The following is a 72,089-nucleotide window of genomic DNA, read 5'->3' on the forward strand; positions in this document are numbered from 1 at the left end:
CTGGCCGGCCGGCCAATCCTAGCGCGGCCGGCCGGAAGTGCCCGCCCCCGGCGGGGGAAGAAGGAAGACGGCAAAAAGTATGGCGGCGCCCGCGGGGCTCCCGTGGCCTGGAGGGAACCCCGGGAGATGCGGAGGACGTTGCCTCAGATCCCTCTGATGTGCCGTTCCAGTCTTTCTGTTCTACACTGGGAGCTAAGTGCTTATTATAAAGGGTGTCTCGCTTCAGGCGTGCCCTGCCTTGCCACTGTAGGGTTCTTGCACTGGAGGTAAGTGTTCTTCTACACAAGAGTTGAAGTGCCTTGTGGAACCTTTATTCTTGCCCCATCACTGGCTTTCCCGCTAAAGGGCTGCGGTGCCCTGCTGATGGGTCCCGGCAGGGTTCAAGTGCCTGTCCAGAGTTGTGTGCTGTTCCCATGCCTGGTATGTAAGGGTGTCTGGCTTCAGAGCGCTGGGTCTTGCGCCCCCTTTTCACCTTGATTGCGGACTCGCCTGTTTTCTGGCCCAGCCGTGACTCCGCGCTCGTGTGGCGAGGGTAGGTGGCTGATTCCACCCGCCTCGCTCGGGCCCCCGCCGAGCCGGTGCGCTCCGGGTCTAATTGTGCTCTTGTGTAAAGTGTTTGCCTCGGGAAGGCTGATTGCCGAGCGCGCACGGCTTCCCACGGAGGGACCCGGCCTCGTCAGCCTCGGACCCTCGGGGGTGAGAAGGGACTCTGCTCCCCCTGCCCTCTGAGAGCGCCTGTCTCCGTGTGCGCGGGTAGTGCGGGCCCGTGCACGGATAATGGCTGTCTTCTCTGAAGCGACGGCCCCCCCGAGGCCCCCGGAGCCGGCTCCACGTGCCACGCAATCCCCATACCTGCTCCTGCCTGCCAAGGTGCCAATTACCGCCGTGGACAGCGGCCCGCTGCCTGTGAGGCAAAGATTTCTGCAGGTGTCATCACTTTGAGGCGCTGAGGGAGCGAGCCTGTCAGGCGCTCCGAGGCCTCAGCTGTTGACTCCGTGCGCATCCGGCCCGCTGTACCCCTAAGAAGGCTGTTTCTCCCTCACATGATCCACGTGTTGTCCATTTATCTTCACTTTGCCTGCACATGTATGTTCATTCATTCACAGAGCGAAGAGTAACACGGATCAAAGGTTCTGACCCTTCAGGTTACGGGGTTTCCCCACGCTGTGGGCCCTAGGCGGTGTAGTGGGGGCGGCCCAGGGGAGGGGGCAGGCCTCGCTCTAGAGTGGCCTTGCACATGAACCCCTTTCCTTTCTGAGCCAGGCAGGCTTCGAGGTCAGTCGTGCAAGCAAAGATGGCCCTGCCTGCTCTGTGCTCCTGAAGGGGGACGGTGCAGTAGTGACCCTGCCTGCGTGCGTGAGAGGGCGTGAGGCCCGTGGTCACACTGCGCCTTCACTGTGGGCGTCAAGGACGACAATGCACCCCCTGCGCCAGCCGTGCCAGCAGCAGTGCCAAGGAGACTGCCAGCAAGGCTGCGTAAGAAGGCCAGTGCTGCGTGTGCACAGATCCCTGCGCCACCCCAGAGCTGCCTGGAGTATGGAGGCCTCTCTGGCTGCAGAGGAGCGGGGTTCACCGAGGCGGGATCGGGTGTCCTCACTGAACCCTTTATTCCTTCAGATCTGTACATTATCCTGCCGGCCCCAGGTCCCTGTGGCATTGCCTGCTTCCGCCTTGCCCAGGTTGTAGCCGTGCACATTTCATCGTCCCCTGTTGGTGCGGGTGTGCTGGGGGTTTATGGTGCATTAAGATTCCTTCCGACAGAGGGTGCTGCACTGCTGCTATAAATATCCCCTTAACAGCTTGGCATGGTCGCTGAGCAGCCGCCCTGTGGCCTACTGTGCAAAGAGGCCAAGTCCTTCATCCACACACTGACGGGACCGCCCCCCCCAGTAGAGAGGTCAAAGATTGAATGACAATGTATTCTGAACACCTTTTTGACCCCATAACATGCACTTTGAGAAACTCATACTGCCTTCAGCCTCACCTCCAGAGCTCTCAATCGTGGCCCTTTATAAACACACGGAGGTAACTCAGTTGAAAGTATGCACTATACACTAGCAATATGCTACATAAACAAATATACAGAAATACAACATGCTGGAAATAGCTACTACTCTTAGGAATGCAAGAAGTAGTAAAACGTAAAATATAAACTGGAACTAAAGCCCTAGAAGTAGTGGTGTGGTGGGTTCTGCAACACTTCTTTTTATGCAAAGTGTGATTTTGCAAAGTGAATTATGTGACAATCTTGCAGGGCTGTTGATTGTTTTCTTTTGTAAAGATGCAAAAGGGAACAGAAAAGGGGGGAACGAATCTGAAAACAGGGAGAAAGAAACGTGTTGCCCTCACACACCCCTAGAGGTGTCATGCTTCGTCTTGGGCATTGCTCCTTGTCGGGTCTGCGCTGCAATGCCCCACTGATACCACTAAGGGTTGCTTTAGCAGAGAACGTTTGTCATTTATGCTATATGATGAAGGGTGTAGGTGTGAGAGTGTCCTGAAAGTCTGGGATGGTAATGTGTGGGGAAGTGATGTAAAACTGTCTAGGAGATTTCGAAGTAGCTGTTTTAATATGATGATTCTCCTGACCTGATTACACCACACCATACAGCAGTGGATGGACCACAATCATCTTAAACTAAATCTGGGTAAGACCAGCGTGGGGAGAGTGGCAGACGGGGGAAAGGTTCACGGGAGCTAGTGAGCAGGAGAGGGCACGGTGAAGAAGAAGAGCGCGGGGAGAGTAGAAATGCGGATGAAAGGAGGAACGAGCAGGGAACACTGACGGGAGAGTAGACTGACTGACTGGGGACAGACTGGTTAAAAGAGAGCAGGAGCTAGTGAGTGAGAGGCGACAGGCGGGAGGTAGAGCGGGGATGTGTGAGCGGAGAGTGGTCGGCTGGTGAAAGGAGAGGACAAACTAGTAGGGCAGTTGCGGGCAGATGAGTGAAAGAGAGCATGGACTAATAAGAGAGGCGGAGGGCAGACGTATAAACAGGGTGCAGAGACGAATGAGCAAGAGATAGATTTTAGACTGATAAAAAAGGACAGTAGGAAGAGATAAAGGAGTGAGAATACGGATGAAATGGGGAGCAGGTACTAATGAGGGCGAGGGGACGGGCGAAGATGAATGAACAGGTGTAAAGGACAGCAGGGGCCAGTGAGGAAAGACTGAGGACAGGGAGAGGGCGAACTCATGAGAAAAGAAAGGTGAGCTATGTCTGGGAGTAGAAACGGTGGTGATGCTCAGCTCGAGTTATGGCACACACTGGATGCTGGTGTAACGCAGCCCCAGCGACGCGATGGAGTGGGGCGGGATATCCACTGAGTGCCCCTACGTGTCAGGGGCCCTCCATCAGTCCTCCGTGTGCTCCTGTTGCCTGCTTGTGCCTCCGTGTGCCCCTGTTGCCTGATTGTGCCTCCGTGTGCCCCTGTTGCCTGCTTGTGCCTCCGTGTGCCCCTGTTGCCTGCTTGTGCCTCCGTGTGCCCCTGTTGCCTGCTTGTGCCTCCGTGTGCCCCTGTTGCCTGCTTGTGCTGTGTGGCTGTGTGTGTGGGGTGCTTTGTGTGGCTGTGTGTGTGGGGTGCTTTGTGTGGCTGTGTGTGTGGGGTGCTTTGTGTGGCTGTATGTGTGGGGGGCTTTGTGTGGCTGTGTGTGTGGGGGGCTCTGTGTGGCTGTGTGTGTGGGGGGCTCTGTGTGGGTGTGGGTGTGTGGGGAGGCTGTGTGTGTTTGTGTGTGTCATTTGCGAGAGATAAAGCTAGTGGCATTGTAAATGACAATGCCATTTATTTATGTTAAAAAAAAAAAAAATGTCAAGAGCAATGCCAATAGCTCTAACTTTAACAAAGGCAAAACCATTGCATTGTAAATGCTTGTTTCTTTCTTCCCTTCCGATTACCTTTGCTGCTCCTTCTCTTTGAGTGCTGTTTGCAAACTTTATGTCTGTTAGGAGATCGCTCATTACAGCTGGAAGGGTGGCTAGTTTATTGATAATTGAATAACGGGTGCAGCTTGGGGGGTTGATCACGGTTTCTGATTGGGCTCTTCTGATCAGCTCATTCAGATCTAGTAGCTTGTTGTCGATGTTGATGACATGAGTGGTTAGGCGTGTTAGAAGGTTTAGGTGGATATCCATCTTGTCCGAATGGTATTCCATAGCTTTTGTCGAAAGATTCATGGTGTTTAGGAGGGACGCCCATAGTCCGCTCTCCTCTGTAGTAAGTGCCTTTGGTGCTTCATGTATCTTATTTTCTATGCCCTGCAGTGATGAATCACACTTTTTTTCCCACTCTTCTGTTGTCAGGAAGGATAAGTTAAATCCGGCTGTACCCGATGACTGATCCTGCGGGTTGTTGATGATTTTATTTTCTATGGATGATATTTCAGTTTGATTCAGAATGCCGTTTGTTTTTGTTATTGAGGATTTGTCTGTAGATTATCTGTTGATGAGTGTTGGGGTCTTCTGTCTCCTTCTCTTTCCTGTTCGTCAATGTTGTTGCATCCCTCCTGTGCTTCTACATGGCGATGAGGAAATAGGAAGAGAGCAGAGCTATTTACGGCTGTTGGTAATGGGTCTTGTATTGTATTTGGCCCAAGATGAATTATGATGTTTGGTTCCAACGCCACTCTTGGGGTTTCCAGGGGGCTTAAGGAGTGCCTGTTTGTGGGGTTTTGCATAGTCTGGTTATAGCCCTTCTCTTTGACTTTTTCCTCTTTCTCATCTGCCCGTGATTGGGGCTCATCTTTGCTACATTCTGCACTTTCCATTTGCCGCCTGGATTGATTCCTTTCTTTTTTATTAACTTGATCTCTGGGATCTTCAGTGTTAAGTTCAGGCGTTGGCTTCAAGGAATGTTTTGTTGTTGTATCGTTGTTTAGGGAGTTCGCCATCACTGGATCTAGTGTGTGTGAACTTTTTATGAGAATTGTTTCCTGGCAAAAGGGGGAGGGGAGACCCTTTTGTGTGGCACTGAAGTGCTTCAACACAGCCCGGCATCCTTTATGAAGGAGAATCTGGAATACATTTTTGGTTGGAAGAGAGTTTTTTGTCATTTTGATCTGGTTTGGCACTGGCCCCTCTGCTTCTACTTCCCTTTCCATATCCAGTTTCACTAAGATTTTGTCCTCCATATTGCTCTGTGCGTAGGTTCTTATTGATTTCTTCTGGGTATTGGCAGGCACTTTGAGGATCTTATTTTTCTTTTTTCGATTTCTAATCACTGTTGAAACGGATCGTCTTTCTTTGCCAGATCTCATAACTGGTTAGTTACCTGAAGTGTCTGTCTATCTAAGTCCGGAAACGCGCTGTTGTTCCTGTTATTCCTAAAGGGAGTTTTAAAGCTCCTGCTTCTACGCCGCCCAATCGGATTTCCTGCTTGGCGGTTTGAGCTTTATATGCTTTATATGCTGCTTGGATGATTTTGCCAGGTGAATCCAGATGCCAGGTTGCCAGGTAGCCAGGTAGCCAGGTAGCCGGGTAGCTTCGCTTATTTTTTGCCAGGCTCCTCCTTGTTTTTTTTTTTTTATTTTTTTATCACCTTTATCACTTTTAACTTAGTTGCTTAGATTTTCTTAATTTCTCCTGACCACCTCCAGTCCCAGAATTAGCGACGTGTCCTACCGTGTGCCACTTGTCCTGCCTTGTCCTGTCTACTGCTGTTCACTGTGCGCAGTACCCTCAAGTTGCTGGATTTGCCAAGGCACAGCCACAAACAGCAGAGTGGAGCAGCTAATGCGGGGTGATGAAAGCGCAAACCAGGAGGCAGGCAATGGTGTGCAAGAGCTGATGGAGGCAGTCAGGCAGGCGAGGGACAAATAAAGGGATGCATGAATTGGTTTCTCTGGGGATTATTTAGCTGAGGCGGGCACTGAGGCGGGTACTGGAGACACAGCTGCCGTCAGCTGCTGTCAATCGGCTACTGATCACTGGCCACAGCATGGCTGAAGTCTCTGCAGTTAGTGCCACCACTGCGGTTACACGGAAGCAGAGGACCCGGGGAACGGGAGGGGAACCTGAAGCCTTCACCACTGCGGCTCACCTCCGGCTCGGCTCCGCTCCGATGCCTCCGCTCCGATGCAGCTGGTGTGGCCGCCTGCCTGCTTTTTGAACAAAAAGAAGTAAGGTGCTCTTATTAAATGGTTGATATTGTTTAATCCCCAAGTTTTGTTTCTACAGGCTACACATTTAAAATCTAATTCTCCTAAGTTATTTTTACTCAGGGTCTTTTCTAATGTTTGTTTGCATCTGCAGGTCTTGCCATGAGAGTAGTTGCCATTTATTTCTCTAGAAAACGTCCTTGAGAATTCTTACAAGTACATAGGGATATCCACGGGAGATGGATATGGGTGATGCAAGGCAGCATGGGAAGATCCTGAATTTTATAAATTACTATGGTCCGGTGTCGGACGACATCTTAGCCCTGGTACAAATTAATGAGCTTTTGATAGGAGCCCCGGGTCAGTTTTTTTTGGGAGGGGATTTTAACTCCATACAGGACTTAAGAAAGGATACTTCTAATAAAAACAAAAAGCAACTGAAACCAAATACTAAAAAATTAGTTTAAGCCATTAGACAAGAATATCAACTGGTAGATCTGTGGTGGCAGATCAAAATTGATGAAGAATTTTATGCCTGGTATTCGCATCGCTTTCGAACGGCGTCTCAAATAGATTTTTTTCTCACATCCAGATCACTCCAGGTCCTAAAGGCTGATACAATGTATACTCCTTTTTCAGATCACACCTATGTCGGGCTTGAAATGGTGACATGTGGAAGGAGTAGGGAGCGGCCCTGGTGGCAGTTGGACCATCTCCTCCTGCAGAATCAGCATTGGGTGAAAGGCTTTAGAGAATGGATCCCTGAATATTTTAAGATCAATGACAACACAGCGGAACCCTTTGTAGTGTAGGGTGGGTATAAGGCGGCTGTCCGCGGTTAAATAATAGCCTTTGCGACTGCCCAGTCAAATAAACGGAGGCTTAAAATACTTGAACTACAAACAGAGGTGGAAAAAGAGCATGCCCTCCAACTCCAGATGCTCCCTAATCAACTTGAGCAGGCAAGAATAGCGTTGATGGGTTTTTTTGTTCTAGAGGAGATTTGTAGTTCACAAATATTTCACCAAAGGATTTATGAAGAAAGCCAACTAATTGGTATATTCCTGGTTAATTCTACCATAAAAAAACAAGAAGCAGCTCTAGTATCTAAAGTGCTCGACCCCCAAACTGGTCCAGAAGTTGTTAACAGCGGCAAGATCCCCCATATTTTTCTGGAACATTTCTATCAAATCGACTCTACGGAATAGCTTCTGGAGGAGAAGCTGATCCAGGAATATTTCAGGAACATGAATATTCATAAACTCTCAGATAATCGGATCAGTCTATTGGGATCTGATGTGGAGTCTGTCGAGATCTCTGCAGTTATTAAGGCAACAGCAGGGTCAAAGCATGTGGGCTGGAAGGCTTCCCTATCAAATTTTATAAAGTTCTTTTAGAGGAGTTAATTACTCCCCTGAAAAAACTATTTAATTATATTAAAGAGGGTGGTCTTGTCCCAGTATGTTTTAAAGAATTAATAATTGTATCCTTTGTTAAAAAAGATAAAAAACAGGCGGATGTTAACTCATATAGGCCCATTAGTCTTTTGAATTCAGATTATAAGGTTTTAATGAAAGTGGGGGCAGAGTGTTTTTTATTAGCCGCCCGAGAAACAATTCATAGTGAACAGACCGGTTTTATATCAAGTAGATCAAAGACGGCCAATACTCAGTTTTTAATACATGCCTTGGATTATTTTAATACAAACCTTATCTCCGAAAGTATTGTAATGGTTGACGACTAGAAAGCTTTCGATTTAGTGAACTGGAGAACCCTTTTCTTTACCCTTGGATGGTTTGGTTTTCCAGCTGGGGTTGTCAACATCAGGTAGTTATGAATTCAAAACAAGCAGGGACTGGCACGGTTGCCCAGCCTCGCCTTTGCTTTTTAACTTTTTTATAGAGCCACGAGCAATTAAAATACCAAATAATGCTGCTATTCAATCACCTATCCCCGGTATGGCAAAATTGACACTTTTTGCAAATGACATAATCTTATATTTGACCCCGATAAAGATAATCTCAAAATGGTTTTAAGAGAATTTAAGTAGTTTGCGTTCATTGGCGCCCTCAATACAGACTTAAATTCTTTCCAATCTTGTTTGAGGACACAAGCAACTAAGCCAGATCCAATTAGAAATCTTGGGATATTCATGTCTAGCCAGCACCAACAGCTAAATAAATTGAATTATTTAAGAATGAAGCAGAAAATTAAGACACTTTTGGAACAATGGCTTTTACTCCCCCTTTCAATAATGGGTAGAGTATTGTTAATTAAAATGTCCATACTTCGGTTGCTTATATTTCTTTTTTTTCTATTGTCCCAATTAAAATAAACTTGTCTTTTTTAGAGAATTTGAAACCTTATTTGCAGAATTTGTCTGGGGAAAGAAAGTACCACGGGTTTTAATTTTGCAGTGGTCCAATTACCTATTGCACAAGAGGGCTTAGCTTTGCCTCATTTAAGAACCTATTACGAGGCAGCCTTTTTAGACTTAGGGGCACATTGAAGTCCTGCTATCCCGACTTGAAAAGGGTCTGCCCACCATAAGGTCAGGGGTCCCGTGGGGGCCATTAGGATGCGCCCGCCACAGTGGCGGGCGCATCCAGCATATTTAACATTGCGGTCAGCCCCGCCCACCTCAATGCTAAAAATGCACGTCATGCATATCAATGCACAACATGGCAGGCTGCGCGTGGTGCCTGCCACGTTGTATATTGAAGTACAGGGGTACCATGGGTACCCCTCCATGTGCACCCCCATCCCCCAGATTCCCTGGGGGCATGCAATGGGTCCCCGCAAGAGATTCCAGCATTCCTTTCTGTGACGGCAATGCCACCACGGAAAGGCATGTGTCCGCCCCCTTCATAATATGGATGGCAGTGTCAAGCAGACACCGCAACCATATTAAACTCTTTTCCAACCGGTCTACTTGTCAAAAGGGCGGAAAAGCGGCAGAGAGTCTTTCCGTCGCGGTGGTCACCCCGCCATAGTAATATGGCAGAGGGGAAATGGGTGGCGGGCGGGGATGGATCTCGGGCAAATCGCCACCGCCATGTGGGCTGTGGAGATCAGCCCGAGATCCTAATGACCCCCTTAGTGTCCGGACTAATGGGATCTAAATGCACTAAAGATAGCTTCTTTTTAGATAAAATGATTCATGAAATTGATTCACAAACTCAAGTGTTTTTAAAAACTTCCAAACTTAAAAAAAAACAAGGTATAAGACTGAAATGATTTTGCTTTTAGACTTCAATCATTTTTTTAAAAGACGGGCTCCTCTGGTCTCCAATATTTGAAATTGAGAGACGCTTCCAGCTTCGGCCTCCAGTTTCGTTCAAGACACATCAACAATTGGGAAAGCTGTGGATTACTCAAGATAAGACATTTTATAATTCAAAATAGGGTGATTTCCTGGCAAGAGGTAATGGCTAGGGTGGAAAGCCATCGGAAACACTCCTTCTTTGAATATTTACAAAACGCTTACTTTTAAAAAAAACACTAGTTGTATTTTTGATGCCCCAAATCAATTGGTGGTAACTCTTTATGGGGCTAGAGTGAGTGGTGTGGAGTACTGGTACTGGTTGTTACAAAAACAGGGTCAAACGTCTGTGCTGGAGGGCCATCTGGTTAAGTAGAACATGAGACAGGATGTACTCTTTCCCTGAATGACTGGGAGGCCCTATGCCTTCTAGGAAATAAATCCTTGCGCGCTGCAAATTTTAAAAGGATGGCCTTCCTATTACAATGGCTCTTCTACTTAACTACGGCCGCTCTAAAAAATAGATTTCTGGGAGTCGAGAATAAGTGCTTCCACTGGTAGGCAGATGTGGAAGGCAGATGGCACCATACCTTCTTTGTATGTCTATGGTTGAGTCCCTTCTGGAAGGCAATTTTTGCTGATATCGAGCTAGCAATCAGGAAGAGTGTTTGGCTCGAGGCCAAGGCTGCTTTATTTGGACTTTGCAGGAAAAAAGTGATGTTAACAGAGGCCAAGAAAGTTTTTCTATTTATTTCTTGCACTATAGCTCGTTCTTTGATTCTCCAGATTGGAAATCTAGTGAAGCCCCCTCTTACCTGAAATGGTTCAACAAAAAGAAAAGGACTCAACATTTTGAAGAAGCTTATGCTAGATGAGTCGGGGGCACTAGGAAATATGAAAAAAACTGGAAGTTTTTTATTGATCTAGAAAAGTCAAAAGAAGGCCTTTAACTCTCGCTTTATATATTGATGCTGTAGCTATATCGCATTGCACTTTAGAAACATTTGCACTTATTGCACCTCTGCGCTTTATTGGATGATCTGCTCATGGTTTTTATTGATCAATGATGTTAGCAGCTGCTACAGCCATATTGTTTCAAAATAATTGATTCTTATGTCATAGTAGTAGCTGTCATTCGTGATAAAAAGGCATTTGCACTTTAATTGGTATTGCACTTTAGAAGCAGTTTTTGTTAGATAAATTGCACATTGCTAATACTCGATGATGATGCTATTTGGTGCTACAGCTTTCCTTGTTCCAAAATGTTATCATGAAATTAGAAGTTATCATCTCTGTTCTTTACAAATGATTTTTATTAATGATTTTAAGTAGATCATATACATAATGCTATGCTCAATAAAAGAATTTGGAAAATAAAAAGTGCATTTCAAATAATTGAGCAGAGTTTTGTCGAGTTGAGTGTCATCCAGAAGAGTGTCGAAGAGTGGCGTAGATTGGAGAAGAGTGTTGTGGAGTAGAGTGGCATAGAGAGGAGTAAAGTGTGGTAGAGTGTAGTTTGTTTGAGTGGAGTGTTATAGAATGGCATGTTGTAGAATGGAATGCAGCAGAGTGGAATTGAGAAGAGTACAGTGGTGTAGAGTGAAAGGGCATTAGGTGGGTTATAGTGTTCTAGAGTAGAGTGACATGCCACATACTGTGTAGAATAGTGTTGTAGAGGTGAGTGGCAAAGAGAGGAGTAGAGTATCGTAGAGTGGAGTGTTCTCAAGTAGAGTATTGTTGAGTGTAGCATCACACACCCCTATAGAGTGGAGTAGAGTGTTTTAGATTGGAGTGGTATAGAGTGTTGTAGAGTGAAGTAGAGTGTTGTAGAGTGGAGTGACATAGTGACATAGATTGGAGTTGAGTAGAGTGGAGTGTCATCAAGTGGAGTGTCGTTGAGTGGAATGTCATTGGGCACAGTGGCATACAGTGGCATTGAGTGCAGTAGAGTGTTGTAGTGTTGTAGGTTGGAGTGGCATGGAGTGGAGTCGAGTGTCATTGAGTGGAGTGTCCTCAAGTGGACATTGGTACAGTAAAGTAGAGAAGAGTGTCATAGATTGTAGTGTTGTAAAGTGTAGTGTTGTAGAATGGAGTATTATATAGTTGCATGTTGCAGAGTGGGGTTCCATAGAGTGCCATGTCATAGAGTGGAGTATAGAGGAGTAGAGTAGAGTACTATGGTGTAGAGTGGAAGGGAATACAGTTGAGTAGAGTTTTCTAGAGTGCAGTGGCATAGAGTGGAGTTGCATGTCATAGAGTACCTTGGAGTTACATTGAGTGGAATGAAGTGGAGAGGAGTTGAGTATCGTAGAGTGTAGCGTCTTCAAGTCGAGTATTGTTGAGTAGAGCATTGTAAAGTGCGATAGAGTGAAGTAGTGTGTTGTTGAGTGGATTGGCATAGAGCAGTGTTTCCCAAACTGGGGTCCGGGGACCCCCAGGGGTCCGTGACACATTCCCAGGGGGTCCGTAGGCAGCAGTTTTAAAAGCACAGCAAAGTTTCTTGTATAATTAGCAGAGTTCGAGCAACTATAAAAGTGTCAAGATAATGCCAGTGATTAATGTACCTGCTGGAGAGAGAGGAGAGTTTTGTTCAGTGGCAGCTTTGACTTAACTAATGTAGCACAGAAGGTTAATGCGCCTACAGCAAAGAACGTGTAACATGCATTTTAAAAAGCAGATTCATAAGCTTAGGTCCGTGGCTACTGCTTTTGTCACAGAGATTATTTTGTTACTGTGCACTTCATAAGTGACAATCGTAATCCAGCAGAGGGACCTATAAACTGTCATCAAAGAGTGGCTTGCAAACTGCATGGTACCAGTTAGTAACTTATGTTTTTCCCATGATTCATTATCCTGATGCTGCTAAAAAGATTTATTTGGGTTGAAATACATTTCTAATGTTAAAGTCAGTGCTAGCCACTGTGTTATGTTCTGAATCCTGAGTTTGTGCTTTTCCAGACCAAGCACTCTTTAAAAATGCCTACCAGTATGAATGACATGTGAATACTACACCTTGTAGTCCCCTTTACCTTATGTAACATTTTCTATACACTGATTTACATGCATGATTCATTTTCTCTATATGTGTGTGATGTAAAGTGCTCTGACATCCTACAATGGTATGAGAGATGCTATAAAACAAAGGAATACATGTGTCAGAGGGGGTATTCCTTCAATATAAAATACTAAGGGCCAGATGTGCGACCCATTTTGATATGTGCAAACGGGTTCGTGAACCTGTTTGTGCATGCAAAAACCCTTTTGGGCCATGTACATAGCCTATTTCGCAAGTTGCAATTTTTTTGCGACTTGCTAAATAGGTTTTGCAACTTGCTATTTGGGAGGAGCATTCCCTTCCAAATAGATAGTCTCAAAACCATGTACAAATGTTTTGCGACTGCAATTCCGGTCGCAAAACAGTCGCAAAACACTCGCAATTATCACCTACTTCAAGTAGATAGTAATGCATTCCCAAATGGGAAGGGGTGCCCAGGCGACCCCTTCCTCTTTGCAAATGCATGCAAAATTCTTTTTTAAGGGGAGGCAGTGGTCCCAGGGTCCACTGTCTGCCCTTAAAAAATTAAACGAAAGCGTTTCATTTGTTTTTTTTTTAAATGCATGGAAAACAGGCTGCATTTTTTTTTATAAACTGCTTTATTTAAAAGCAGTCCCAAACATGGTGATCTGCTGAGCCCAGCAGGCCACCATCCCTGGGAGGGCTGGCATTCCCAAACAGTGTTAAACACACTCTTGTACATTTCATTTAGCGACTCACAATTTGCCACTCGCAATGGGTCGCCAATTGCGAGGCGCTAAATAAAATGGTCGTACATCTGGCCCCAAAATCCTCAGTACTTCGAGTTTTTGATTTGTGTGCACACGTGTTTTTTTATTTTATTACTGGTTTAATATTTGAAATTTAACAAATTGCTTGGGGGTCCCCGGCTTCCAGTGGTGAGTCAATGGGGGTCCTCAAGATTCAAAAGTTTGGGAACCACTGGCATAGAGTGTTAAGTAGAGTGCAGTAGAGTGTTGTAGGGTGGAGTTGATAGAGTCGAGTGGCCATATTGTGGAGTGCCATTAATTAGAGTGTTGTTGAGTGGAACGTTGTCGAATAGAGTGTCACACTGTGGCATACAATGGAGTAGAGTGGAGTAGCATAGATTAGAGTCCAGTGGATTAGAGTGGAATGTCATAGAATAGAGTGGAGAAGAGAGTCTCACAGTGCAGTATCATAGAGTGTTGTAGAGACATGTGTCATAAAGTGGAGTGGCATAGAGTGGACTATAGCACTGTAGAGTGAAGTATCATAGAGTGGAGAATAGTGTGGTCCAGTGGAGTGGCATAGAATGTTGTAGAGTGGAGTGGCATTGTGTGGACTAGTGGAGTAAATTGGATCAGTGTCTCCTATAGTATGGTAGAGTAAAGTGCCATGAAGTGGCACAGTTGGAGTTGCATTGTTGTCATAGAGGGGAGTACAGTGTTATATAGTGCCATGGAGTGGAGGGGAGTGTCATCAGTTACATAGAGTGGAGTAGAGTGCTTTTGAAATCAATGCCATATGGTGGAGTACAGTGTCATAGAGTGGAGGATTGTAGGGTGTGGTAGAATGTCATACAGTTTAGTGACATATAGTGTCATGGCATAAAGTGGAGTGTCATAGAGTTTTGTTTCTCAATGTGTTGTGGCATAGAGTGTCATAGAGTGGAGTGACATAGAGTGGATTGGTGTAGAGAGGTGTGTCATAGAAGAGTGTGGGGAGGACAGGAGTGGGATGTCATAAATTAGATTGCAGTGACTTCAAGTAAAATCACTGAGTAGAGTGGAATAGTGTGTCAGAGTGAGGTTCTCTGATTTCTGGCTTCGTTCCGTATCTAGCCACCATTTTGTGTTTCGTCACCATCTTGTGTTGCCCTCACTCAGGCCACATGGCGAACAGAGTGTTTTTGCTTTTCCCAGCTGCTGTGTGTCCTTTCAGTTAAAAAGTAACTCCATTGCCCTTGTTTATGAAACCGACGTCAGGGTCTGGCTGAGTTCGTTAATCCATGTCTGGGTTGACTGATCCCCGTCTCGACTGACTATTTGTCTTCTCCTATTCTTTCCTTACATTATCTTATCTGACTGGCCTTCACTATTCTTTTCTTGTATTCTCTTGTTACACAGCTATCCTTTGAGGCACATAAATACGTCCTGCCACCTGCAAATTGGATTGTTGCAACCATCACTGATTAATTTGTTGGGAAGGGTAACACACGGGGTCTGTGGAAGGGGCGTATTTGAGATACTTGATAGCTTGTTTTACAACTTTTCTCATTGGTCTATTTTGTATGTGTAAGGAGTGAATTCCGTAAATGTGTTTCCTATAAAAGATTGTGCGCCACGGATTGAAGTTGCAGTCTCCTCAGAACCCACCTTGTGTGTAACTTCTGGGATAACTGTGCTTGGCTGCAGCTAATAAACCTTGTTTCCATGCTCAACAGAGTGTCGAGTGTCTCTGTTCGATAAGGCAGGTGAACTTGAGGATTTAAGGTGTGCCCTCCGCAGCCAGGCCCATAAGGCCCGGTTCTCCAACTGGCCCCCAACGTGGAGCGGCTTCAGTGGTAGTGTTTCAGTCCGAGGGTCGTGAGAAGCCCTGCAAGAAAATTCCGGAGAATTTGCAAACCACGTCAAGCGACCCCTGTATGTCGAAGTGGACTGAAGGTCTTTTGCAGCATGGCTACTCCTTTCCGACGGCTGCTGACGACTGCTGCCCTGACTACCACCCTGCCTTGGACCCTCTGGTGATGACTGGTATCGCGAGACGTTAGCCGGACCTCTGTTGGCGTGAGAAGACCATTTAGTTAAGTATTCGTGGGTAGCGCCCACTTCTTTGTTTTGATTTTGACTTTTGTTATTCGACTATTGCAATAGCCGAAGCCAAGGGGTGAGTACATTTGTACCGTGTTCTTTGCTTTCACTCCTTGAAATTGGTAAACAGACCAGTGTGCTTGAAGATGCCTGGTTTGAGTGGATTTAGGTAACTCTGTTGTTTTTGCTGTACTAGGGATTCCCGACTCGACGACTCATGTCCGATTCCTCCGGTTGGAACTCATACTTATGAGCTCTATTCTAAACATGGTGTTGGCCTCATTGCCTATAATGAGGCATGGATCCGATACAGGAAGAAAGATGGCGTTGTACGATGGCCCCATAATGGTAACTTTGAGCCTGATGTTTTAGATAATCTGGAAGCAATCTTGTTTAAAAGAAAAGCCCCGCCGGCAATGTTTGACTCTTTCCCACTCTGGCGTAAGGAAGCCAAACAGAGAGAAATTAAGCTAGCAAAAAGAGATAGAAAAGTGTAAGATATGACGATCATACAGGCTGCTCAACAATTCAAGGAAAATGAGACTGAGCGAACAATTGAAGTTCTAGACAGACAACATCATATGGCAATAGATAGATGCTACCCTGTGCTGCCTACTGCTCCATGGAGTAAGGACCCCGACGAAGATTCCTTAATGTCCCATTTATTAAGATTGCCTCCGCCTTATGAACCGGGAGCTAATGCACCGGTATTATTGCCACCTGTTCAGCAACTTGTTGTTCAGCCAGGGGCTCTGGCTCCTCCACAATTGCCTCTTCCTGCATTGCCACCTGCACCTCCATTGCCACCAACTTCTGTACCTCAGTCTCCTTCACCTTCAGGTTCTCTTGTAACGGCTAGTTCTTCTCTGCCTTTGCTTAATACTGCGTCTCCAGTTTTGCTCCCTACTTCTTCCCTGATTCGTTGATACTGTTTCTGGTCTTTTCTCTCCCCTTCTTGGGCCGTTTACTAGGACTCCTGCTTTTTCTCGAAGGCAATCCTGTTGTCAAATTCAGATTCTGACGAACAAATTGTATTTGACTCACTTGCTCATAAATGGATGATGAGTGGTCCGCTGTATAGTGTACCCGATATACCTTTCTCCAGTGGAATGCGCCTACGAAGAGATAGGTTTTTAATGTCATGTGTGATGCTCTTGTCAAAGGATGGGAGGTTTGATAAAGGACTTATTGTGGGTTCTGAAGTTGAGGACGCTGTAAAGACACTTGTTGCTTTCAGATCGTTATATTCTTCCCAGACTATTTCTGAACCTGATCCTGCAGTTAGACAGAGAATGAAGAATTGTCCTATGAGGGAAGTTCCTCCAGTCTGGAGAGAGGCAGTTCCATAAGCGGGCGCTGTTCCAGGTGTCCCTGCTCATTTCCAGCGTATATGGGTACATGTCCCTTGGAAACGAGCTGAAATTTTTGCACTTAAGCAGTCTTTACCGGACCCTCGTAAAAATCCTGCTGGATATTATAAAGAGCTGTCCCAGACTGTTGATGCATTTATCATGAACCTGGCCGATATTGATATGTTGATGGGGAATGTAGTTCCACAAGCATTGTGGGCTCGGATTCGTATAGAGGTCCACAACCAAGCTTTAGGTGGTACTTGGGTCGATATAGCCACCGCGGATGCAGCACAAGTGGGTGGAGCTAAGCCAGATGATTTGATTACAGAATTGCCTGGTAAAATAAACACTTTAATGAAGACAATGATGCCTGCCTTACGCGTTAACTTGGATAAGTTAGCTGCGTGTAAGCAGAAGAAAGATGAGAGTGTCTCCGATTTCTTTACTCGTTTTGAGGAGACATTTATTGATCACAGTGGTCAGGATATGAGTACTGAAGGTGGACAGCGATTATTTGTGGATAAATTCGTATTAATTTACTTTCTGAATTGTCCCATAAGTTGAAAGACTCCGAAACTTCCTGGGCTGTTTCTTCTTCTGCACAGATATTGGCCACTGCTCAGTATTATGAAAATAGGGATAAAGAAGAGAAAGATAAGATGGAGAAGAAGACTAAGGAATTAAAAATGAAGGTTCTTCAACAGGCTTATCCCCCTAGTTCTGGCCCACGTCAGCTTCAACAGCCTCCCCAGTCTCAGAGGTTGTTACAGAAACCTGAGCCTTTTGTTCCGCGACCTTTGTTTGGTCCTAATCAATGTGCCTATTGTAAAGAGGAAGGTCATTTTAGGAATAGCTGTCCGGTATTATTGCAGCGTAATGGTGGATTTCCAGGGCCGCAAGGCCGTGGTGTTTTTCAATCAACACCTAGAGGTAGAGGGCGAGGTGCGTTGCCTCAGGGACAGCGTTCCTTTCCCCCTCAAAATTCTTTGAATTATTTTGATCAGAAAAATACTCAGTCTGCGCAATATTATAATGACGATTATTTTGTTGAGAGTCAGGTTCAGGATTTTCATTCTAATTACGACAGCTATGGACAAAGTAAGGGAGACGTATCATTTCCAGTGGATCAGAATGGACCTTATGTTGAAGTAATTGCATTGGGTGTTGCAGAGCCATTTCTCTTGGATACTGGTGCAATGAGAAGTTCTATCATGCATTCCAAACTCCCTGGGGCACCTTTGTCTGGCTTAACAAATGTTTCTGTGGGATTCTCTGGCGCCCCAGTTGCTAACCCGGTTTCTTGTCCTTTGCCTCCTTCGATTGGTCCTTACGAATTGGAAGCTCTGCTTATTCTAACGACTGGTTGCAGAGAAAATTTGTTGGGTTTGGACTTATTGAAACGTCTGCATGCAACGTTGTATTTTTGACCCTCTGGTGTGCATCTTACCTTGGGTGAGAAATTGGTCTCCTCTACATATCTATCCAAAGATCGGTTTCCCCCTGGATTGCAATCTCTCCCTGCTACGCTTTGGGCTACAGGTCTGAATGATGTTGGTCTGCTACAGATTCCACCTTACATGGTTACTATTAAAAGTGATGTTAAATTGCCACGTATTCCTCGGTATAAGATTTCTAATGATGGTGAACGAGCTCTGTTGGCTATTATCTATGATTTGGTTCAGAAGGGTGCGGTGGAAGAGACGAGAGGAAATGTTTGCAAAAGTCCTGTTTTGCCTGTTCTTAAACGTACTGACCCTTCTCAGCCTCCTGTATATCGCTTTGTCTTCGATCTTCAGGAGGTCAACAAGATTGTTGTTCCCCAGTTTTCTGTTGTCCCGGATATCACTGCTTTGCTTACTATGATACCAGCTTCAGCGGCATGGTTTTCGGGTATAGACCTCAAGAATGCTTTCTTTAGCATTCCTATTGCCGAAGAAAGCAGGGATATTTTTGGTTTCTCTCTTGGAGGTCGAAGTTTCCAGTTCAAACGTGCACCTCAAGGCTATTGTGAAAGTCCCTCCTTTCACAGTCAGGCTTTGAATCCCAGCTTAATGCTTTCATTTTGCCCCCAGGTGCCACTTTGATTCAGTATGTAGACGATTTGTTGGTTGCTGCCGATTTGGAGGATATCTGTAAGGATGCGACTGTTTTTTTGTTGCGTCATTTGTCTGACTTGCATCATAAGGTGTCCTCCTCTAAGTTGCAATATTGCTGCCAAGAGGTTACCTATATAGGTCATCTCTTGTCGAAGGAGGGAAGGCAGTTGACCCCAGAACGAATTTAAACAATTGCACAAATGTCTGTGCCATCCACACAAAGGGAGGTGCGTGCCTTTCTGGGCATTACCTCTTATTGTAGGCAATGGATCCCAAATTTGTCCTTGCTGGCTAAACCTCTATTGGCACTCACGTTGAAAGATACACCACAACCTCTTCCTTGGACTGACGAATGTCAAAAGAGTTTTTCTGACTTAAATACTGCCTTGTGTTCTGCTCCGGTGTTAGGTACTCTAGATTACAGTAAGCCTTTCACACTCTACGTTCATGAAAGAGAAGGTTGCGCGTTGTTATTTTTAACTCAGCAATTTGTAGATAAACAACGGCCATGTGCCTATTTTTCGGCTACGTTGGATCCAGTAGCCAAGGCGTTGCCTGGTTGTCTCAGAGTTACAGCAGCAGAAGCAATTTCTATCCATCAATCTGCTAGATTGGTATTAGATAACACTCTTGTTGTCATGGTACCACATGCAGTAGATACTCTTTTGAATAGAATGAAGACACAACACCTCACGAGTGCTCGCTTGTCTGGATATAAGCTGACGCTTTTGGCCAGCCATGTACACATCAAGCGGTGTAATACTTTGAATCCAGCAACATTGTTGCCCATTCCGGACGAGAAAGGCATTCAAGAACAGCATGATTGTTTTCTCCGAACAGAGGAGGAGACGAAAGGCAGAATAGATCTAAAAGACACACCACTTGTGGACCCGGATGGGATCCTCTGAGTGGATGGGTCTTGTTTCAAGCTTCCAAATGGTGAGACGACTGCAGCTTATGCCGTCACACCATTTGGAATACGGTAGTGGAGACAGCACGCATTGCACAGAATTCAGCCCAAGCAGCTGAATTAAGTGCCCTGACGAGAGCGTGTGTGTTGGCTGAGGGAAAGAGAGTGAATGTTTACACTGATAGCCAATATGCCTTTGGTGTGGCTCATAGCTTCGGTCGCTAGTGGAAGGAAAGAGGATTCTTTACTTCCCATGGGACTAAAATACAGCATGGTCAGTTGGTGACTGACCTTCTCAAAATCACTTGCTCTGCCTACACAGATAGCAATAATCAAGTGTAGTGCCAATAAGAAGATTACTGACGATGTGGGACGTGGGAATGCTTTTGCAGATGAAGTAGCGAAGGAAACAGTGAGAGATGTTACAAGTCGCATGTGTGTTGCGGGCCCTGCAAGATGGGTCAGAAAAGGAGGAATGTGTGAGGACACAATAGAAAGTGTGAGAATGATTCAAGAAGAGGCTACTGAGAAAGAATTGAGTAAGTGTAGAGAAAGTACGGGATTGTAGGACTCGACTGGGTGTTGGACTTAATTGTCAGAACATCAGCGTTGGCTGTTACCAGACGCCTATTTAGTACCTGTAGTTACTATGGCGCATGGTCCAGCCCACATCAGTGCAAAAGGCATATGTAAGCTTTTGGCTCCAGTATGGCAGAATGAATGAATTCCTAAATTTGCGGAAAACGTGGAGACGCATTGCATTGTTTGTTTCATGCATAATCCAGGAAAGGGAACCCCAACTACAGCAGGTCATTTTGCTCCTCCTACGTGTCCTTTCGAGGTATTACAAATCGATTACGTTCATATGGATCGTTGTAATAACCTCAAGTATGTTCTGGTGGTGGTGTGTGCCATTTCCAGATGGATAGATGCCTACCCCCTAAAGGACAATACTGCTTTGTCTAATGCCAAAGTCCTTTTGAAGGAGTTTTTCCCGAGATTTGGTTTGCCGCGCATTGTCTGGTCTGACAATGGGAGTGAATTCATAGGCCAAATCATGCAGAAAGTATGTACAGGTCTTGGTATTAGGCAGAAATTCCATGCGGCAAACCACCCTCAGTCAGCAGGTTTGGTAGAGTGCTATAATGGCACTCTCAAGCTCAAATTGGCAAAGATTCAGGCCAGCACAGGTCTTGCTTGGCCTGATGCCTTGCCATTGGCACTTCCGTCCAAGAGAACTACTGTGCATTCTCGTTTAGGTCTTAGTCCATATGAGGTTGTTTTTGGGCACCAAGCCAATGTTTGGGGAGTCCCTGGACCTAAAAAGTATTCTGATATCCCATACCCAATGCTGATTGACTAGTTGCATGACCTCACCACTAAATTACGTGTTCTTCATCAACAGGTTCAAAACGCTTTACCAGAGGCCTCTGTGGGCCCAGGTCACTATATACAACCCGGTTACTGGGTCTGCTTGAAGAATTTTCAGCGGAAAAAGAGTCTGGAACCTCGTTGGGGCCCACCGCGGCAAGTTTTATTGACAACATGTACAGAAGTAAAAGTCGTCGGGAAAAAGAACTGGGCCCACGGCGTGCACTGTAAGAGGGTACCTTTGCCTCTACCTTTTGATCAATGAGTTCGTAGGGGCATGAGTGATAGTGAAGGCAAAAGAGTCCCTCTATTTGTACCTTTCAGTAGTGCACGCCTGGACCAAACAAACTCTGAGAAAGAAGACGACGACGTGTTGCAAGAAGCTGTGCCATCAGATCTGTGATTGAACACGACCAACCCAGAAACTTTTTTTAAAGAGCAAACGATCCCTAATAATACTCTGTATAATTTGCGACCAAGAATAGCAAAGAACAATTGAATTTTTCTTTTTCTGATTACGTTGTTTTTCTCTTTTTGAAAGACATTGATTCTATTTTTCCACTATCCATCAAGTTGCAGGGTCACGGTAGGAGTCTTAAGCTGTGACCTGAGTAGTGACATAGGTCTGCAGGACTTGCAGTGTCATAGGACGGCTAGCAATCACAGCTAAGTGATCTAGGAAGATTGCCGTGAGCAACACTTTAGAGTATGGATACAAAGGTGGAAATTAATGACCAAAATTTGAAAATGAAAAGTAAAATTAAGAAACACTTGGTTAGTCTGTGTGGCATAATATTATGTATTTTAATATGTTCATGCGTTTCATTAGCGTGTGTAAGTTGGGTTGTTTATACTATGCAGCCATCACCTGTTCCAACTTCTGTCTCTTTATCTCTCTTTACTACTGCCTCTCCACATCAGTTTCATACACTCCCAGAACACAAACAGATTAGGAGAACAGAATATTTCAATAATTCATTTATTCAGTTATTACATCAGCATCAACTGGTAATGAATACTACTGATTGTTGGGTCTGTGGGCTCATGCCTCATAATACAGAGAGAGGGATGCCATATTTGGTCCTTCCGTTTTCCTATGAAGGCTCCTCTTGGGCCTATCTGGCTATGTTCTCTAATGTCTATCAGAATCAATTACGGTATCCTCCTGGTAGTCCATATGGTGGTGGAGCAGATTTCAGTCATAGTTCTTTGATAAAGGGAATAGTGGCTATGGCTAGAATTGCTGAGATTAGTAAGATTCCCATGGATGAGAAAAGAGCATATGATGGCTGGAATGTAACTCGTTATGTTACTAGCCTCACGGATAAGGCTAGGCGAAGGAGATCCCCACCAATTTGGACTGTGCCTCATCGAGGTAATTTCTGTCCACAAATTAATGGTCAGAATGTTAGGAATCAACAGGAAAGGAGTGTTTGTTCTCATACTTATGTCTGTACACCTCAGATTCCCTCACCATTAGTGCCATTGCAAGGCACATATTTTTTCTGCCATGACAGAGCTTATACATGGCTTCCTACTTACTTTTCAGGAACCTGTTATGTGGCTTTTATTCATCTTCCTCTAACATATACTGCTCCTTCAGGTCATCATAGGAAGAGATATGGCAGAGGAGTTATTGATTTGAAAGACACAGCAGGGCAAGAAGGAGGTGACTTTATTAAAGGGTTGCTTCCGTTCTGGGGCCCAGTGGCCAATAGCAGAGACATTAGACAACTAGTTTGTGTTGTTGAGGCTACTATAAATGTAACTTCTGGAGCCCTGCGTAATCTGACAGCCGAACTTCTGGTGGATCGCCTTATGACTTTGCAGAACCAAATGGTTCTAGACATTGTCTTTGCAAATCGTGGAGGAGTCTGTAAATTGATTGGGTCTAGTTGCTGTGTTTACATTCCTGATAATGCCCCTACGGTATACCAAGCTATCTCCAAGTTACATATCATCTCTGAGTCTATACATCAGGACACAGGAGATTGGTCTGTGATGGGATGGTTTTGGGGACTACTGTCCACATGGGGATGAAAGATATTAACTTTCCTTGGAATGGTTTTGGCCATCATTTTCTCTTGCTGTCTCTGTGTACAGTGTGGACCTGCCATCTGTGGTCTTTGTGCTACCATGTGTGTCCCAAAGCCTGTGTCACAGAAAACAGAGAATATTAGAATGATGGTACAGCAACAGCTCGATGACCTCATGGCCATTGACATCGACTCAGACTAACTTGAGTCCTTTGTGTTTTGGCTGAGTAATGGCAAAAGGAGGGTCTGAGGTTCTTTGATTTCTGACTTTGTTCCGTATCTAGCCGCCATTTTGTGTTTCGTTGCCATTTTGTGTTACCCTCACTCAGGCCGCAAGGCGAACAGAGTGTTTTTGCTTTTCCCAGCTGCTGCGTGTCCTTTCAGTTAAAAAGTAACTCCATTGCCCTTGTTTATGAAACCGATGTCAGGGTCTGGCCGAGTTCGTTAATCCATGTTTGGTTTGACTGATCCCCGACTCGACTGACTATTTGCCTTCTCCTATTCTTTCTTTACATTATCTTATCCAACTGACCTTCACTATTCTTTCCTTGTATTCTCTTGTTACACAGCTATCCTTTGAGGCACACAAATATGTCCTGCCACCTGCAAATTGGATTGTTGCAACCATCACTGATTAATTTTTTAGGAAGGGTAACACACCGGGGCGGAGAAAGGGGCGTCTTTGAGATACTTGATAGCTTGTTTTCCAACTTTTATCATTGGTCCGTTTTGTATGTGTAAGGAGTGAAAGGAGTGAATTCGGTAAATGTGTTAACCTATAAATGATTGTGCGCCACAGATTGAAGTGGCAGTCTCCTCAGAACCCACCTTGTGTGTAACTTCGGGGATAACTGTGCTTGGCTGCAGCTAATAAACCTGGTTTCCACGCTCAACAGAGTGTCTTGTGTCTGTGTTCGATAAGGCAGGTGAACTGGAGATTTAAGGCGTGCACTGCGCCGCCAGGCCCATAAGTCCCGGTTCCCAAACAGTGGTGTGTTGAAAAGTTTCTTAGAGTGGAAGGGCATAGAGTTGAGAGACATATCATAGAGTGGAGTGGCATGGTGGGGAATGGAGTGACATGTTATGGATTGGAGTGGTGTGTTGTAGTGTGGAGTGGCGTGGAGTGCTGTTGAGTGAAGCATCGTAGAGTGAAATGGCATGTTGTACAGTGGAGTGACATGCTGTAGAGTGGAGTGTTATGGAGTGGCGTGGAGTGGAGTGACATGTTGTACAGTAGAGTGTTGTACAGTGAAGTGGCATAGATTGTAGTGTTTTAGATTTTAGTAAAGTGAAGTTGCATGCATAGAGTGGAGAAGAGTGTAGCAAAATGACATAGAGTGGAGGAGAGTGATGAAGAGTTTACTGACATACAGTGGAGTACTGTATTGTAAAGTGGAGGAGCATAGAGTGTAGTAGAGGGTCATACAGTGGAGTGGTGTACAGTGCCATGTAGTACAGCAGAGTGTCTTAGAGTGCTGTCAGAGAGTGTTGGGTCATACAGTTTTGTGGCATATAGTGTTGTGGCATTGAGTGGCATAGAGTGGAATGGAGTAGAGGGGAGTGGTGCTGAGGGGGTGGCGTTTTTTTAGAGTATTTTTCAGTGACATAAAGTGAAGTGGCATGTCTTAGAGTAGAGTGATTGGTGTGTCATAGATGGGGTGTTGTCCAGTGTCTTAGAGTAGCATGTCGTAGAGTTGAGTGGCATGTTGTAGAGCGAAGTGGAGTGTCATAGAGTGGAGTAGAGCTGGCATGGAGTGGAGTGTTGTAGAGTGTTATAGAGTGGAGTAGAGTTGAGTGTCACAGAGTACCATGGAGTATTGCAGAGTGGCATGGCTTAGAGTGTCTTAGAGTGTTGTAGAGTGTGGTAGATTGGAGTGGCATCAAGTGTAGTGATCTAGAGTGGAGTGTCATATAGTGATATGTGGTAGTGTGTCATGTTGCAGTGTGTCATGGCATACAGTGGGGTGGCATATATTTGAGTTTTATAGAGTGGAGTTATGTCGGGTGTCATGGCATAGTGTGGAGTAGTGTAGAGTGGAGTGGTGTAAAGGCGAGAGACATAGGCGAGTGGCATATAGTGGATAGTGTAGATTGGGCTAACATACAGTGGAATGGCATAGAGTGGAGTAGTGGAGTCAAGTGTAGTAGAGTTAAGTAGTATGTAATAGAGTACAGTGGAGTAAAGCTGGGTCAAGTGGCATAGAGGGACATGTTTTGATTTTCATAGAATGGAGTACAGTAACATGGAGTGGAGCACAGCATTGTAGAATGGAATGGAGTGGAGTAGAGTGTGGGAGAGTGGGGTGGCATAGAGTGGAGTAGATTGCGGTAGAGTGGATAGGCATAGAGTGGAGTTGAGTGTCAAAGAGTAGAGTTGAGTGGAGTGGCATAGAATGGAGTGGCATAGAGAAGAGTGTAATTGAGTTGAGTGTGTTGCAATGTGGAACAATTATAAACTATGTATATGAGGCCTTATCACCTAATTCTAGCAAAACACACAGAGGTAGACCTTAGGTTCACACTTAGCAGCCTTGGCTTGATCCTGGTTGACTGGCATGGAGCAGTCTGGCATACTCAGAGGAATATGTGTTCAGCATTTGCATTTTTATATAAATATAGGCACCAAAATTAACTTGATACGTTGCAGAAAACCAGAGTTATTGATTTTCAAAGTATTAGCCATAAATGCAATGAAGGCTGCCAGATGTTCACCAGTAAAGTCAATGGGAGAATACACAATTAGCAAAATGATTGTTGCAGAATGAGTTCAAGCAAACCCTCTTGTGGTTAAGATTCTGTGGGGCCCTAGACCAAGGCTCAAGAGTCACAACTTTGTTACCTTGCCCAGGGAGTCCTAGTGCAGAGGAAACTTTGCTCTACTGGGTGAGGATGGGATCTGTGGGGGGGGTCAAAATGCAGCACTTGGAAAAACCACACTTGGAGTCTGACATAAACTCTACTCTTGGAGAGTGGAGGTCTTTGGATTCCCAGGACCTGAGTGCCATAGCTGGATTTCTTCTACCTTGCTCAAAGGTATGGGTGCAGAAGATGCTGGTAGCTGTCAATCACTGGGGCAGAATGTGCCAAAGATTATTCACCACACGTTCAATGACTCAAACTCAGGCTGCAGGGACATGGCAGGGGGGTCGTTGATGACATTGATCGCTATCACTATGATGTGATCTCTGGCTGAAGAAGCGACTCAAGGGGTCAATCACAAGACTGGTGATCACCAAACCATGGCTGCAGCAAATTTAGTTCTTGAGTAATTTGGCACCTGGAGGACAACAGGAGTGGAGAAGTGGCTGAAGCTTCGGCCCACTCCGGGTTTGCCCGATACTACTTCTCTTTGGGCTCACATTCAACAGGCCCAGTGGGTCACAATTCTTGTAACACAGCTTGTTATTTCTCCTGCAGGATGCAGGTGACTAGTCCCACTAGTCATGGCAACCAGCATTTGCCATGGGCACTAGTTGAAACACTGTTTCAGTATATGGACTCTTCTAGGCCTCGGTCGAGTTGCAAAGTTACGCGGAACTCTGCAAAGTGACTAAAAATCTCTGCCACACTACAAAATTTCTGCAAGCTATGGACTGCATTTGGTCATGCCAAATTGAGAAATCCAACCACCCGTGTTGTGAAATCTGGCTTGAAGGTGCATTTGAGCGGAGGGCGGGGCAGACAAGAGCAGGACACGCCCAGGGAGGCGAGCGGTTAGCGCTCCAGCTCTCCACTTGACAGGGCTATATAGGCAACGAGGAGGCAGTGTATCCTTGCGGTAAGGGACGACGGTGGCAGCATCTCCCGACCCCGCTTGGCGCCTACCTCATTCTCGAAACGGAAACGCTGCTGCTGTTGCTGCAGAGTGACAACCATTGAGCAAAAAACTTAATTGTCCTCGCACTCGCTATTTTTATATCGACTGTTTTAAAATTGATTGTAAGAATTTTAAAATACCCTGCACTTCCCCTGTTAAAAGTTTTAAATTGATATGAGAATTTAGGAACTTGCGTGGGAAACTTACTTTGTCCTGAATCCTGCTCATTACTCAAGTCTGCCCGCCCCGGTCCGACTCGGTGACCTATACCGTTGAGCGGAGGGCGGGGCAGACAAGAGCAGGACACGTCCAGGGAGGCGAGCGGTTAGCGCTCCAGCTCTCCACTTGACAGGGCTATATAGCCCTCGTCGGCCCAGCGCGCAGTGGTGGCGCCGTAGCCTGCGCCGAAGACCAGCCAAAGACCTGCCCGTCTGCGCCCGTCCGCGACAGGACGTGGCCGGGGGCCAGTAACTATGGCGGATCATCGAGCACACCAACTAAGTTACACCTCACAGGTACTTCTGAATATCCTGCATAACCCCGCCAGTGACTGCCCTAACAGGATGAAGGACAATATCGAGGGTCCATTCTCCTGTCGCCACTGTAAAACTCAATTCGAAGCCCCCATGAGCATGGTACATGCCTCTAAACCTTGCCTTCACAGTAATCAACCTGAAATAAGGTATTTATCTGACGATTCCACCAATACCAAGATTAAGACCATCAGTAATAACGCCCTCACCAATAAAAACATGCTTTGTAATATCAGGTCTCTATCAAAACATGCCGTCGAAGTATGGGATCTGATCTCCAGTAGGGAGCCGGACCTATGCTTCTTGACGGAAACCTGGCTCAAACCCCACCTAACACCTGTTATAACACTGGGAATCCCTATAGGCTACAAAATAGCCAGGATGGATCGGCCATTGAAAATTGGTGGTGGGATAGCAATAGTACATAAGGAGGAAATCAATGTTAACATTCTGGATGAAATATGTACCCCTGAACTAGAACTTATGATTTTCAATCTTAACTTTTCCACAAAATCTAGCAGGAAAGGAGCATTAATATACCGCCCCCCAGGTCCATGTAAAAACACCTCTGTGACATTAATGGAAGCTCTGGCACCTCATGTATGTGATAATTCAGACTTCCTCCTCTTAGGAGACTTCAACATTCACAGTGAGGTCGTAAACAACTCCGAAGCTAAAACTTTTATTAGTGATCTAAGCTCACTTAAAACAGGTCAACAACGGGTCCACCCATACGGCCGGACACACGTTGGACTTAATCTTCACTAACTCTTTACCTATCGAATGCTCCCCCCCTTACCAAGTTGACTGGACAGATCACTATGTTCTGGAATTCTCCACCCCCCTCCCACCCCTCACAACCAAAGACATCATACCCTACCCTGTAAAAGAAGACCCTGGCACAGATTAACTCATGAAAAATTCTGTAAAGCATATGGAAAGCCCACTATGAGTGGAAATGATAACATAGACAAAGCCCTACATGAATATGAAGAAATGCTGTCGCATACTATTGATAAGACCATCCCACTAAGAATTTTTAAACCTAAACCCGCTCCTAAACAGGAGATATGGTTTTCGGAAAGTCTCAGACTATCCAAACAAGCCACACGGAAGTTAGAAAAGAAATGGAGGGTCTCCCGCCTAGACAGCGACAAACATACCTACAAAGAGTCTTTGAAAGCATACCACAAAGACATTCGAAAGAGCCACATAGCTTCACAGCTTTTGGCGGCCGGCAATAACTCCAAAACCCTGTATCAGATTTTATTGACCTTCACTAAACCCACTGCTTGTGAAAGCCCGGAAGTGGCATCGCAACAATTGTGCGACAATATCTCCCACTTCTTTACAAATAAAATCAACGCCATATATGACAAAATCCTACTTTCCAATTCGACACACAGTACTACAAACGACCTCACAACAAACCCTGCTAGTCCTCTCCCTCCTGAGAATTCCCTTTCTGTATTTCCTCCTATTCATATTGAGGAAGTACAGGCGCTTATGTCCCAGATAAAGAGTGGTGTTGTAAATAGAAGATGACTCCACAAGCAGGTAAGTGAAGTAGAAGCTTTATTGCAGCACAGGTATAGGTAGGTCAGCCCCCCGTCCAACCACAGCTCCAACTGCCAACCGGGCGAAGGAGAACTCCAGAACCCAGAATCTAGGGAGAAATCTAGAGTGCTGGCTCAAGGAAGAAGCAAAGCACTGTACAACATATCTCCCCTCTTTGCAAGGAAAGAAAACACAGAAAAAGGAAAGAAGCACTAATGCACATAGTCATTCAAGTACATGGGTGGGCGACGGGAGCGAGAGCTCCTCAAACCAGCATCAACCAAGGAAGAGGAGGAAGAAACAGGAGCACAAGATACAGAAGCAGCAACAAGAGAGACATGAGCGGAATTAACCACAGAACCATTATGGTAGGTAGATAAAGATGTGGAGGCATCGCCACCACCCACCTCCCCCCGTCCAGTTGGCAAGGGGATAGGCACAGAAGGACCACCAGAGGACAGTAAATAACCATTACAACCATCACCCTGAGCAGGAAACAGGTCATCAGAAGAAGAATCTTTACGTTTCTGATAGAGTGCTACCCTCCGGTAATTCCAACTTTCACCATTGGCCAAGACAATGAAGTGAGGAAAAACCTTCTTGACTCTGTAGGGACCCCTAAACTTGCTGAGACCCTTAGCAAGTCTTCCCGGCTTAACCTTAACCAGGTCACCAACAGAGATGGGCATGGGGGTATTGTCATGAATTAAGGGGACATCACCGCCAGAACCCTTCAACCAAGCAGGGGTCAATTTGCTTACTGGTGTGCGACCACGCATAAGTTCAAAAGGAGACTTTTCACCACTCTTGTGAGGTGTGGAGCGGTAAGCCCAGACCAGTTCCTGGACACGCTCATCTGAGAAACAGCCAGTCTCAACAAACATCTGAATCACGCCCTTGACAAGGCGATTCACCCTTTCACAAAGGCCATTACCCTGTGGGTTGTAAAGACTAGTCTTCTGATGCCTGATGCCACACTCATTAACAAAAGAAGTCATTTTCGAGGACGTGAGTTGAGTCCCATTGTCTGAGATAAGGACAGAAGGATACCCCTCGTTGATAAAAATACCCTTCAAAAACTTAATGGTGGCATCAGTGGTAATCTCTTTTACAAATTGTACACACAGCCATTTTGAAAAACAATCGATTAGAACAATTGCGAAACGGTGATCAGTAGGTAGTTCACTCATGGGACCTATGAAGTCTATACAGACACTATGCCAGGGAGTATCATCAAAAACAATTTTATGTGTGGACTGAGAGCCCAAGACTTTGAGGCGCTTCTCCCCTTCCTTGCAGAAGCTACACTTTAGAACACAATCAACTGCATCGTTATCAATAGAGGGCCACCAAAAGTTCTGTTTGACACGGCGTTGAGTGAGACTTTGACCCAAATGTCCCTCATGGGCCCCCCAAAGACATTATTCCTGCACGCATTATGCCCACTCTAGCAAAGGCCCTAGGACCTACCATCCAAGGATTAATAAATCTCTCACTCAGCACGGGGCAGGTCCCACTTGGATGGAAAAAGGCACTGGTTAAACCTCTCAGGAAAAATACCACCATTTCCTGGAGTGAGCTTAATGATCTCAGACCAATATCCTTACTCCCCTTCTTGGGCAAAATCACAGAAAAACATGTGAATAAACATCTGTCGAGATACATTGAGTCGGTAGGAGTACTGGATCCATCACAATCGGGCTTCAGGCCCAAACACAGTACGGATACCGCTCTAATGTCAATCGCAGACGATCTGCACATGTACCAGGATGGGGGGTTTTCCGTCATCCTGGTGCTACTAGACCTGTCTGCGGCGTTTGACACCGTATCTCACTCTATTCTCATGACCAGGCTGGAGAACATCGGCCTAAAAGATGACGCCCTCGAATGGGTAAGGAGTTTCCTAACCAATCGGACCCAACAGGTAACCATGGGCAATTTTCGGTCAGAGGAAGTTGAGATCACCAAGGGGGTGCCACAGGGCTCATGCTTGAGCCCAACTCTTTTCAACATATATGTGGCACCCCTGGCCAACATCTTGAGAGCATATGGATTTGTTCCAATATCCTATGCGGATGATACTCAACTCCTCTTTCCCTTTAAAACCTTGACACCCGAAGTTAGGAACTCCTTCTCCTTGGGAATGAAAGCGGTAGCACACTGGATGTCTTCCAACTTTTTACAATGCAATGTTGGAAAGACGGAAGTCATGTTGTTTGGGGGGGTAAGACAACTCTGGACTCCGGACTAGTGGCCACAAGACCTTGGCCCAGTACCAGAGCCGTAACCATCTGTAAAAAACCTGGGGGTCCGGCTGGACCAGGAACTTTCCCTCAAGCAACATGCCAACCAGGTGGTGGGATCCTGCTTCCACATAATTGGTATGCTACGCAAAATCTTCCCCCTCCTGCCAGATGCCAGCAGAAGAACATTGGTACAGGCACTAATCATGAGTCGTCTAGACTACTGTAATGGCCTGTTGCTAGCTGCCAATGAGGGAGTCATGGCAAGACTACAGGTAGTCCAGAATACGGCTGCCCGTCTAGTCCTAAATCCACCCCCTTGCTCCCCTTCTAAACCCCTACTAGAAAAGCTACATTGGCTACCTATCAGACAAAGGGCTAAATTCAAGGTATGCTGTACCATACATAAGAGTCTCAATGGTATAGGTCCGGCATACCTGGCCACCAAATTCATCCCCTACAAGCCCTCCCGCCCACTTCGCTCGAGCGAACAAGGCCTTCTAGTAGTGCCCAGGGCAAGGAAGGCAAGACAGGGCAGCAAGGCACTCTCAATAGTTGGACCGTCTCTTTGGAACAGCCTTCCCAACACCCTAAGGCTTTGCACAGAATACCTTCCCTTCAGGAAGATGCTAAAGACTCTCCTTTTCAGCTCCTAGACAGCATACGTTCCCCCGTTCGTACTGTGGCAGATGTCAGAAGCGCGGAGATGCTCCCTAGGGAGTCGACACCAGCGCTATACAAGCCAGTAAAATAAATAAAAAATAAATTTGAAGTTCACTGCCCAGGCCTCGTCTCTAGGGCACTTAAGTGTCCTCTCTTTGCACTGTGGCATGGCCCAAGGTCCTGCTGTGGGTGAAGGTGTCTTTGTGCCTCTTCTAGGATTCAAAGTCAGAACTGAGGTTCTGGTGTCAAGTGAGCTCCTTAAATCCCAGTTTAGGGGCATTAAGGGCTACTGGCCACTGCAGGTAACCCTCCCCTGAGGTGACAACATCGTTTGGCTGCACATCACCTTTCTGCCCAGAGTCCTTTACTGTAGGGTCTTCCCACATGGCAAAACTCTTCCTTTGCTATACAGACCTCCTAGACCCCTATAAAGGTGTGGCTAGCATTTTTGGAGGTCTATGCTTCCCGAACAACTAATGTTCCCACCTGCTAGGCTGGACTCAATGGGAAGGGCTTCATCCTTGAGTCGGGGACAAGAAATTACAGATCAAGGGTAAGCCCTTGAGGTTCCCCACCTTGATGACTGTAAACCCTTGTCCTCCTTGGAGGGAGGAGGTGTGACCTCCTTTCTGCCCAGGCCTTTATTTCCATCATGGGAAAGTGCTAACGCAACCCACCAGGATGACAGATGCTTATCTTCAGGGCAAACCTGGGGGAACCTGATGAGGCACTGAGACACTGTATCTTAGTAGAGCACCCAACCAGTGTGGTATCCCTCTACATGCCAGCTCATCCTCGACATAGATATCATGTTGGGAGTGAAAAGCACAATCTTTGACACACAACACAACAAAATTCAGTCATTCCATAATGGAGCTGGCTACCTCGAGTTTCCACAGTAGTCAGCCCATTTTACTCTATGGACTGCCTGTCACATACAGTAAAACCTTACTTTGCAGGGTTACTGTAAAGATATATATGTTAAAAGATATATATTCACGCCTTTAATAGAATGCACTCAACCTAATGGCTTAATACATTAACCTTAATAGTGTCTTACTTATATTAGGGCATTGATGTGACTCTGCAGCACTTGGTGTATGCAGTCACTCTCAAGCAGAAGGGCTGATTGTACAGGGCTTCACTGGCAGACCTGGAGACACATTTCTACTTGGGTCACACAATGCGGCACAATGCAGTGCTGCAGCCCTGGCCACCCCTTTACCACCCTTGCCCTGTGTTACCCTGGTACCATATACCAGGGACTTACAAAGAGGCAAAGTACCTTCCCAATTGGGTGTATCAATTCACATCTCTTTTAGGTAAAAAAGCATGGGCACCGGGGCCTGATAGGTAAGTCCCAGTGCACTATCAGAGTCAAGAACCAGTATTTAGCAATCTAAATTTGGGCAATAAATATGGGGGGCATCTGCACACACTCTTAGATCTACTCAGACACTCATGCACCCACTAACATGCCTATTCAGAGACTCGCACACCACTCACAGTCCCACTTCTCGAGTCATGCACCCAGTCACAGACCTACTCAAAGACAAATGCATCCACTCACTTATCCACCCAATGACTCATGCACCCACTCAAAGACCCACTCAGACACTCATGCACACACTCATAGAGCCTCTTATACAATCATGCACCCACTCACAGATACAATAGAAGACTTGTGCACTCAGTCACAGACTCACTCAGACTGATACACCCACTCACGGACCCACTGAAACACTCATGCACCCAATCATATTGTTGTGTACCAACTCACACACCCACTTGGAAACTTACATATTCACTCAGAGACTTACTGAAAGATGTATGCACCCACTTACACACACACATTTAGGCACTCAGAAAGCTACCCAGAGATCCATTGCCATATTCATAGAGTCAAACTGAGAGTTATACATCTTAGATGTTTTGTTGTGCATTGGATTTGTGCAATTGCTTTGTGGATCACAACAAACCTTCAACTTACAAAAAAGAAAAGGATTTAAAATGAAAATTATTTAGTGTTCAGTAATAGGATGGCTCTTTTAAGAGCTTTTGATTTTATTGTGTGTAGATGTTAACTACACATAAACCAGGATGCAGTGTTTCAAGTAGTTACGGTGCATCCTACAGCCCGTGTCAGAGAAATATACTCCATCACTCCTATATATATTCTCCATGATAGAGCAAAAAGTTGTTGCTGTAGATGGAGCCCATTTTGTGGTCTTCATGGTATGCAGAAACAGGTATGCTAACATGTTTACTGGATTTGTCTGACCACTTCCATTATTGCCTTTGGCAAATGTTGGAGTTAACCAAAGCAGTGCAAGGGAAAGTGTCATTAATTGGCAAAGGTCACCTTAGTTGTGGCGTCCAATACTACCCCAGTAAGAGTACCTAGTCTGTTGCCACCACAGTGCACAATTAAGAGGTCCTGATGATGGCAATGTGCAATGCTCCCAACCAATAGCGGCAATTAATGCCACTTTAACCATCTCTGGCCAATCAAGGAAATGTAGACATTAGAGAAACTCTCTATCAATGCCACTCTTTCTAGCTGCCTCTCGGGTCAAAAACCCATAGCTGTGACCCACAATCAATAACATTTTGAAGGAATGAGCAGTAGCACATAGTAGAATCCTGCAGTTAAATGTGACAGTTGGTAGAATGAAGGCACTTAAATTGGAGAATCGGACCTGGTTTAAGAAAACAACATATTTGATTGGGTGCTCTAAATAATTTGGCAGCTGAAATAGGTAGTGATTGAGAAGGTAAAGTAAGTAGACCTGTCATTGGCTTACACTCTTATGGATATGCATATGTTTTTTTCAAACAGTGAACCACACCTGCTACAGTTGAACTTGAAGCTGGTATGCACCAGGTAGAAAATGCTGTGAACTTTTGACTTACTGATGGAGTAGAGTGTTTCACACAAGGTTGCTATGGAAATGGAGATAAATCAAGCTGGGGAAGGGTCCTAAATATAATGTACTTCGAATACACTGCCCCCCCACAACCCCCCTGGGCTTTTAAAAAAAACCCTGTGTGGGGGGCTCAAGTCCCCCCCCCTCAACCCCAAGGACCACCACCCAGGGGCTTTGAAAATCTGAGGAGGAGGCTGTGCGGCCCCCCTCCTGGAGCCATTGATGGCCCTGGGGACTGCCACCCCTCAGGGCCGGCTCCCGCAGTGTCCTGGGGTGCCCACCCCGGGACACTTTTGTTTGAAATGACAGGGCGGGAACCTCGCAGCTCCCATCATTTCATTGCAAACTGCTTTGCTTCATTGAAGCTAGAGCAGGGAAACCTGCTCTCCCTTCAATTAAGCAAAGAAGATTTCTTTTCCACATAGGGAGCAGCATGTTAGCTGCTACCCATGTAGAAAAGCAATGCCGGCGCCCACAGGAGATGGGAGGACCGTGGGGGGATTGGGGACCCCTCCACTGTCCCCAACAAAGAGGGCCAGCCCTGGGGGATGGGGTCCCCGGGGCTACAAGTGCACCCGGGAAGGGAGCCATGCGGTCCCCATCCCCTTAAAATAAAAAAATAAAATGAGGCAGGCCTGCCCCGGGGGATGGAGTCCCCGGGGCCATAATAGGCCTGAGGAGGGGGGCCACGCAGCCCCCCTCACAAAAAAAAAAGCAAAAAATGAGAAGGCCCCAGGAGATGGGGTTCCTGGTTCCAGAAGTGGCCAAGGAGGGGGGCCGTTCAGCCCCCCTCCAAAAATTAACAAAAAAAGGCCATGCCCTGGGGAATGGGGTCCCCATGGCCGAATAAGGCCCAACAGGTATATCCAGTATGCGCCAGGGAGCTGCGTTGCAGACAGGTGGTCCAGGCTGTGCCACTTCTTACACCTCTCTGCAACGCAGCTCTGTGGCACTTACTGAAGGTACTTAGTGGGCTAGTTGGACCCTAAGGACCCTCAATATTCAAATGAACGTACTCTCCTAAATTAAAATGGCCACAGGGCATGTTTACACAGTGGTGAAGGGAGGGGATGGGGCTGAGGTGACGTGTGCAAACACGCCCTGTGGTGCGTTTTAAGTTGGGGAAAACATTCCCCTTCAATCATGAGGGCTCTGGGGGCCAACTAACCCACCAGGTGCTTCCAGTAAGCAACACTGCGCTGCATTGCAGAGAGGTGGTCTAGGCGGAGCCCCTTTTTACACGTCTCTGCAACGCAGCTATGTGGGGCTTACTGGAGGTACCTAGTGGGCTAGTTGGACCCTCGGAACCCTCAGGATTTGAGGGGACTTAATCAGACAACTTTAAACGGCTACAGGGTATGTCTGCACAGTCGTGAGGGGAGGGGATGGTGTAGGAAAGTGGCTCTATATATACTGGACTGAAGTAAAATCAGCCGAACTACGAATTCCAATTTACTCACCTATTATTAGGAGAGACCTCAGTGCTGCATCCTTGAGGCCAGTACTGATCCTGAAAAGTAATTCTAACCATACTTACCAGTAACTTGAATTTCCTTCCATAGGCTAACATTGACTGGTTTCACTTGGAAATTCTTCTAAATGTGGAGTTTTGGAACTTTAAAATATTCCTCTAAAAATAGCCGAAATGCGAATTCTGATTTACTCACCTGTTATCAAGAGAGACATCAGTGCTGCACCTTTGAGCCCAGGACTGATCCTGAAAAGTTATTCTAACTGTACTTACCAGTAACTTGAATTTCCTTCCATAGGATATGATTGCCTTCTATATAAAATATATATAAATATATTTAAAAAATATATAAAATAAAATAAACAATATCAGAATTTAAATGTTCTTAAAAACATTGTTTTCCAATTTATATTAAAAATATGTAATGTAATGTAAAAAATAAAACATCTAAAAATAAATAATGAAAAAAAATGTAGTAAATCAGTATCAAAAAATTTAATATAACGATTAATACATTTAAAAATTGTCATTTAAAAAACCTTTGAAATTCACTGAAGAAACCATAGGTTTCAGACATGTTATAGTTAGGAATTAGCATTTCAAAAACCTTAGAAATTCACTGAAAAAAACCATAGGTTTTAGGGGTGTTATAGTTAGCTGGACATTTCACTCGTACAAAACGATTGAAATTCCTCCGTTATAGTTAGTTGTACTAACTATACCTCGCATGCAATCCACTGCTGATGATGTCACATATGAGTTTGAAAAAGGTCAATAGCCAAGTTAGAACACATGAATAAAGATCCAAACTAATTAAGCAAACAATTAAAAGACCCACATGAAAAGGACTAATCACCAACTTACTAGAAAAATTCCTACATTTTTATTAATCAAAAAGCTTATTTCCCGATTATTAATTATATTTCATACTGTTATGCTTTCAGGGTGTGATCCATTATTTAAACAGCAGCATTATAAAAATTAATAAAAAACACATAACAGGCATACAGATAGCATTAGACAAGAAAGGCGATGGAGGCAATGCGCATTTTGGCTTGTCAGCCTTTATCTGGTAACCGTCTATTGCAAGACAAAAACCACAAATTGGAAAACAGGTTAAAACAACCAATCGTCAACAACAGATATTCCAAAAGATCGGAAAAATAGAGAGAATGATGACAAATATAGGGGATGACACAGTACCTCCAGGGTAGGATGAGTGTCGCAAATATCCTCTTAAGTGTCTGTGGACCGCCGAGAGATGAAAGGCCCAACAAGTACGACGAAAGGACAGTCGGGTGGTTGACAGGTAATCTAAATGATATGACTGGGCACCAATCAGGGGCCTGGAAATTGCTAATGCACACTTGCAGAGATATCTGTACAAAGTGGCAATGGAAGGGGGTATGTCCCTCGAGGTTTAAACCACGTCATCAAAGCCCGGCGTTTGGATCGGATGAAAGGTGCGGCCAGAATCGATTCCTGGTGTGCGGTATTATTGAAAGTGTTGCTATCGCGAAGCTTACACATTTGAATGTGGTCGGATGGAGGGAGGATCAGCAGTGAGGCTACGTCATACACAGTGATAACCTTCATTATAGTCAAGGAATACATGTCAAATGTGAATCTGAAAGTCTCACATGTAACACATTAGTATATTGGTAAAGCCGGACAACAGAGCATACCGCAAAAGAAATCTACACATTGCTGTTTACTGTTTGTCACATGTGATCTAGGATGTGCACTCTGCCCTGGGCTCCTGATACTTATTAGAGCCATTAATACCCAGGCCGAAAGGGAGCACAATAATGTGCACACACACACACACACCAGGGGCATGGGGTAATACATATTTGTCTTTTAACCCTTTGTAGGCTGATGACGGAACCGCTCCGTCATCAGCTGCGGTGGCGCTGAGCTGATGCTGGAGCGGTTCCATCACGGCCCTGCCGCCGCGCCTGCGCGGTGCTGATTTCGCGCCTGCGTGGCGCGTTCTATTGAGCGGGCGGGGCCATGACCGAACCGCTCCCTCATGAGCACAGCCCAACCGCGGCTGATGATGGAGCGTTTCCGGCATCAGAGTGCGGCCGTCTAGCGGCTGCCCTGCCCACTTAGCGCTGCAGCGGAATAGCCGCCGCAGCGATGTGGTTAATGGAATGTTTGAAATGCATGGGAATTACACGTGGATGGCTACTGTACAGATCATGAATATTGATCAAGAAGATCGTTGCATGTTGTGTGCAGTATAAGATATGTGTACACAGCCAAAAACCTTTTCAAAAAATCTCTCAGCAGAAGAGGTGTCTCTCATCAAACGCTCTAGAGAGAATGAGTAAAATGGGTGGGGTCGTCCAACTGTTACCATGGGAAATGTTATGAAGCAATCAAATGCTTTTTTTTAAGGTCACATGGCAATCCTGCACCGAGCGCGCAAAGAGGCCGCACCTGATGCGATTTTGACAAAGTTTATTACAGTTAGAAATATATAAATGTTTGAAATATTTCAGATTATCGCTTGTTCTCATATAATGTTCAAAGTTATTCAGATATACTTTTGAGACAAAAAATGAGGGAATGGCGTACCTGGCGCGACACCATAGGTCTGTGACATAACACAGGGCCTGGCAGCATGTACCTGTCGCATACGCAACGCGCAGCGGACGTGACCCCATACGTACATGACGTAACGTGTGGCTTGGTACTGTGTACCTGTCGGATAAAAAGTAGCAGCTGGGGTGACTTCATGCATATATGATGTTAGGCGGGATGCAGTGCCACGAAGTCGTTGGATATAAAATGCACATCATTTACGAATTTAACAATATGGTGGATAGGATTTGCGTGGTGATGTAGCTTAGTATGTTACTGGTATGGGAGCGCAGTTTTCTCTAGAAAAAAAAGATATACATATTTTTTGGGAAGATATAAAACATTAAATAATTTTTAAAGTTAAAAAAAACTGAGTAGAGTTGCTCAATATTTAAAAACATTTGAAAAAATATAGGTTTTTAGAAATATTAAAATATGAAATTAACATTTAAAAAACTTTATAAATTCACTGAAAAACCATAGGTTTTAGGCACTTTATAATTTGGAATTAGCATGTAAAAACCTTAGAAATTCATTGAAAAACCATAGGTTTCAGGGACGTTATAGTTTGTTGAACATTTTACTGATATAAAACCAGAGAAATTTGCCTGCTATAGTTAGTTGAGCTAACTATAACTTGCACACCCACAATGCACTGCTGATGATGTCACATATTACATCACTCCTGACATGGTCAGTGACATCACTGATGGCATCGTTGATGACATCTCAAATGACATCACTGATGACATCACTCATGAGATCATGCACGTGACAATTTGATGCACATACTGATGCTCTAATGTAAACTTTGACACACCCATTCTAAAATGCTGACTAATATTTTTGAAACCATACACGGAAGAATGCCATATACTACATAGCACTCACTACACACACAACCAGTCACTTATACTTGTAGTTACTCATCAAAACAGGACTATAATATTCACTCATACATCTATACATACAGTCACACTCTGCCACTCATCCATAGAGTTGCTCACACACCTAGTCAGTCATGTAAAGAATCAATCACATACCCATTTAGTCATGTATATAGTTACACACACCAACTTCGTTATTTTTAGACATACCACATTATTACTTATTTATAAAGATACTAACACATATTTACTGTCTCATGTATAGTCATTAAAATGCTCCAGCACTCACATCTACTGCCTTTTACTCACAGATATACCACTGAGACATTTATGCACTCACCAAAACACCCATAGACACAATAACTCACCCATACAGCCCTTTGCAGATGAACTTTTTAATCCATACAACCACTGACTCACCCACTCAGACATTTATGCACAGACTCATACAACCCCCCACGCACCCACCCACACAGACACTAAGGGACCCATAGAGATACTCAGACTACAAATGAATACCCAGATAGACAGTCATGTAGCTGTTCAGCAATCCATTCAGTTGCTTACACACCAACGGAGAGACTAATACAGATTTTTACACAGTTTAGTCACTAATCCATGCATTCAGTAAAACATGTTAAATCACTGACTTAAACAGTCAGTCACGCACATACGAAAAAATTCCTTTAGGCACTTATAAATGCATTCATTCTTCAATACACCTTGGCATATATATATATATATATATATATATATATATATATATATATATATATATATATATATATATATATATATATATATATATATATATATATATATATATATATATATATATATATATATATATATATATATATATTACCTACTGGCGGTCGCCAGTAGGTAGTTATAGTTAGGATTTTTTTCAATGTTAAATCTGAAAATTCTATTTGGAATAACTTTGGCGCCGGTTGACAAATCTGCCTGAAAATTTCCTCAAAATGGCCTCGCGGCGTTCTGGTCCTTCCCTGAAAGTTTGGGGGGGATTCGTCAAGCGGGGGCCGAGATAAAAGGGGGGTCCCAAAACGCGTTTTCCCCATGTTAATTTCCATAGGGCGGTCGATTTCACTTTTAGCCCGAACGGCTGAATGGATTTCCACCAAACTTGGCAAAATTGTAGGGACTGGTAGCCCGATGTGCCTTTGCTATGTCTCAAGATATGTGCTCCAGTGGATTTTGAGTAATTAAGGTTCAAAAAAATATATATATCTATAGCCGCGCTCCGGTACGCGCACCGGTACGCGCACCGGGCGCTTACCGCGACTTGCGCGCAGAAAGCTGATTGGCTCTGGGATGTCTGTAAACATTCTAAACAGTCCGGAGCGGCCGCCATCTTGTGTCTCGGTAGGATCGAGACACGAGAGGTGGCCAAAACAAAGAGGGAAATGACCATAAGGGGGCAGAGTAGACCCCCCTTGACCCCCTAGGTTTGATGTGGGGGCCATAAAAGGGCCCCGCGGAGCAAAAAAAAAAAAAAAAATTTTTGATTTTCGCGGGGTGAGCGCCCGGTACGCGCACCGGTACGCGCACCGGTAAGCGTACCGGGGAGTGTACCATGGGGAAAAAGAATGACAGTTTTAAAAGTAGCTGTTTAAAAAAAAAATGTTTTGTTGTTTTTTTTTATACATACACATACATATATATATAAATGCATATGCATATATATATATGCATATATGTGTATATGTGTGCGTGTAGAGAGAGGTAGAGAGGTAGAGGTGTAGAGGTAGAGAGGTAGAGAGGTAGCGGTAGAGAGGTAGAGATTAGTAGAGAGAGAAGAAGAGAGAGGTAGAGAGGTAGAGAGTAGAGAGTGAGTAATAGAGAGTAGAGAGTGAGTAGTAGAGAGTAGTAGAGAGCAGTAGAGAGAGTAGCAGAGAGTGAGTAGTAGAGAGTAGTAGAGTGAATAGTAGAGTGAGTAGTAGAGAGTAGTAGAGAGTGAGTAGTAGAGAGTGAGTAGTAGACAGTAGTAGAGAGTAAGTAGTAGAGTGAGTAGTAGAGAGCAGTAGAAAGTGAGTAGTAGAGAGTAGTAAAGAGTGAGTAGTAGAGAGTGAGTAGTAGAGAGTGAGTAGTAGAGAGTAGTAGAGAATGAGTAGCAGAGAGAATAGTAGTGAGTAGTAGAGAGTGAGTAGTAGAGTGAGTAGTAGAGACTAGTAGAGAGAGAGTAGTAGAGAGTGAGTAGTAGACAGTAGTAGAGAGTGAGAAGTAGAGAGTGAGTAGTAGAGAGTAGTAGTGAGTAGTAAAGAGTGAGTAGTAGAGAGAGTAGTAGAGAGTGAGTAGTAGAGAGTAGTAGATAGTGAGTAGTAGGGAGTAGTGAGTAGCGAGTAGTAGGGAGTGAGTAGTAGAGAGAGAGTAGTAGAGTAGTAGAGAATGAGTAGTAGACAGTGAGTATTTGAGAGTAGTGGAGTAGGAGAGAGTAAGTAGTAGAGAGTAGTGGAGAATATTCCAAAGTTTGGCACAGCACCACTTTCACAATGAGTCCAATCAAATCATATCACTTAGAGTCCTTATTGAAGCGCTGAATCTTGGTGTATATTCAAATGCTTTTATTTTCCTTAAGTTTATGTACCACAGCCAGCCGAAAGGTTTCGTTCTGTACAACAGAACTTCTTCAGGGCGTTCTTATTTCCTTCAAGTTATGTCGGTATCCAGTTGTCATATAACTAGATATTTCTTCCAAATGTTAGACGAGACATAAGTATATTCTTATTCAAAGTGACTAGGTATCAATTTTACCCACACAATTCGGGCAGACTTGAGTAATTTATAGCATCCTCAAAGTCAGTCTTTCAAAAATTCCAAAGTATAGGACATGATAATCCAAATCCAAATGTTTCTCAAGAAAAGTAATTTACAATCGTTCGGAATATCGGTGTTTGGGCAGATATGATCCAGGGACCCCCAGTATGCAAGGGGAATTAGTCCCCCCTCTACAAACGCGCCAGTGGCCTGCATTGCAGAGAGGTGTAACAAGGGTGTGGCCTCATTACACTTCTCTGCAATGCAGCTCCCTCGCGCATACTGGAGGCTCCTGGTGGACCAGTTGACCCCAGGGACCCCCAGTATGCAAGGGGAATTAGTTCCCCCTCTGCAAACGCGGCAGTGGGCTGCGTTGCAGAGAGGTGTAACAAGGGGCATAGTCTCATTACACCTCTGCAATGCAGCCCCTGGCGCATACTGGAGGTTCCAGGTGGGCTAATTGGCCCCCAGGGGCCCCCAGTATGCAAGGGGAATTAGTTCCCCCTCTTCAAACATGCACGGGGGCTGCGTTGCAGAGAGGTGTAAAAAGGGTTGTGGCTTCATTACACCTCTCTGCAATGCAGTCCCCTGGCGCATACTGGAGATTCCTGGTGGGCTTTCAGGTCTTATATAGTTAGGAATTAGCATTAAAAAAAACTTTGAAATTCACTGAAAAAACCATAGGTTTCACACCAGTTATAGTTAGGAATTAGCATTTAAAAAACCTTTGAAATTCACTGAAAAAACCATAGGTTTCACACCAGTTATAGTTAGGAATTAGCATTTAAAAAACCTATTAAATTCACTGACAAAACCATAGATTTCACACCATTTATAGTTAGCTGGAAATTTTACTGACATAAAACCATTGAAATTCCCACGTTATAGTTAGTTGGACTCACTATAACTTGCGCGCCTGTAATGCACTGCTGATGACGTCACATATTACATCACTCATGACATGGTCAGTGACATCACTCATGACATCACTGATGACACCATCCTTGTGACAGAGTGACATACCTAATTTCAGTGTAATGTAACGCTTGAAACACATATTCAAAAATAGAAACAAACATTTTCAAAAAAATGGAGATACCCAAACCAGTAACAACAACCAATTCAGTAATTCCACCATCTATATACACATCCACTCATTCACCAACAGTTCTATATAGTCACTCATATATATACTCACTCATCATATGTAGTGATACACCTATACATCCTGTTACACATCAGCAGTCATCCAAAAGTTACTCACACACATACTCACACATGCAAATAAACTATTGAACATCCATTTATTTGCATATACATTTATACACACACTACCACCTTACTTCTAAGGAAACTTACCCATACTTACTCTCTTAAACAATCACTTATAGAAACACATACTTATTTAAACAGGAACTCCTACAATCTCTCACTATATATACTATACTCACTTATATACATCAATACTCACATATACTAGATTAAAACATATGTCGTTACTAATGAAGACACTAGTGAGACAGTCATTCACTCACTAACACACACATATACACACTCATCCACCCATACAGTCCTGCACATATGCTGTCTTCAAAACACATACAAACAGTGAGTCAGTCACCAACCCCTGCAGCCACTTATACACAAAGAGAAACACTGATACAAACATTTAAATATTTAAACAATACTCGCTAATATATGTATTCACTAAGATACACGTAATAAGCCAGTTACCCAACCAATTTTTTTTTAAAAAAACATCCATTTACACACTTATTTAAACATTTATTCTTCCATCGACCTTTACAAATACATATATAAAACAAATTTATTTTTCAGAAAGACACACATTCACTGGATGGTGTCATCAGTGATGTCATGAGTGATGTCACTGACCATGTCATGAGTGATGTAATATGTGACGTCATCAGCAGTGCATTACAGGCGCGCAAGTTATAGTGAGTCCAACTAACTATAACGTGGGAATTTCAATGGTTTTATGTCAGTAAAATTTCCAGCTAACTATAAATGGTGTGAAATCTATGGTTTTGTCAGTGAATTTAATAGGTTTTTTAAATGCTAATTCCTAACTATAACTGGTGTGAAACCTATGGTTTTTTCAGTGAATATATATATATATATATAAAAAAAAATTGAACCTTCACAGAAACACACATTCACTGGATGATGTCATGAGTGATGTCATAAGTGATGTCATTTCCGAAGTCATCAGTGATGTCACTGACCATGTCATGAGTGATGTAATATGTGACATCATCAGCAGTGCATTGCGGTCGCGCAAGTTATAGTTAGCTCAACTAACTATAACAGGTGAATTTCTCTGGTTTTATATGAGTCAAATGCTCAACTAACTAAAATGCCCATAAAACCTAAGTTCTTTTTGTGAATATATATCTTAAAGGGATGTGGATCTGGAGTTAAGAATAGTAAATGTATACTTAACTATTTGCACTTACCTTCTAGATATTTTTGTCTGCAAAATTTTTGGCACGAGTTTCTGTCCACACAATATTCTGATACTTTGTCATGGATCCACTTGCTCTATACCCAACCCTTTCTCTATCCCGATCACCCTTAAATCTCACCCATGTCTAGCTCTAGCACAAACAATTGCCATTGGTTAGCACTTTCCAACTTTTAATATGATTATTGTCTCAAACTTCAACCTTTTACATCTATGTTCCCCTTGTAGGATTTATGCTATTTGTGTCTCATTGATGAACTTTTATCCTGTTACTGTTTGTTGCTGTTACAGAAATTGAATTGCTTGCTTTGCACATTTCTCCCCGGTCCTTCACGGCTCACTATTGCTGCTTGCACGGAGGGAAGCAACTCCTCCCCTAAATACCCCACTGCCGCTCCAATGGGGTAAATGCAGATGTGGGCCCTGCCGCGCAGCAGTAAGTAGCGCGTGTGCTGGGTTTTTAAATGAAAGCTGATTGATGAACTTTTAAACTGTTACTGTTTGTTGCTGCTAGAGATATTGAATTGCTTGCTTTGCTCATTTCTTCCCTCTGCTTTCTTTGCGCTCCCTGGTCCGTCACGGCTCACTAGTGCCGCTTGCACGGAGGGACGCGACTCCTCCCCCCAATTACCTCACTGCCGCTCCAATGGGTTAAATGCAGACAGGGGCCCGGCCGCGCAGCAGTAAGTAGCACATGTGCTGGGTTTTTAATTGAAAGCTTATTAATGAACCTTTAACCTGTTACTGTTTGTTGCTGCTAGAGATATTGAATTGCTTGCTTTGCACATTTCTTCCCTCTGTTTTTCTTTCGTTTCCCATTCCGTCACGGCTCACTAGTGCCGCTTGCACGGAGGGACGCAACTCCTTCCCCCAATTTCCTCACTGCCGCTCCAATGGGGTAAATGCAGATGGGGGCCCGGCCGCACAGCAGTAAGTAGCGCATGTGCTGGGTTTTTAAATGAAAGCTGATTGTTAGAGATATTGAATTGCTTGCTTTGCACATATCTTCCTTCTGTTTTTCTTGCGCTCCCCATTCCGTCACGGCTCACTAGTGCCGCAAGCACAGATGGACGCGACTCCTCCCCCCAATCACCTCACTGCCGCTCCAACGGGGTAAATGCAGATGGGGGCCCGGCCGCGCAGCAGTAAGTAGCACATGTGCTGGGTTTTTAAATGAAAGCTGATTGATGAACTTTTAAACTGTTACTGTTTGTTGCTGCTAGAGATAATGAATTGCTTGTTTTGCACATATCTTCCCTCAGTTTTTCTTGCGCTCTCAGTTAAGTCGTGGCTCACTAGTGCCGCTTGAACGGAGGGACGCGACTCCTCCCCCCAATTACCTCACTGCCGCTCCAACGGGGTAAATGCAGATGGGGGCCCGGCCGCGCAGCAGTAAGTAGCACGTGTGCTGAGTTTTTAAATGAAAGCTGATTGATGAACTTTTAAACTGTTTTTGTTTGTTGCTGCTAGAGATATTGAATTGCTTGCTTTGCACATTTCTTCCCTCTGTTTTTCTCACGCTCCCCGGTCCGTCATGGCTCACTAGTGCCGCTTGCATGGAGGAACGCGATTCCTCCCCCCCAATTACCTCACTTCCGCTCCAACGGGGTAAATGCAGATGGGGGCCCGGCCGCGCAGCAGTAAGTAGTGCGTGTGCTGGGTTTTTAACTGAAAGCTGATTGATTAACTTTTAACCTAATACTGTTTGTTGCTGCTAGAGATATTGAATTGCTTGCTTTGTACATTTCTTCCCTCTGTTTTTCTCGTGCTCCCCGTTCCGTCACGGCTCACTAGTGCCGCTTGCACGGAGAGATGCAACTCCTCCCCCCAATTACCTCATTGCCGCTCCAATGGGGTAAATGCAGATGGGGGCCCGGCCGTGCCGCAGTAAGTAGCGCGTGTGCTGGGTTTTTAAATGAAAGCTGATTGTTAGCGATATTGAATTGCTTGCTTTGCACATATCTTCCCTCTGTTTTTCTTGCGCTCCCCGTTCCGTCACGGCTCACTAGTGCCGCTTGCACGGAGGGACGCGACTCCTCCCCCCAAACACCTCACTGCCGCTCCAACGGGGTAAATGCAGATGGGGGCCCGGCCGCGCAGCAGTAAGTAGCACGTGTGCTGGGTTTTTAAATGAAAGCTGATTGATGAACGTTTAAACTGTTACTGTTTGTTGCTGCTAGAGATATTGAATTCCTTGCTTTGCACATTTCTCCCCTCTGTTTTTCAGATTGTTGGAAGCATGCTACACTGTTTCCTCAGAAAAAGAAACCAGGCGGAGCCACAAAAGATTTTAGCAATCCCCGGCCAATTTCGCTTTTACCTGCGCCTGGGAAAATGTTGGAGAAGCTACTACAACGCCAATTGAACCGCTTCATTGAAGGCAATGCTATCTTGCATGAAACAGAGTAAGGCTTTTGGCTCGGTTTCAGCACAGAGACAGACCTCATAGAGGTTGCAGAGTCTGTTAGATGGGCACTAGATTCAGTGGGATGAGCAATGCTGGTGTTCCTGGATCTATCTGCAGCTTTTGACACGGTCGACCATGTCCGGCTGCTTCAGAGATTGGAAAGTATTGGCCTGGGTGGGAAGGTGCTGGCATCGGTGCAGTCCTATTTGAGCGGCCGATCTCAGAAAGTCGCTCTACGCCCTTTTTCATCCAAACCTAAACCTGTTTGGTGTGGCGTTCCCCAGGGCCCAGCCCTAAGCCGCTTACTTTTTAAAGTCTATCTAGCCCCTCTCTTTACTTTAATAGCCAACTGGGGTGTCAAATCGATTTTGTACGCCGATGACACACAACTGGTCTTCTCTTACCAAGAGCAGACAGTGGATGCCTTTGGCAATTTTAAGGGCTGTCTCCGTGACATTGCTATTTGGATGAACACGAATAAACTAAAACTAAATGCAGGGAAAACGGAGGTGAACTTTTTTGGAAAAGGTCGTGTGCCCTCGCCTGATCTCTGGTGGCCTACCGAAATGGGGCCCCTGCCTCTAACCAGCACTAGTGCTAAAAATCTGGGGGTGAGATGGGATGACAACCTCTCTTTTTCTGCTCATATCCAACAGGTATCTGTGGGGTGCCTAAATTAATTAAGAAATCTTCTGAAGTTCCTGGACCTTTTGCCAGAAGACTGCCGTAAAGCACTGTAACATCGAGGTTGGACTACGCTAACGGCCTTTATCTTGGTCTGCCGAAGTATGCGATCCAGCGATTACAGATTGTGCAGAATGCGGCTGCGAGGCTGATCAAACATATTCCGTTCAGACATCATACCTCTCCACATCTGCGCAATCTGCACTGGTTACCAGTGACAAGCAGGATTGAATTCAAGGCTTTGACGTTGGCCTATCGGGCACTGCAGGGTAAGTGCCCTAACTACTTTAAATTAAGATTCCCCCGATATATGTAGGCGGTGTCCCTGCGCTCGAATACTCTGAATTTGCTTTCTGTCCCTTGATTCGTGAAGGCTCGTCTAGGGGGTAGAGCTTTTTCGTCGAGAACTGCTAAATTGTGGAATGCCCTACCACTCTTCATTCATAATGCAAATTCAGAGCCCACTCAGTTTATATTGCTGCTTACAAAATGCCGGGACACCTCCTTGTGAGGTAGCTGTTTGCGCTATATAAACTTCAGTATTAATATTACAATTATTCTCTTTATTACATTATTTTCTATGTTTTCTATGTTTATAAATTCAAGTGGGATTATAATTATTATAAATATTATTATTTTGGGTTTTGGGTTTTTTACCTATGTTAGTACTAAATGTTCTGCTTGTTTTCTCTGTGTCATAGCTACCAAACAAAGAGAGTGCCATTATTACTTCTGGTGGAATACCATCCACCCTTACTAATTACGCATTTTCTCACATTATTCTTGTAGGAAAATTCCCCAATCTTATCAATGGGTCTCACTCTTCAGATGAGTCACCTCCTAGGGATTTCTGGTCTTTATTCTCTACTTTGACCTCAGAAGACAAAACTCATGACCAAACATCTATGACCTTTTCTTCCCTGGCCTATATTGGGCATAATCAACAACTCAAGAAGATCGCTGAGATGATTATTCTATCTCTAACGATATTATGCAAGTCTACCCTTCTGTGATGCCTTAGTGAATATGCAATTAACCAGTTTTGTGGAATTCAATCAATTCTTACACAAGGTACAACCAACCTTTAGGGAAAGACTGTATACAGAAACGGTATAGAAACTGTTATGACTAAAGTAACAGATGATATTAGGAAGACTATGGATCAAAGTGGAGTTTGTCCCTGATATTAATGGAGGCATCAGTAGTCTTTGATAAGATCTCACATGCCATCCTGCTTAGGCAGATGTCAGAAGCTGACATTGTAGGGAATGTTTTGGAACAACATGTTATACAAACGGTGAGGCTGGCAAAGGTCTGCTCATTCCTGAAGCTATTCACTTTGAGAGCACTTTAAGGCCCAGTTTTAAATCTCACTCTCTTTAACCTGAACAAAGTACTCCTCAACTCATTGATGAAGTTATTCAACATCTATTTTTTCTCTTATCCCCAAAACACCCAACTAATAGTCAGACTTCAGAGATACAACAAAGGCAGGTCGCACCCTGGGAAATTGTCTTTAAGAAGTGGCGAGCTGGATGGACATAAACTCGCTATCTCTATATAGAGGAAATAATAGGAAAAGACTCACGTCATTTTTATTGGACCAGCTGCAGCATGGGCCACTAATTGGTGGCTAGAAAATCTATATAAGCTGCTGTTCTACTCACCCCATTCAAGGAACAAAGGTGTAACCATTAATAAAGAGCTAAGTTTTCAAAACATCTATAGACCATTTGTATGACCTGCTTGATGTTGTTACACATACTTAGGGAGTCCTAAATTTCATTCATCCTTCTACCACAAAGGGTCCTTACTCAAGCAATGAATTATAGAAACTCTTTACTGGTTGGCATACCTATATATCTTATCCAAAGTCTTCAGCTTCTGCAGAATGCTATGCTGGTAGGCTGATTTTGAGTCTCAGCAGAGATGCATCTATTGCTCAGAATTTGTCTCTCAATACAAATGAGATACTTTTGCATAGCCATATGTATGTGCCACCGAATTGTTCACAATACAAGCTAGGTCACCTATTTGACGTCACTATTTTTTCAGGTATCTAGAGCTGGTTTTTGCTCATCCTTAATGAGGGTCTGTGAGGGTGTAAGGAAGTGTCTCTTCTTGCATGATCTCACCAGGAATCAGACTGCTGCTGCTGTTTCTTTTACTCTAAAGGTGCACTAAGTTCTGCTAAACAGACCTCAGTGCCAGTGCTCAGACACTTTAAAGGTATATGTCGGATTGGGTCACCCACAATTGGTATAAGAGGACTTATTCATATGTCCCTAGAATATCGTACCAGGGATAACCAAGGCCTGTGATTTAAAGCTTCTCTTGTCGGCTTCAGGACTTATTAGGCCACCACAAATGTGACAAAGCATAGCATGTCTCACAGCCTGCCACTGCAGACTGGAAGGGAGATTGTAAACTGCTTAATTGACTTTGCTTTTTAAAGTAATGGCAAAGTTCAAACCTTTATTTTTATTATATATAAGGCCTAAATAACACTATGGTAGGGTGTTGTATATCAAAAAATAGAACGTGTCTTTGCATATCCTGACAGTAAAAATGCTGCATTATCCTTTTAACTGTGGAAAGGCTAGTATCCCCTTTTGGTGAATACAGGGTTACACACTGATAACTCAGCATAGCTTACTACTGAAAGGGACTATTATATATAATACTTCAATGTATCAAAAGTACTGTTGGATTAAGCCTTACTTGATGCTCAAGTCAAATTTAATGTACCTTTAGTAATTAGCCACTTTGTTGGCCAAAGATTTCCAGTGACCATTTATGGTTACTGGCCTTGAGACAGCCTTCTGCTTTTCTGGATGGAGTTGTGAACAACTCGCAGGAAGGAACACAAAGAGCCTGCTATTGGAAGAGGTGTGATCTCTTCATGATAGAAAGTCCAAATTGTGTGAGCCCAATAGGCAAGCTTCAAAATGGAAGTCGTCTTGAAGGGCACATTTTTGACACACAAAAAAGGGGCTGATATTTTCTTCTTTCAGACAGATTTGTATCAGGGAAAGAGAAGGGCAAGTAGTTGTTAAACAGGTTTTTGCTGTGGGCATGTCGCCCCTATTTAGCCACAACTCAAGAGTGGGGTAGGAAGCACCACATACCAAGAAAAGGGTCTGGCATCTTGGTAGTGGGCTGAATGATGCATTCTGTGTTTCCTTGGTGCCACACTTTATAGGAAATTGTCACTAGGTGAAGGGGACCTGGTAGTCATTCAGCTACAGGCACCTCATCCCCAAGGGCACAAACTGGACATAAAAGTAGCATCCCTGTCACCCAGACCTTAGATCACATCTGTACTGAAGAGGAGACTGAATTAGGACTGGCCCGCTGTTCAATGGACCCAGCAAAGAGAGGCTACACCAACACTAGAGTACACATGCTGCTCCTTGGGCTAGCATAGAAGATGGGACTATACCTGTGGATCCTGCTCATGAAAAAGTCATGACGGAATTTTAGACAACAGAAATTACTCCATGAGTGAGATGTATGACTTCTTGTTACTGCTACAGACTAAGTAGTCACAAACGCCTGATTGCTGCTGATTTCCAATGTGCTGCATTGAAGACCAAACCCAGACCATCAGGAGAGTCAGTGAAGTGCAGTTTGTTTGGACAAGAGAAAGGTTCCACCAGTTAAACCAAACTGCTGGTTTTGCTGAAACCAGAGACCAGTAGACCAGTAGCAACAGTTTTTTGGCTGTATTTCACCCAAAATTTGAAGGACATCAACTTTTGTTGCTGAAGTCACTACACTGTGTCCTTGGACTGAAGGTAGCCCCCACAAGTATGATTAGCATCCTCAGCATCCTGCATACTTGGTTGAGGTCTATGGGGTTTTACCAATAGAGCCTGGAACTTGACTGGAGACTGTCCTGACTGTGGAGTAACTGTTCAACCAAGATGCTTTGACCTTGGTGACTCGCTCCCTGGCAGAGCTGGTCGCCCAAAGTGAACCCAAGTAGTAGTTTCCAACTTTTTAACTTCATATAGGTTTTTGAAAGTTTGAAAAAATGGACCACAAGAAAGGTCCAGTAGAATGATTTTTGCACTGAATGAAAAAGAAGTAATTTATTGTGCCTTTAAAAATCCATCTCTCCCAACCTTTTGCGGGATTTTTGTATATGTAAACATAAAAATACAAGCTATTTTATACATTTGTTTTGGATTTTTATTGAGTCTTGTTTATTTCTTATTTAATTGCTTTGGTATTTCTTAGTGCTTTACAACTGTTCCTCTGATAAAGCCAGACTGCTCATACCACAGCTGCCCAGGGATGAGCTAAGGCTTTTTAAACTAATGAGGCTGGATCCAGTAGAGGTAGTAAGTTTAGTACACAGTGCGGCCTAACAACCATGCCATATATTAAACTACTTTCCTCAAAGAGGGTGATGACAGGTTTACTTAGGTTCCACTTTCAGCATCATGATTCTTCCATTGAAGTAGCTGTTAGTGCTTTATAAGTGGCCTCGATCAATCAATCAAGCATGTGGAAATAATTCTTCATCTGTTCCTGCAAACCATAGCTCTTTTTTTCCATAATATAATTTTATTGTTGACAGCCAATACAATACAAGGGCCTTATTAGGCACCCAAGGTATGTATACAGGGTGAGTTACATGAAAATCAACATTTTCAACAATAATAGGGATTTGATTACATGGTAAGTATATTGCAGGAAAAAATAAGAATTAAATCACAAAAGAAGAAGAAAAAGAAAACAACAGTGCCACAATACCTCTGTTCAACAAATACCACAATTCTGAAGATAAGGAGAATGCTTGCCACCCATAATTATATAGAATATTAGCACTGCTTAAATATTGGTCTACTGATGTCATAGTAGTGGCTCCTCAGTGTCTGTCGGGGGAAGGATGCTCCAGATATAGCCCCGGTAGTCGTCCCACCTTTCGCAGATTTTGTAATGTTTACGTGGGCATCCACTCAATGCAAAGACCGGGAACGCCAGGCCCATACAAAAGTTGAGCCCTTTTTACCATACCCCTAGTGAGGGTGGTGCCTTGTATTTCCAGAGACGGGCGACATCTAGTTCTGCCAGACTAAGACAAAGCAACAGAAGATGAACCTTGTATCTATTCTCACCTATATCCTATGTAATGTGTAACATGGCGAGCCTCGTTGAAGAAGCCACGTCCCTCCTTGAAACCTCAGACAAACATCTGAATACCCCCTTCCAGAACTTTGACATTATTGGGCAGGACCAGTTAGTATGTAGGAAGGGACCTCCAAAGATTTACAGCACACACAATATGGGAATGCAATAAGCCCAGCATGCCACAGCCTGTGTCTGGTTTAATAGGCTCTGTGTAGGTATTTGAATTGAATAAGATGCAGGCGGGCCACGATTTCTGCGCTTCACGGGGATTCCAGAGCCTCCACCCAGTCATCCTCCTCTAAAGGCCCTAAGTCCTGCTGCCATGCCGCTCTGGTTTTGTGCAATGTAGTAGGGGTATTGTTGATAAGTGTGCAGTATATTTTGGTAACTTTATGATCCCTCAGGTCACCCACATTTTTTACCTCAATAGGGTTAAATTCAGGAATCTCCGTTAGATGAGAGATATACGGGTTAAAGGCGTGTCAGAATTGGAGATAATGATAACTTTGTGTGCAGGGCATACCATATAAGGACTTAAGAGTGCATCTGTGTATGACTACCCCCACTGTACCTATCCCAATGGTCTCCAAGCCTCAAAAACCGTACAGTCTTGTAAGCTGTGATAGCTGTCCATTAAGCTTCAATGGAGTTTCCCTAGTGAGTCTCCCCCACCAACCCATTCGATAGCGTGCCGACTTTCAAATCTTAAAACAGTGTGTAGCGGGTGTTAATTCTCAAAATAACGCCCTCGAATGGAGAACAGTATAAAGGGTGTTATCTCCTAGTAGCCTACCTTCCACAGCATACGCCGGGTCCCTGCAGTCGCCATACCACTAGTCCTTGAGGACAACTAGATGAGAGGCCATGTAGTAAACCTGGACATCTGGAGTGGCCACTCTACCAGAGTAGGTGAACTGGAAACAAGTCGTCAGGGCCATTCGCAGCGCACTGCCCCCCCCCCCCCCAAAGAACAACAATGTTTTAAAGGGTGTTCTTTTTTGACGATTAAAACCAAAGGGAGAAAACCAAGGAGACATTCTCTTGTGAAATAAATTGTATTTAGTAAATATACATGTTTGACATATTAAGTTTCACATGTACAAGAACATGGAGCGGTAGCACTGGGTTACATTGAACTTTTATGTAACCTATAAGATACTGTGCACAAGTGCTTGTGATTGTGATGGCGGAAGTGACACGTGATGTGATATATACAGCGATGGTGACGGGTGCAACATGAACCAAGTGGAATTTAAATTCTTTACATATTAGGATACCCTAACAGTTAATTGTATCGAATACTAAAATAATTAAATGGGGTATCCGTGAAGGGGGTGCCAGGAGTTCCACTGTGGAAGTCGATGGTGTTTCGGCTTGTAGAAGTATTAGGCCATCATCAGGACCAGGTTACGCCTACTTATTATGCAGTGCTGGGGATATAAGGGTACAAAAACTTTTTATGTATATATGCGTTTATTTACTGGTGGACCAAGAGGGATAGATAGGGCAGAGTAAGAGCGCTGCTTAAAGATGAGCCCAAAACAAAGGAAGGGAAGGGGTAGAGAACATATACAAGGGGCGCTGCAGGCAATTACTGCGTTACTGGGCTCAGAGTAGAAAAGTGTGGACCAGAGCGCTTGTCACATGGTGAGAGGGTAACTTTCTTAAGATCCCAATTTGCGCTAACTGACAGGGTCCAAAGTGACTGAGAATAGGACCTGAAGATAACCTAGGCACAAAGGGTAAGAAAGGAGAAATGAGTGGTGAAGGCGAGGAGAGGGGGGTGTGAGAGGAGAGAACAGACCGGCAAACTTATTATGTGGGATGTCGGTAGGGGTCCAAGGACTTTTGTGTATGGAAATGCTCCAATTGCAAAAGCCAGCGATCTGTGGATAATGTTACCTGTGGAGTAAAAATATTTGTCCGGATGGGGAGCAGCGGGGTCAAGGGAGGGGAGAGAGGGCAAGCCCGTAGTGTAAGGGCAGTGGTGAGGAACGATGTGAGAACGGCTGTGAGTCCAGGACAACCAGGCTCAAGGAAATCTACAAGGAGGAGTGAGGAAAGCAGGAGGCCATACAAGCATGACAGCCAGGCCCGGGTTGAGCAGGGTGTTATGACATGAGACCAGGGCCATACATGTGTAGCAAACGGTCAGGGCGGCAGCTGCATGTATGGCGGGGAGCGGGAGTTGGAAAGAAGGGAACCAAGGCCAAGTCATGGAGCAGGATAGGAGAAGATCGGTTCAAGGACCGTAAAGCTTGGGCTACCTGAATTAGGCATAATGGCTATGCACTTCATGGAGTGTAGCAGTAGGGGAGGGTGGGGGCCAAGCATGTGTAGCAGCCGGCAGAACAGCAGCTGCGTTATATGGCTGGAAGCGGAAAGGAGGGTACGGGTAAGGGGGGACCAAGGACAAGTCTTGGAGCTGAGGGAAGAAAGAAGGGGAGAGAGAAGACTGAAACAGGGTCCGGAACGCTTGGGCACCCCCGGAGGAGGCACGGCGGCTAATAATTTCATGGAGGGTAGCCATAAGGGAGGGAGGGCAAGGGAGACAGCTAAGGAAAGGAGGTCTGCAGCTTCTGCATGGTCGATGTATCTCTTGGAACGTTCAGGAATGGGCGTGTGGAAGGCGAGTGGTCTGAAGATGGTGAGTCGTGTGTGGGTCGCAGTCCGGAAGGTGACACTTACTTGAACAGGTCAGCAGAGGAAAGGCACATCAATGGGCTGGCGTTATTTAGGCTCAGATTGTGTGCCTCGTATCGGTTGCAATTACATACGCATAGCCGAAGGGAGTCAAAACGGACCTCTCACAGGTGTATCAGAATAATAAATCAGTTACTAAAGGAGTACTCTTAAAATAGTGATAGCATCGGAAGTACACCAGAGTAATACAAAGGATATTGAGGGGGTGTGTACACAGGTCAGTGACAGTTTAGTTGGGGCAATGAATTGGAAGAGATTCATTGATTCATAAAAATGTACTAGATACGATTCATTTAGTTGGCATACTACAAACAATGTGAAGAAGAAGATTAAAAAGTTTGATAAGGGAGGGTACAGATGGAAGGGGGTAAATTGAGAGGGTAGGTTCAGAGGGTTAGAGGAGGCGTTGGATGGAAAAGCGTTCCGCATGGGCAAATAGTCCCAGTGTGTCCGAGTATGGTTTATGTCACTGTGGTATTCCATTCGTCCAGAGTGTTCAAGCCATGTTCGATGGTATTGCAGTGAGCTATCCAGTGACATTTGCATCTGTTCAGGAACCTCTGGATATTGCCCGCTCTGATCGGTATTGTCGGTTGGTGAATAACCATCCAGATAAAGTCAAGGTTATTGTGATCATGTTCTTTGAAGTGTGCGACCAGGGGTGCGGTCAACACACTGCACCTTATGCGTCTGCGGTGTTGGATGATTCTGTCTTTGACCATTTGTGTAGTCTGGCCGATGTATAGGAGATAGCAAGGACAGCGTATTTAGTAGATGACATTTTAAGATCTGCAGTTGGTGAGGCATCTCAGTTGGTTTTTCTGTCCGTTGTGTTCAAAACATTTTGTGTTTAGTGAGGTTGATCAGGCTGTACATCTTTGGTATTTGTAGTTTCCAAGTAGAGGTGGTAGACCCCATGGGCCCCTAACAGATTAATCCCTGGTGTTGGTCTGTGGCCATGTGATGGCGTATACCAGGTGATCTGAAAGGTTTTTTTCCTCTGCGATATGAGAACAGTGGGGGTTCATTGAATATGTTTAGAAGGACCAGCGTACCTTAAGTCCACATTGTAAGTTTACCAGTCTGTTCTCTCCCCTCACACACCCCTCTCCTACGCTTTGCCACATGTTTTCCTTCCTTTCCCTTTGCGCGTGGGTTATCTTCAGGTCCTATTCACATTCACTTTGAACCCTGTCATTTAGTGCAAATCTGGATCTTAAGTAAGTTTTCTACCCCTTCCCCTCCCTTGTTTTGGGCTTAACTTTAAACAACGCTCTCGCTCTGCACTATCTATCCCTCTTGGTCCACTACTAAATGAAACGACAATATTTGTACCCTTCTAGCCCCAGCACTGCAATGTAAGTAACCTACCCAGGCATTGTGTGATGAGCGTAATGCCTTCTTTCAAGACAAAATTTCCACAATTAAAAACAATATCTCTCCACCTTCCCCTTCCAAATCTTTTCCCCTCCCCTCTGAAAACCCTCAGAAATTTCATACTTTTCCTCCTATTTCCATCACCGACTTCCACAGCCTTCTTCATAAAGTCTGTTCCGGTTCTCCCAAGGACTGCTGCCCCCCACATATTCTCAAAGAAATCTTCATGACCTGTCCTGATCCTGCTTTGGCCCTCCTCAACTCCTCTTTAACATCAGGAGTTGTCCCAGAAGCTTTCAAGCAGGCTGTGGTGTTACCCATTCTGAAAAAGCCCAACGCAGACCCACTTGTGCTGAGCAATTACAGACCAATTTCCCTTCTCCCTTTTTTGGGAAAGATCCTAGAAACCTATGTAACTAGGTGTCTGAGCACGTTTATGGAGACTTCCCTTTTCTTGGACCCCCAACAGGCTGGTTTTCGCCCCCTCCATTCCACAGAGATGGTGATCACGGCTGTCATGGACACTCTTAGAACCGGCGCCGATAATAAAATTTCCCAAGCCCTTGTATTGCTGGATCTTTCGGCGGCTTTTGACACGGTCGGTCATACTATTTTGATCGACCGTGTCAGAAACGCCGGCATCCAGGGCATCGCCCTTGATTGGGTTCGATCCTTTCTGCAAGGCCGCTCCCAGGCAGTCCACCTTTCTACCTTCTCTGCTCCTTTTTCCCCCCTCACCTGTGGTGTCCCCCAGGGTTCAGCTCTTTCCCCGCTTCTCTTTAATCTATATATGCAACCACTTATGGTCTCCCTTCGTCACTCCCCTGCCACTATATATAACTATGCAGACGACCTCCAATTGGTCTTCCCTTTGGACACTTCACCTTCCTCCCGATCTAATTTTCAAACTACAATGTTGTTCATCTCTGACTGGATGGCTCACAGCCAGCTCAAGCTGAATCCGTCTAAGACGGAACTTGTTCTGGTGGGTGGTCCTACCAATCCATGGGATGACAATTACTGGCCCCTTTCTCTTGGCACCCCCCCCTCGCCCGGTCAGCTCTGTGAAAAGCCTTGGAGTGGTCATCTCTGAGGACTTATCTATGAAATTGCAGATCTCGGCTGTTACATCATCCTGCTTTTTTCAACTGCGCAGGATCCGCAAGATCTGCCGATTTCTTACCAGAGAGGCACTCATACTAGTCATACTGGCTTTGGTCATCTCCAGGGTTGACTTTGCTAATATCTTGTATGTGGGGATTCCTGCCTATCAGCTTCAAAAACTCCAGTTAATTCAGAACCAGGCCGCCCGCTTGGTGTTCCATCAACCTAAACACCAGCATGTCTCCCCCCTTCTGAGGAGCCTCCATTGGCTCCCAGTGGCTAAACGGTGCTCCTTCAAACTCGGATGCACCATATTCAAATCTCTCCACAACCGGGCCCCCGAATTCATCTCTTCCAAGCTAAAGAGATACCTCCCTACCCGTAATTTAAGATCTTCTGCTGATAATCTTCTCTGCATCCCATCTAACCGCCGCAAAAAACACGGCGGAATGCGTTTTTCTTTTTTAGGCCCTTCCTTCTGGAATTCCCTCCCTTCTTCTTTTCGCCACTGCCCCTCTTATGAGTTTCTAAGCGGCCTCAGAATAATACCCTCTGCCCTGGCTCGTTATGTCTGTTATGAGCGCCAAGAAACCGTCTCGGTGTACGTGCGCGGTATAAACTTTTTAACATAACATAACATAACGTAACCTGGTCCTGATGATGGCCTAATACTTCTGCAGGCCGAAATCCCATTGACTTCCAAAGCTATACCATTAACTGTTAGGGTATCCTAATATGAAAGAATTTTAAACTCACTTAGTTCATATTGCGCCTGTCACCATTGCTGTACATACCACATCATGTGTCACTTGTGCCGTCACAATAATTCACTAGCACTTGTGCACAGTTTCCTATAGGTTACATGACATTCAATGTAACGCAGTGCTAACGCTCCATGTGCTTGAACATATGAAATGTAATATGTCAAACATGTATATTCACTAAATACAATTTATTTCACGAGAGCATGTCTCCCTTGTTTTCTCCCCTTTGGATTAAATCCTCAGTAATTTATTGTACTATATGTATTTGACCTTCAAATAGCGCCCTTCGAGACACTGTTGTTTATAAACAGATTACTGCCCGACTCTCCTTGGGGTATATGTGCTACCTCTTGTAATCTGATACTGCTCCCCAAAGAAAGCGAGCAAGGATAGCATTCAATTGACAAAACCATGTCGGCAACCACAGCTCTTTTGATGCTGCAACACACAGTGCCCATATTTGTCGTGGCCTCCTCCTTCCAGGTCATTACGGACATTGCTTCTAGACCAGAATTTTAATGACAAAGCCTACTCATTTTGTGGTCTTATGTTGCTTCCATTGAACTAGTAAGCCTACCTAAATGAAGGATTTGTAGGTGAAAGATTCAGGATGTGAGTCACTATCCACAATGAACTGGGGTGAGGTAAGCACAGGAGACCTACTCTTGCAGTGCACTGAAGTGATTTAATTGGGATGCAGCCAAATTTGCTGCCCATGGCTACAGTCTGTGGCCCCAGACGTGGTAAACAGCCCAGCATCCTTTAATTAGTCTGCCCTGTTCTCTGCAAACCTATTTGGTTGATTGCCTCACATCATATAAAAGTCTCATGCTGCACTGCTGTTCCTTTACATTCAAAGAAATCAAGTGCAGACAATGCAAAACTCCCTTCTATTTGAGTACAGGGCTTTCCTTTTAAGTTTACCCGTCACAAGTAGAGGAAACACAAACAATGACAACATTCAAATGTAAACACGGAGTGTAGTTGTCTAACTTACATTATCAGATAATTTTGGAACAATGGTTCATCTTTCCTAACTGACAACACTCCTCAATCTGATATTTCTCAAAACTTGATAAATACTTACTTTGGTCTTAGTCCTTGATTGTTTCAGTCCTATGTCATCCTCAAATTAGACATTAGTACAAAAGAAGTTTGGTTTCCACTGTGTGAGAAATCAAGTCTTTTTGCCGCCCAATTATGACTAGAAAATACTGTTTTTGTGCCCTGGGCTCTGCTAGCCCGACCCAGGACCTGTGTTCTGATTTAAAGTGCATGTTAATTAGGTATAATTAAAATTGGTACTGACAACGAACCAGTAAGTCCCTAGTATGTGGAAGGGTGTTATAAATGGGATCTCTGACTGATTAAGGCTTGCGCCAAAGCCAGGCATAGACCACCATTCTAGTCACATGCCAAAGATAACCCCTGCTCACCCCCTTGGTAGCTTGGCAGGAGCAGTCAGGCTTATCCCGGATTCAATGTATAAAGCGTTTGCGCAACACACACACTGCAACACCCTAGGCACACCACAAAAGGAACTCCACACAAGGTTATATATAAAAATAGCCTTTGTATTACCATAAACACATTAGATCATAATCACACAATGTACACTGTGCCAACTGGCACTGGGCAGTATCTTACAGGGGATTATATACACCTGAAAGAGCCAATTGGACCACTGTCAGAACAATCACAAATCACCAATTGTAAATGTAGCACAAATAATAAATGTAGAGCACAACCAGTAACTACTGCTAAAAGTTAGGAACTTAGCATGAGGTTCTGCAATGTCAACACACTATGCAAATCACACAGTGAAACATAATCTCCCTAGCATAAACCATCAATCAATCAAAGCATTTGTATAGAGTGCTACTCACCGTAGGGTCTCAAGGCGCTGGGGGAGGGGGGTTCGCTACCGCTCGAACAGCCAGGTCTTGAGTTGCTTCCTGAAGGAGAGGTGGTCTTGGGTCAGGCGGAAGTGGATGGGGAGGGAGTTCCACATCTTGGCAGCCAGGTAGGAGAAGGATCTTCCTCCCGTTGTGACTCTTCGGATGCGGGGGATGGCGGCGAGGGCGTGGCTGGTCGATCGTAGCTGGCGGGTTGGAGTGTAGAAGGTCAGGCGGTCGTTGAGGTATCTTGGGCCTTGGTTGAGGAGAACTTTGTGTGCGTGGGTGAGGAGTCGGAACGTGATTCTCTTGCTGACGGGGAGCCAGTGCAAGTTTCTCAGGTGTTCGGAAATGTGGCTGTGTCGGGGGATGTCCAGGATGAGGCGTGCCGAGGCGTTCTGGATGCGTTGGAGTCTCTTCTGAAGTTTGGCTGTGGTTCCGGCGTAGAGGGAGTTGCCGTAGTCCAGACGGCTGGTGACGAGGGCCTGGGTGACCGTCTTCCTGGTTTCGGTGGGGATCCACCGGAAGATCTTATGTAGCATACGGATGATGTTGAAGCATGATGAGGAGACGGCGTTGACTTGTCTGGTCATGGAGAGGGAGGAGTCCAGGATGAAGCCCAGGTTGCGTGCGTGGTCTGTCGGTTTGGGTGCGCTGCCCAGGGACGGGGGCCACCAGGAGTCGTCCCAGGCGGAGGGCGAAGTTCCCAGCATGAGGACTTCCGTCTTATCTGAGTTCAGTTTCAGGTGGCTGTTCATCATCCACTCAGCTACGTCTTTCATCCCTTCGTGTAGGTTGGTCCTAGTGGTGGCGGGGTCGTTGGTGAGGGAGAGGATCAGCTGGGTGTTGTCGGCATAGGAGATGATGTTGAGGTTGTGTTGGCGTGCGATGGCCGCAAGGGGGCTCATGTAGATGTTGAACAGCGTGGGGCTGAGTGAAGAACCTTGGGGTACGCCGCAGATGACTTCGGTGTCCTCAGATCTGAACGGGGGAGGCGGACTCTCTGTGCTCTTCCGGCGAGGAAGGAGATGATCCACTCCAGTGCCTTCTCTTGGATCCTGATGTTGCTGAGGCGTTGTACTAGGGTGCGGTGGCAGACCGTGTCGAACGCCACGGAGAGGTCCAGGAGGATGAGGGCCGCTGGTTCTCCGTTGTCGAGCAGGGCTCTGATGTCGTCGGTGGCTGCAATGAGGGCGGTCTCGGTTCTGTGGTTGGCCCGGAAGCCAGACTGTGAGTGGTCGAGGGATCCATTTGTCTCGAAGAAGGCGGCAAGCTGTCTGTTCATGGTCTTCTCAATGACTTTGGCAAGAAAGGAAGAAGCGAGATGGGTCGGTAGTTTTTGAGTTCGGTGGGGTCCGCTGATGGTTTCTTCAGTAGGGCGCTGAGTTCGGCGTGCTTCCAGCTCTCTGGGAAGGTGGCGGTGTCGAAGGAGGCGTTGATGATGTCCCGCAGGTGTGGTGCGATGACGGAGTCGGCTTTGTTGAAGACGTGGTGAGGGCAGGGGTCGGTTTGAGATCCGGAGTGGATGGAGTTCATCGTGCGGATGGTTTCTTCTGTGTTGACTGGGTTTCAGGCGCGGTGGTGGTGGGGGCGTTGGTGCGGTCATAGGGTGCGTCGGCTGTGTGCTGAAACTGTTGTGTATGTCTGCGATCTTTTTGTGGAAGAAGGAGGCGAGCGAGTTGCAGTGTTCTTGCGATGGGGTGATGTCGTTGTCTCCGGCGCTAGGGTTCGAGAGCTCTTTGACGATGGTGAAGAGTTCCTTGCTGTTGTGGGCGTTGTTGTCAAGACGTTCCTTGAATGCGGTTTTGTTGGTGGTGTGGATCAGCTGGTGGTGTTTTCGCGTGGCGAGCTTGAGGGTGGTCATGTTGTCTGTAGTTGGGTCTCCGCGCCAGGCTTTCTCGAGGGCTCGGCAGTTCTTCTTGGAGCTCTTGAGTTCGTTGGTAAACCATGATGCTTTTTTGGTGCTGGGTCTGGCGGGGGGGGGTCTTCAGTGGGGCGAGGTCGTCCGCGCTGTTGCTGATCCACTTCGTGAGGTTGTTGGTGGCTTGGTTGGGGTTCGTTGAGCTGGTGGGAGGGTTCTGGCTGAGGGATGTGGCGAGCTGGTCGGCTGTAATCTTGTTCCAACATCTGCGGGGGACCTGTTGTGGGCGGTGGTGGATCGTGGTCCTTCTGAAGCTGAAGTGGAAGCAGCTGTGGTCCGTCCAGTGTAGTCCGGTTGCGTGGCTGAAGGCGATGTCCTTGCTGGAGAAGAAGATGGGGTCGAGCGTGTGGCCGGCGTAGTGGGTGGGGGTGGTCACCAGTTGCGTGAGTCCGAGGTTGGAGAGGTTGTCCAGCAGGGTGGTGGTGTTGTGGTCCTTGTTGTTCTCCAGGTGGAATTTGAGGTCCCCAAGGAGGATGTAGTCACCATAATATGCAAAACAACCTCCTAATCATAAAACATATTTAAAGGTATAAAACAGGGTGCATAAAACATACTATAGACACTACATTTCCTAGCACCCCATCACATTAGGGTCTGGCGCCCTATGAATCTAACCGTCTACCTGGCCAACTGACCATCCAAAAAGGGGATCAAATGCCCTGTGTCCCAAAAGTCAGGGCGCACTGCCTAGGCAGCGAAAGTCAAGGGTGTGCAATCTGCGCAGGCCTAAACATGGCAGCTGCCCACTACTTGCTGTGCAGCTGGGAATGGGTGGGGGCGAAATAGTGCATCTCACTCCTAACTTCAACCATGCCCCCAAAGAACTGTGCACCTAAATGGTGCAGCTGCCCACTACTTGCTGGGCAGCTGGAAATGATAAAAGGAGGCACGGTTCTTTCAATGCGCCGTAAGAACAAATGCCAACATTGGAGCGGCCCTCTGGCAGTCGGGGCTATTCAAGGGCGAAGCACTGGCACCAAGTGTGCCTCTGGAAAACAATTGGGCAAAAAGCGTTGCAGCTGCCCTCTGTTTGCTGGGGCAGCTGGGTATTAAAGAAAAAGGAATCTTGGCCCTACATGCCCTCTAGCCCCACCGGGACCTATCTGATAACTTGCCCCAGGTTTGGAGCACACTGGAAATTTAAATAACACTGCTCCCTACATAGCCACGCACAGGCTCTAAGAATAAACAAATGTGTCCAGTGTTGCAGCGGCCCGCAATTGCGGGCCGCTGTAAGCCCAAAGTAAGACTGGGCACAACTGTGCTGGTGAGCCCCGATCGGGGGACTCCTAAGTTAGACCAAGAAAGTGTCTCCCAGCATTGGAGCAGCCCGCAACGGTGTCTTCACTGCACTGAAGCTCCAGTGTGCTGCCAAACTCTTCTCTTGTTCCAAGAGCGCGGGTAGGCTCCCGTCTGCTTGCTGCTTTGCTTGCGGCCCCGCCCACGTCCCAACACAGCTTGCCTGGCTTCCTGTTCCGGGCCGTGGTGGTGATCTCGGCAATTCCATCATGCGGCACAATATGGGGTAGGCTCCCGTTGTTTTTACATAAAGTCCCTGGCGGGGTGGGCACCCGCTAGGAGTTTTTAAAGCAGCACAAGTCAGTGGGGCCAACGCGGGTGGGCTCCCACTCGTATTTTCTTAGGGCCGAGATGCAGGGTGAGCACCTGCTTGATAAAAAGCAATTGTGGGGGGAATCACACACGGTGCAGCTTCGTGCTGCAGGGCACCCACCGTCTTTCACAGCGCTTCCCAGCAGAAAGGTCAAGCGATTCCTTAGAGTGCAAAAATAAAGCGCTCCCAGGCGCTGCAGCACAAAGTCTCCAGGGATACAGAATGGAGCGCTTTGCGAGCAAAGTGCTTCTCCAGCATAAAGGCAAATAAATCGCTTTGCCAGGTGCTAGGTTCAGTGGGGGCATAAGGCTGGGCTTAGGTAGGCCTACAGCAGGGAGGCAGTCCCTAGTGGCAGTTACTACTGGAGCTGAGCAGCAGCAGCCCCCAGCGTCAGGACAGCACAGCAGAGAACAACTTTCATGGGGTCACAGCCCCTTCATTTAACAGCACAGGACTGGGGAAAACAAGATGCAACTGGTTTGGGGGAGATTTGGAGCACTTTGCTGTGCTCAGCTTCTCTCCCCTTTGTCAGGTGGGGGCCAGGTGCTCAGACGCACCACAGGGGGCGGAGCCAGCATTGTGGAGGAAAGGCACAGCCCTATTCAGGTCCCAGGCGCAACTCCTCCCTCCCATCTGCATGGAGATCTCACATCCACCACTGGGCAGACTCATCCTGGCTCCTGGAGCCAAGCACACCATCCAGCCCCTGTCAATCACAAGCCAGACATGCACTCCACATCAGGCAGGCAGACACACAGCACACAGAAATGCAAGTGGCACTTCTCCACCACTCACAATAAATCTGCACACACCATTGCACAGCATTTATTCTCAGAGATCGCAAATACCAAACTTGCCCCTGCACTCCTCTCCAGGAATTACCATGGAAACATATATCCCCCATGCATTCCTATGGGAGGGCAGGCCTACTTCACCACACACACTCAGAATGGGCACGCACTTAACACTGCGACAAGTGCGCAGAAGCCAAAAACTACTAGTATCAGTTAAGATTAAAAAGTCAAAAAGCTTAGGGGTGAACCTGCCAAAAGGGCCAAGTCCAACATAGGGCATGTAGGTTTAGAGGCCCAATAAATGTAATGGACTTAAGTGTGCACTGCTCTGATGCCAACTGTCATTTTAAAGGCAACCCTGTTTTGCAGGCTGCTTTTAAAATAATATTATATGCAAATTTGACTCTGGAATTAAAGGTACTTCAAAAGTCTTAAACGACCTCAGGTTTACATATAAGTCACCCTTGAGGTCTACAATGTACTCATCCATTAATTTTTATAAGTATCTGACATCCTAGGTGCCCCCTGCAGGGTAGCGAGCAATGGTAAAGTATGCAGGGCATTATGAATGAAGCTTTATATGCGCTGGTGAGGGAAAAACTGCCAATTTCATTTTCCCCACTGTAGCCCATTGGCTCCATAGGGTAACATGGGAATACATAAATAAAGTATTTACAGAAGTGAACAAAATAAATACTTCAAAGTATTAAAGTCATAGAAAAAAGACGCCAACATTCCAAGGTTAACTGTTACAGAAAATAAGTTATAGAACTTGCTTTTCTTAGTGCCAAATTTCAGCTTCCAGCAGCCTCTCCAGATTAGCCAGTCTTTGATAGACTGAGTCAAACTACTCTGATGAGGTTTGATGTAGCCTCAATAGAAATAAAGGACATCTGATGGGAGCAGATCGGCAGCTGCAGAGCGAAAGGCAGGATGAGAGTGGAGTAGCCAAACTGGTCTTCAAAGAGGGAATGACAGCTACAACAGGACACAGGCTCACCCCCACTTTCCGCACTCCCAGCCAAAGAGGAGCCCCAGTATTTGAAGTAAAAGAAGGTCTGGATGAGGAGCGTTATGGAAAGTTAGTCACACCGGTGGGTTGGCTTGGCCAGATCTTATCCTCCGGAAGAGATGTTATCAATTTTGGATTTTGAAGTACATTGCCTACTGGGACAAAAATATGTCACACCGTGGAGAAAGCTGTCAAACTGGATGTCACCCTGTACCCCATTAAACAGTTGTATCCCCCTGCTTGTCACCCATGAACACAGGATAAATATGGCAGAGTTGCTCAGCAACTCAGATCCCTGCCTTGAAATTACAAGAAAAAGAAAGACTGCCCTGCTGGACTCTTGGACTACACAAGAGAGGACTGCTCTCATAAGGACTGCACCTGCTGCACACTGGTCTTCATCCCAGAAATGACTTTTTCTTGCTCTATAAGTTTAAGGAGTGGATTGCCTGAAATCAATAGGTTGAAAGAGCTCCACCTCAATCATCTCCAACCAGAGGACCCAATATTTAGAAATATATTTCTCTGTTTCCCTACATTGAATTTTTGTAGTTTTGGTGTCATTTTGGTTATAAAAATATTTGCTATGTTTCGTAAATTATTGAAGGATTTTTATTGTGAGCTGTGTCTTACTTATTTAACGTATTGGTTTTTCAAATGTTTTACACACCTGTCTCCTAAGTTAGGACAATCTGCTCACAGCCAAGCTACCAAGGGTTGAGCAAGGATACATTTATTGAGAATTGTACTGGATATTATTTGTGAATGTGGTGCTATTAATTAATTTAGGGACCTACCTCCACCTACTAATAATCCACCTTCCAGCACCCATGTATCAGTGCAATGAATATTCATGTTCGTAGATTTCATGAGTCTTCTGTGTACAGCAGGGTTTGCAGAAATTCATTGTTTGCTTTTAAGTGATGTTTGAAGTAGCTCATTTTTCATATCTCTCTGTACATCCATTTGGGCTACCAAATGGCTCTCAGAACAACACTCCACGCTTTGCCTGTAAATTAGGTGTCAACATTTTTGATCATCACCTAGGGGCAGTTAAGTTGTGCGCTGTTGTTGTGTTAGCTTAGCACCTTTCATTTGTAACGGGAGCACTGGCTTCATATCTTTCAAAATGCACGTTCAATACAAAACGACTCCGCATTTCTACATCAATCTCGGAGCCTTTCCAATTATAGTAAAAGCATGTCATCTGTGAAGAGGCATACTTCATTTCCCAACGTGTGAGTGTAAATCAGCTGAGTTGTTTCGAATTCCAAATGTGATTGGCGCCTAAGGACAACCACAGGGAAGAACGGCATGCTTATCGGAGACTCTAATTGTGAAGTAAAGGGTATGGCAATTTTCTGTATGCTGCAACACACTGAGAGGGGGTTTCAATCATCTATTTAAATGGTTGTATTGCTGTTTCCATTAACGAAAGGTTATGCAGTTTTTATTCTTTTAAGTTCTATAAAAAACGAGATGCGCAATAAAATGTGTGTCAACCATGTCGCATAGTGAACGAATGAAGCAAATATGTATGCCACGTTCTATGGAATTGTGATATTTTAATATGGTTAGGCGCTCACACAAAAGCTTTAGAGAAAATTAGAGGTTTTAGGAAAATTATACCTATTCAACAGATAGCTATCCATGTATTCTGGACCTGAAAGCTATGTATTAAAACTTCTGTCATAGAGGTCAGTTTGTTTTTTCATTTGTGTTACCACGGTAAGGTTCTGACTGGAAGCATCGGCAGAAGAGGATGTTACTGCAAGAGGCATTTACAAATGAAGATATTAGACCACGCCACACAAATGTAAAATGTCTAGGATAGTGCTAAATATTGACTTCCTATTTGTAAAAATTGCTGGTTTAAGACAATTCTGATGTTAACTTAAAAGTGAAACTCCATTTTAACACTTAACTAATAGCACATTTAAAGAGTAGGTAAATGTGGCATCTCAAACATTTTGTCACAATGCACTTATCCAATAATTTTTTAAGTATCTAACATTCTTTATATTATATTTATTTGTTTATTGATAGTATGGAACCCTGATAAAATGTTGTTTGAAAGCCCTTTATAAAAAATGTAAATGTAAATGTAAATGTATAGGCATTTATATAGCGCACTACTTACCCGGAAGGTCCCAAGGCGCTTCGACCGCTGCGAAGCCCTTCCTGGCTTCCCTGAGAGATGGTCCCTTAATGGGTATCTCCAGGGTGAGACCAGGCATCCCCGGCGGTCTGGTGGGGCCGTTAGTGAAGATGAGGCAAGCTAATGCCCAGAGTTGCCGAGTGTGATCGCTGATCAGAGTGGGCACCGAGGCGAGAGAATTATCGAGTCCGCTGACCCTGGTCCAGAAACCTGCCGCGCCGGGAATCGAACCCTGGTCCCGGGCCGTCCTCTGCTCTCGGGTCTGCCGCCTCTAACCAGTGAGCCACACTACTTCAAAAATAAGAGCAATTCATGTTTTAGCCTTATTTTAATATATTGAGCTTTTAATGAGTTTCCTTCTTTGCTGCTAACAACAAATAAAACATGAACTCAAGCAATCAAGCAGGTATAGCATTAGGTAGATCAATCTGTAGACGGATTTTCATCACCTAAATACCGAACATATCAGCAGTGATACTCATTTTGTATTTTTTTATTTTGTGTTGGGTGATGCCTTCAGGCTCAGTCCGACAGCTTCACAGCAGGTGTTTGCGGGAAGGTTGTTGAAATGACTGTTAACACTTTTGCAGGCCCCCCCTTCGGAGATACTGACATTTCTAAGGGTGTAGTCAGTTAATTTTATGGCTTTGAATATGAGATGAATGAGAATTTAAAATATATTTCTGTGACAGGAAAGAGGTCAATGTTTTGTCACTAATGATGCTGCTAGCAAGTAAAATGTTTAGTGCTCGGAGGGGTATATTCACAAGAACGTGTGCTAAGCGCACCGTTACACATAGCAGCTTATTGCGGGAAAATAACCCTGTGACAATGTGGCGGTACAAACGCCGCCAATGTCCACAATACAACCACCGCGGCGGAGATAAAACAACAAACCCCAATGAGTAAAAAGATGCAATGTGCCTAAACGCGATAAGAAAACAGTGACAACCAGCGAGAGGCCAGCAATCCCCACGCATAATGCAGGAAAAAGCACAAGCATAGCATGCTAAAAATGGCACAAAAAAAAGACATCAACTGTGGAGTACCATGGATGCACCCTGACCAACTGCAGAGGACAATATGAACCCCACAATCCAAACAGAGGAACACCCAGGAATACAGGGGCAGTGGAAGGCCAATGAGAAGAGGAAGAGGGAGACGGGCTACTGTCACCAGGATAACCCGATTATCCACGGATGAGCCAGAACACCAACAACAACTGTACGTCACCTCCAACGTGTCATTGGCAACAAAGAGGAAAAGATGGCACACCACCTCAGATTTTGTGAATGCTGTCGCAAGGTAGAGTAGGACCATAGAAGAGCACAAGAGGCCCTGGACTGATGTGAATGGCAAACCAAGCAGAAACTCGCTGCCAACATGAAAGCAGCAACACACCTCTAAATGTAAATGTAAATTGATACTTGTATAGCGCACTATTTACCCGCAAGGGTCTCAAGGCGCTTGTACGAATACCGCTGTGGAACCCATCCTGGCTTTCCCTGTAAGGCGTCCACTCCTGGGCACCCTCAAGGTGGATGCCAGGCATCCTTAGCGTTGTGGGGGCCATTGTGGAGTTTAAGCAAGCTATTGCCCAGAGTTGCAGAGTGGGACTCCATGATTGGAATAGGCACCGAGGCGAGAATTATCAGGTCCTTGGAATTTTGGGCCCAAGACCCGCCGAGGCGGGGAATTGAACCCTGGTCCCAGGCTAGACCTCTGCATCAGGGTCTGCCGCTCCAATCATTGAGCCACACTTCTCCCTGAGGAGGGGACCCAGCAGAACACCAGGAGCTGAATGATATGATGAAGAAGATGGTGGCCACAGTCACCAGTTGGGGGACGGTGACAGGAGTTGGGGATCCGGTCACTGTCCAACATGACCCGACACCACATCAAGAGGGTGCACACCGACCAGGGAGTGGGTGGATGGGGGGAGATGGGCACAATGGCCCACATGCACAATTAAGCAGAGCACACTGCACACCCACAATGACTCAGGATCATGTCCTTGATCCCATGGAAACACTTCAGCACGCACACAAAGACCCAGTTCAAGTTCAAGTTCATGAATTTGTATAGCGCACTACTCACCCAGAGGGTCTCAAGGCGCTTGAGGGGGGTAGGTGCATTATTTATCGAATAGCCAGGTTTTTAGTTGCTTTCTGAAGGATAGGTGGTTCTGTATGAGGCGGAGGTGAGTGGGGAGAAAATTCCAGGTATGGCCGCTAGGTAGGAAAAGGATATTCCTCCCATGGTGGACCTATGGATGCGCGGGATTGCGGCGAGGGCTTGATTGGAAGATCGTAGTTGACGGTTGGGTGTGTAGAAGGATAGTCGCGTGTTGAGGCATTCAGGTCTTAGGTCATAGAGGGCCTTGTGTGCGTGGGTAAGGAGGCGGAAAGTTATTCTTTTGTTGACGGGGAGCCAATGGAGGTCTTTCAGGTGGCCGGAGATGTGAGCTTGGGGGGGGATGTCCAGTATGAGTCTGGCGGAGGCGTTTTGGATGCGTTGGAGTTTTTTCTGAAGTTTGGCTGTGGTTCCGGCGTAGAGGGTATTTCCATAATCCAGTCGGCTAGTAACCAGTGCGTGGGTGACTGTCTTTCTTGTTTCGGTGGGAATCCAAGGGAAGATTTTTTTGAGCATGCGTAGTAGGTTGAAGCATGATGATGAGACTGCGTTGACTTGTTTGGTCATCGAGAGGGAGGAGTCTAGGATGAAGCCCAGGTTACGTGCATGATCTGTGGGAATGGGTGCTGTACCCAGGGCCGGAGGCCACCATGAGTCATCCCAGGCAGAGGGGGATGATCCTAGGATGAGGACTTCCGTTTTGTCCGAGTTTAGTTTTAGACGGCTGTTTTTCATCCACTCGGCTACTTCTTTCATTCCTTCGTGGAGATTGGTTTTGGCGATACTTGGGTCATTGGTGAGGGAGAGGATCAGTTGGGTGTCGTCTGCGTAGGAGATGGTGTTGAGGTTGTGTTGTTGTGCGATGGATGCGAGGGGACTCATGTAAACGTTGAAAAGGGTGGGACTGAGAGATGATCCTTGTGGTACGCCGCAGATGACTTCGGTGGCCTCTGAATTGAATGGGGGAAGGCGGACTCTCTGGATTCTTCCGGTGAGGAACGAGGTGATCCAGACGAGAGCTTCCCCTTGTATTCCGATGTTGCTGAGGCGTTGAATGAGGGTGCTATGACAGACTGTGCCGAAGGCGGCGGAGAGGTCGAGTAGGATGAGGGCTGCTGTTTCTCGATTGTCCAGTAGCGTTCTGATGTCGTCTGTGGCAGCGATGCGGGCGGTTTCGGTGCTGTGTTTTGCTCGGAATCCAGACTGTGAGGGGTCGAGGGAATTCTTGGATTCAAGGAAGGCGGCAAGCTGATTATTGATGGCTTTCTCAATGACTTTGGCAGGGAATGGGAGGAGTGCCCCATGTACACCATGTGCCTAAAGGGGCACCCATACAACACATCAACAAGTACACAACCTAAACTTGCAGACATGGGAAACACATCAAACATGCATATAAGTCAGCCACACTGACAATGCAAGAGACACCACATGACGAGTAGCATGGCTGCAGTCAAATCACCATGAC

The sequence above is a fragment of the Lissotriton vulgaris genome, chromosome 4_1 (assembly GCF_964263255.1).
Source record: "Lissotriton vulgaris chromosome 4_1, aLisVul1.2, whole genome shotgun sequence".
NCBI classification, from domain to species: Eukaryota; Metazoa; Chordata; class Amphibia; order Caudata; family Salamandridae; genus Lissotriton; species Lissotriton vulgaris.